A 72089-nucleotide genomic window follows, 5' to 3' on the forward strand; every position below is an offset into this window, starting at 1 on the left:
AGCTCCTTTATTTGTTTTATTTTATTTATTTGGAATTTTTGTATGCCATCCCATTCGCATAAGCCTCGGGACGGCTTCCAACATCATAAATGAACAATCTTACAGATATATAAAATCTGGATTCATTCTGGCTAAAAATTTAAAACCAATCAATAATAATAATTATTAAAATATGGTTTAAATAAAAAGGTCTTGGCCTGGCACCAAAAAACAAATAACAACGGACTTTATGGACTGTTGGTAGAAATGCGATGTTGATTTTATGTATTTATTTCATTCTTATACCGTCCAATAGCCAAGGCTTTCTGGGTGGTTAACCAAAGTTAAAAGCGCCAAACAGGGCCTTTGCTTTCTGGGGAATGCCTCTTAGCCACTGTCTTAGAAACCCACTGGACTGACGGTGACTGGAGCCGGGGGATGCAGCATGGGGATCTGGCCAAGGGTCCCCAGTGGGGAGGGCCAGGAAGGTGCATTATCCACACCCCACATCCGGGCACTGAAAACCCGTTTGGCACGGGCTCTTCGTCACTCACGCAGGGCAAGAACACAAGAGATGTCAAGCTGGTTCCTTCTGTTTGCAAACCCAGCTGCCCTCGGAATACCCCCAGGAGGACAGGTGCGGCCGAGCACTGCGGCCCAATTCTCTAGTGATGGGACACACAGGCCCGCTGGAGCCGATTCAGCAATCGACACAGCTCTGCAGGGGCTTTCCACATCAAGACAGAATCCAATCAATTATTGAACACATGCAGTATGGCTGGATTATAAAAAAATACACCTGGGATCACTTGCAATCATCTGGTTTGGACTCAAGAATAATACTGCATACAGGTAGAAAAAGAATATACAGAAGGCCCCTGTGGTATTTTCCGAAGCAGATTTCCAGGTCAGGAAGGTCATCAGCTATAGAATTCAGCCCATCTGTCAGGCTGCCATTTTCCTTTAAACGCCAAAACAAAATCAGACTCCCTAATTGCTAATTGAAAGATCAAAGCCGTGGGAGGGTCGGTGCCATCTGCAGAGGACGAGTAGGAACTCGGATGCGGGAGGATGAAGTTGTAAGGCTGAAGCATTGCTGAGTTGCCTTCCCCAGGACATGCAGCACAGAGGAGATTTCACTGAGATCTGACATTGATAGCGAAACATCTGGACCAGAATCACCTCATACAGTCAGGGTGGCCCGAGCCATCCGGTTAACCCAAACGATTCCATTAGATGTAAAAGTGACACAGAGAACATTCCAAGGGCTGTCCAGTCAAAGCGCAGTATAAAGGTAAAACCCTCACGAGGAAGAGCATGAGCCCTGAATTTGCCCACCTGGGATGCAAACCAAGCAAGGCTCAGGGGACACCTGGCCACGCCGTTATTTCTCTCCAACCTATACTAAACATTCCCAAATTTGCATTTCTATGTATGAATCAGAAAATCAGAATTTAAGACTAATTGGTATCCTCCCTTTTGGTGATGTGTGTCTTATTTTTTGTGTGTGATTTGCCAATGGCTGTCCTAGAACCCACAATCACCCAAGTGATTTGCTTGCCATTAGGGCAAGGGGAGTGGGCAGATCCCCTGGGCTGATCCCACTGGCTCCTTACCTCCACTGGTTCCTTCCATCCTGTGCCAGCCCTCCCAGGCCTAGGACGGTTCCTTGCTTCATTTTGCACTGGTCTGTTGTGCTCTAGCAAGCTCCCTCTGCTCACAAGACGCCACACACGGGCTCCGAATTCCGCAAGCCAGAGGAAAGGCAACGAGGACAACAAAAGCTGGCAAGGAAACCTACCTAAAGGGACCCACATTTTCACTCTGTCAACACGAGCTGCCGTGCCAAACAAGAGCTGGCACGGCAAGAAGGTGCCAACGCACATTTGGAGCTAAAAACAGAAACGGTGTCAATACAAACCACTGAATCATTGCGCTGCCACGATTATCCCACAGAGGGGATAGTTGTCGCAGGCGGCTGTTACGGGGACTTGTCCAGGAGGAAGATAACAAGGTCTAACGCCATGCAGGGATGAGGAATCTTTGAAGAAATCCTTTGCCCATCTGTTCCAAGGCCCACAAACCAGGAGTTCTGAAATATTCCGGAATGTGTTTACTTAAGGGAAGATTTGGGGCAGTGGCGACTGAGGGGAAAGGATGGGGGCAGCGGGGGGGAGGATACTGGAGCTTTCTGGAAGAACAGCAGCAGAACAAAGACTGCTTGGCTGAGCTGAATTACTGGACTCCAGGAAGAATCATAGCAAGCTGGCCATTTCAACATCTTGGTGATGACACAATGCACCAGCCAAGCAAGCAGGCGAAAGATAATGTCAGTAAAACTACACTGAAGGTCCATCCAGAGCAGGATTCTGTTCCCACAGTGGCCAAACCACTGCCCCATGGGTAGGACATGCGTACAAGAGCCCCACCCTGCTCAGCAACCAATGCAGAGAGGGACACTGTCTATGATACTAGAGGCTGCATATATTCAACTAGAGAGCACTACAAGAGATACCTAACATTCACCTGATCTGCCACTGATTGGCCCAGTTCCCATTCAAGCCATCCAAGTTGGCGGCCCTCATTTTATCGTGTGCTAACCAATTGCATAATTTAGTTCTTTTCTGGATGGAAAATCTTTTATCCATCCCAAAGCTCCCACTATTCAGGTTCTAGGATTATGGGAGAGGGAGGAAACCTTCCCATCTGTTTTCTCCCTGTGAGACATAAGTTTCTCCATCTCTGTCACATCTCCCTGTGTTCATAAGTTTTCTAAGCTGCGGGAGCCAGAACTGTACACAGAATGCCAAGTATGGTCCCACCCCAGGCTTGGAGAAGAGGATAGGCATATGTTTCTGCTGGTTTCTTCCCAGATATACCCAACATAGAATTTTCCTGATTCACAGCAACTGCATGCAGGCCCAACATTTTCCCTGAGCTAAAAGGGTGAAAGCAGAAGCTTGCTGGAAGCGACTTCCAGGAGCCACCACTGAGAAACCTCTGGGCTATCATACGTTTCAGCTGTTCACGGCTGTTAGTGTACGTCATCTTAGTGGTGACAGCAAGACAGTAAGTCTAGGCCACAATCTGCAAAGGCCTCTAGATCAGGGGTGGCACAACGGAATAAACTCCAGGTGTTTTGGATTACAACTCCCATTATCCCTGTCCAGTGGGGTTAACAGGAACTGTAGTCCGAAAGATATTGAGGACACAAGGTTGCTTCCTCTAGGAATACTGCAGCAATGTCAAACTTCAGTTTGATGCACCCTTGACAGCTGGGCAGGAAGCAGGAATCATGGAGGTCTGGAAACTCAGCTCTACCCAGCTCAGGCTGTCCTTCTCTAACCAGCTTCAGCCCTGCAGGGTTTCACCCAGGCCTCTTCTCCAGCCCCACCTGGAGATGGCAAGGATGGAATCTGGAACATGATCTCAGTCAGACAGAAGTCTTCTGCATCGTCTACTGCCTGTTCTGCTTGAACTTGAAGAAGCCAAGGACTCGGACCTGGAACCAAGGTGGGGCTGCCCTTAAGGGTGGTCCTGAAGCTGAAGAACACAGCAGCAGCCACCCGAGGGCATGCTGCTGGCGATCCCACATGGACCCACATCCCAACTGGGTCCACCTGGAGAAGAGGCTGCACCAGCAGCTCCGTGTCTTTGGGACTCCCTTCCTCTGGTGGCCAGGAAGGCACCAACCTCGTATTGTTTTGGATGTTTCAAGCAAACCTTCCTAAACTAATCAGCCATGGTTGCATTCTGTTTTTACCTAATTTATTCCTCTGTTTTATCATTTATTGTTCCTCACTCCATGCCAGAATACGGAGCGGGGTGTGTGTGTGTGTGTGTGTGTGTGTGTGTGTGTGTGTGTATTAGGCACTCTTCCTCTGGCCTACAGTCCCTTCCCAGAAATGTGTGAATTCAATCAATAAACCCCATTCCAGTTTGGCTGCTATGGAAACCTATACCCAATCTAATCGCCCAGGGTTCAGCTGCGCACCCCCATGCTCAAAAGGGGTTTCTTTTTCAGAAACCACAACAAACCAATATAATTCATGCAATTTATTAAAACTGCCAAGTTTGCATAATTTAAGCTGAATGAAATCACAATTATGGCACTGTTGCTCGAAGCAGTGCGTTCTGCCAGGATTTAAAAAAAAAAAAACAGATCTAAATATTAAGAGTCTTGTTTTAAATAAAAAAGGAATAAATGTTCTTCATTAACTTGCAGGATGCATGCTGTGCCCTATTTCCATTACAATCTTGAGTTGTCATTTTTGTGTTCAAAAGCACCATCTTTACCCTGGGACAAAAAAAAAGCCTCATGAACTTGACCAGGCAAACTTGAAACATCAGTGAGGCTTATTCAGATGAACAACAATGCTTTAGAATTGGGAACCAAAAATGATGAATATTCAATCTTCCAAATTTAATTGGATTTCTATAAGCTTCATGCAAAGTTATACCGCTATCCAAGAATATGGAGCTCTTGTTACACAATAGGGAGCCATTTGTTAGCACTATCAATCATTGTTTCCTTCTGTGAAATAGAAAATGAATATCCTATGTAAATTTTCAGGTGGGAAAATACCCAAAAGATAAATAAGGGAGAGCTTTAATAACATTGGTAAAAGGGTGGTGCCACCCAAATACTGGGCTTGCAAGGTGATTCGATTTGTATGGACTTTATAATTGGGGTTAAACCGTTGGTATCTGCAAGGACCCAAATTCCCATTTGCAAAATGTATCTTCCTTCCTCTGGAATGGTGAGCCTGAGTTTTGCAAACACAGAAGCATCCCTGCATAACTGCCTACCATTTATAGAGCTGATTAAGGAAAAGAAAACTTTAAGAGATTTCTTTTGTGGGGAGCTGAAAAACTGCATTAAAAATGTTCTTTGCTGGACAGCTCCCAACCATCTGTTGTGCTAAGATTTGTTTTTCTCTACTTTTCCCACGACTGCCAGCTACTTTCCTTCTGCAACACCCTTTTCTGGTAGGAGGAGGAATCGATGCACATAGAGTGGCTTCCTTTTTCCTGACCTTACTGTTGCACCCTTCCGCACTGTGGCATTAAATGGCAAGAAACCACCCCCCACGCCCCGACTGCAGGCGCGTGGGCACCCTCCCTCTCTCCGTCTGTGTGTCAGGCTGTCCCTCTGTCCATCCCACTGCAGTGCTGCTCTTAGACTCTCTAAGGCAAGGCGAACGCCCTCACTAGACACGGGGTTGCCCTAGCCCCCCAGCTCCCTTTCAACTAGAAGAATTTGGAGGGGGAGAATGTGGCTATAACCATGCTGTCGCTCGATTCTTCTGTTTACACCACCTTTCCACCAAGGAAATGGTGCTCAAGGCAATGACTCACAGGAATCAACCTTTTAAAATAAGAACTTGAGCGAAAGCTATAAGAACGTGAATACTGTAGTGACAACCAGAGGATGGTCTGAAGGTTCATGCAGCATCCACCCTGCGGAAGCTAAGCAGGACTGGGGCTGGCCTGAGCTTGGAAGGGAGACCCCTGGGGGTGGCTTGCAGCCACCTTGAGTTCCACAAGGGGAGGCAGGTGGGATGTTAAAAACTGTAAAGAACACCTAGCCCAACAGACCAGCTTCCTGCCAAAGGCTTGCTTGAATAAAGATGCTTTGCCTACTGGCAAAAGGGCAACGCAGAGGGCACTGAGCCTGGCCTCATGGGCCGAGATGTTCCATAGCTACTGAGAGGCCCCCTCGTAGATTGCCCCCAGACGGACATCTGAAGGGGAGAGGGTGGCTTGACCTAGATGCCACTTGGTTCCTAACCCCATGCAAGCCAAATGGAGACATGTCCCCACTTGCTTGCATAGGAGAATCACAATCTAAAGCCATCTCCAAATTCATCTTGCCCAACTCTCTGCTCAATGCGCCATCGGCAAAAACAGGCAGCAGTGATGTCGACCTTGCAGTCTGGAGAACTGCCTTCTTCGATTCTGCTCAGCCCTCTCCTCTCCACCAAAGAGGGAAGGGAAGTGACTGAGAAGGATTTTTGGCCCAGTCACAGTGCACAGGAGAAACAGCTATTGTTGCTGGCAATGGTCCACAGCTCACTGCTCCCAAGTAATCCTTCCATGGGGTTTGTTTCATTCCTCACTGGCAGCAAGAAGAGTCCCTTTGTTTTAGTTATTTTAGGAAGCTTTCTCAGTGCAATCTGCCACACATTTCTGGTAACCAAGTTATAAAAATAAAAAGAAACATATTCCAGGATATGGCACGAATGGCATTTACCATATAGCCTCGTCAAGTGCTAAGCAAACAACTAAAGGAAGCTGACAACTTTTAGCCAGACAGAAGTTTTCCTGTAACCTCCAAAACAATCCTTTCCCAACCTGGTACACCTTTCAGGTTGCTTGGCTTTCATTCCCCATCAGCCCCAGCTAGCATGGCCAGTCATCAGAGGAAGGCTGAGAGCTTCACAAGTATTTTTGGCGCAAATATTATGGCTGACTGCCATTGATAGGCCCAGTCTCCAGCTACCAGCCCCAGCAAGACAGAGCCATGAAGTTCACCGGGTGACCTCAGGCCAGTCAGTCATCCTCACAGGGCGGTTGTGAGAATGATACAGGCAGGAGAGGAACCATGGGTACTGAGCTCTGAAAAGGAGCCATGGAATGAATCGCTGTTATTTAGGGTTCCAGCCAGCCACACTCTTTTCCACAGTACTCCATTTCTTTTTTTCCACTCTCAACTACAAGGCAGAATTCTGGGGCCACTAAGTATGCCTACCACTTATTGGGCTGTTTTCTGAAATGGGGTTTTTTGAAGTAGGGGTTGTATTCTCGGAAAGCTTTTCTCCCTGCCGCCCTCTCCTCCCTTGTACTCCTCTTTGCAATTCCACAAGCCATGCTAAATGTGCTGGCAATTTTGCCTTGTTTGTGAGTGTGCCATTAAGCCTACATGAGAACTGACTCTTGGACAAAAAAGTTTTCAGTTAGCATATTGGAACAATAAATAATGCATGCCCAGAAACCACAGAAAGTCATGTTTCAGGACCTCAGTGAGGAGAAATGTCTACACAGGTTGTAAGCAAAGTTTTGGTATGAAGGTAAATGTGGATTCCAACATAACAGATCAAAGTTGCCACTGGTTAACTCTGATTTGATTTTTAAAAGAGCCTTTGCAGGGTCACTAGAGATAGTACATCGGCTTCATCTGGTGCCCCACAAGTAAAGGTAAAGGTTTCCCCTTGGCGTGAAGCCCAGCCATGCCTGACTCTCGGGGGCGGTGCTCATCTCCGTTTCCTAGCCGAGGGAACCAGCGTTTGTCCGCAGACAGTCTCCGTGGCCATGTGGCCGGCATGACTAGACACCGAGGTGCACAGAATGCCATTACCGTCCCACTGAAGTGGCGCCTTTTCATCTCCTTGCATTTGCATGCTTTCGAATTGCAAGGCTGGCAGGAGCTGGGATGGAGCACGGGAGCTCACCCCATGTGCAAATTCGAACCGGCGACCTTTCGATCAACCAGCCCAGCAGCTCAGCAGTTTAAACCACTGCCCCACAAGTAGCAGTGTTTGAAAAAGGCAAGGAAAGCTGCTCTTTAACCATCCCCATTTAGCACACGTCTCTTTGATAGCAGCCTGTACGAGGCTGGGAAGGAAAGAGCAACACAGAATTCAGGCAGGTAATTATTCCCTTGAGTTGTCAAGCTTGGAACATTAGCAAGATGCCAATTGGCATTAGAAGAAATGCCTGCTCTTTGCCCAGGTGTGAATTGACTGATGGACTGCAGGCCAGAGTGCCTGCACATGTCTGAATCTGTCATCTCTTCCTCCTCCTCAAAATCTAGATGCCGCATTCCAGGGGGACGGTCATGTGGGTCCATTGCAACATCACAGACGAAATGTCACACAAGCTGTGCTCTTGCATCCCACAGCCTGTATGTTTTCACTTTGGTTCTTTTATTCCCACAGATTTGCCAAGAGAACACAAGACTGCATGCATCCGATGGACAATATTTACACCACAATAAACAGTGAACAATCTCTCTGTCGGTCTTCGAGGAGACACAGAATGCATTTCTGTGAACACCAGAAGTATTTGCTGTTCACACAGAAGTGTGTGTGTGTGTGTGTGTGTGTGTGTGTGTACACGTACACCTAGCATCCTATGGCACCACTTCCTTTGTGACTTGACTCTGCATCTGAGGTTTGAAAGAGCTCAGTTATGCACAGGTCTCCTCCTCTACCCTTATTGTCCCAAGTTCTGGGGAAGGGAAAACTGCTATACAAGACATGGAGTGACAGTAGTGAAATTATATACGTGCTTTTAGTAGTAATAGTCTCATTACAAGGAGTTTATACCCCACCTATCTTCCTCTGACAAGCAACCCCAAGCAGCTTATAAGGTCCTCCTCCATTTTATTCTCACAACAACAACCCTGTGAGGTAGGACAGGCTGAGAGTCTGTGAATGGCCCAAAACCACCCAGGGAGCTTCATGGGTTGGGTTGTCGGGAAGATGGCGGGATACGACACTGGCTTTAAGAGTTCCACCCTCTGCTTTCAGAGTGATCCTCAAAAGCTAAGCATTAAACATAAAGATAATGGCTAAAAGGCACCAGCAAAATGTAGATTAAAACTCACAGTTGAAGTAGTATATGGTGGTGTTGCATAAATGCACCTGGCATGAGCCATTATGGCTTTGCATATGCCCCGGAAAGAAACAGCCATGAGATATGAGACGGTATTTTAAAAGATGCTCTGAAAACACTGGTCTAGCAAGCCAGGCCTGGTTAATCTTTGATGTAGCATGCCATATGCCCCATGTTCAAACCCAGACAAGCGACAGCCAACCCCCTGCATTTTATGATTATCTCTGAATAAAACAGTTATACACTGCATAATTTTGGATTAGTTTTGCCAGATAAATATACATGCACGCACAGTGTTTTAAATTTGCTGCAGTACAATGCTAAAATTCATTAGCATTTTTAGGACTACACGATAATGGAGATGTCCCATTTCCCAGATATCGTTCAACTCAGCCATTTCATCATACGCACATAAAATATCTTTTCTAATTTATATGTGTACTCATACAATTCTCAAGCCAAAAGAAATGAATAAAAGCACATAATCTGATTCACTCCTAAAATTAGATTTCCCTCCCTGTATATAAACAAATAAATCAGGCCTTAGAAACCATCCATACACAATCAGGAGAGCCAGGGGTAAAGACGGAAGACACAAAGAGCTTGTTAACCAGAGTAAGAGGGCACGAATTGCTGGGCAAGATAACCTACAACAACACACATTTTAATCTAAGGGAGGAGAGAGCAAGAAAAGCAGATAAAGTCTGTTAATGCGACAAAGAAAAGTAGAGCAGACATAGAAAAATAAACTCATCATGTCTTAATGAAGGGAATCATGCTCATACAGTGAGAAACGCCAGCAATTGGTTGGTGCTGATGGGGTCTTTTAAATACATTCACACACGGTAAGAGGGTCAGAAAGGAGCAGTACCAAGATGAAGCCCCAAGACTGTTCTGAATGGCAGGAACATCGAGACTTTGGTCACCCAGCTTGGAATTCCACATCCTGTCTGAACTTAGCCACGATCCTCTAAGTGGCCAGGGGGCTGTGATGACTTTTCCCAGGGATACTGGTCCCTGTTGCCATGTGAAATTTTAGGCTGGCTTGGTCCTGAAGGACCAGTTAAAACCAACTGACTTAACTGACACCAGCCCCCCTGATGTTGTTGAACTACAACTCCCACCATCCCCAGCCGGCATGGGAAAGGACGCTCGGAGCAGGAGAGTGAGATTGCTGGAAAGATGCTCAAAGAGCACTGAGAGCACCTCCACCCAGTAACAAAGCCATATTTCAGTGGAGCCTGTTCCACAAAGGGGTGGACAGCTGCACAGGGATTACTGGCAAGCCCAAATCTTTCCTTTGCTTCTCACGGGCACCATTTTGCCTGCATAGCTGTTGACATGGAACTGTCAGGTTTCGTATTAGAGACCCCGATGAATAGCTCGACTCAATGTCTGCATGAGAACAGGCGTGATGGAAGCATGGCCTTATTTTCACCTCTGAAACGTCGATCCGGGTCTCTTCTCTCACGCTCCCCATCCTCCCAGGTTGGACTCTCCAGCGGCACTCCAGGGAAGGAAGAGCCAAGGGTTTCCAACAAGGGCTTGCAGGCAGGTCCTCATAAGGTGCTTCCATGCCTTCGACAGGCCACACGGCACCGCAACCTGCACGAGGACAAAGGCCCAGCACTTGCATGAAGCAGCCCCTGGGCGAGAACCGTTCAAGCCCCCGTTTTACACTCGGAGTAGCGTGGCTGTCTTGCCCGCAACCAAGCTAAATTGATGCATTTTGGATTCAAGCCAGCTCCAGAAGCAAACTGGAACTTGCCACTTTCCCGATGTACCTTGGAAGCTAATGAAGCAAAGGAAGCACAGGTGTTTAAAGGGGAAAGTGGAGGGGGGACTCTGACTGCCCACCATGCATTTTGGAAAGTGCCCCTTGATGTGCCGGGAGGAAGGCAGCACTATTTCACTCACTAATCACCCAACTGTCTTCTGTGCTTCAGTAAACAGAGAATGCAGCTCGGTACCTTGGGCTCAGTAAGCCATAAAGCAGCGCCTGCTTGGCAAACCCTATTCCAGGTCTGGGTCTCAGGTTGGTTGTGAACATGGCTGGCAGTCCTGGCTCTCTGGATGCTCTCACCATCGTTTCCAACCAAGGGAGCGTCTTTTGAGGATGCAGAGTTCAAGCTTGGCTTCAGCGCAGAACATTCCTGGGCAGCAGCCAGGGACCCAGAGCCCTGGTCGAGTCCGCTGTGGATGCGCCTCTCCCCCTGCTTCCTCTCTTTATACCAGGGGTCTCAAACTCGCGGCCCGCGGGCCAGTTGCCGGGATGGGCAGGGCATGGGGAAGGGGCCCTGCAGCCTTCAAAGCACCGGCGGTGCCCGGGCCGGCAGCGGGATGAGCGGCCCACCACCACCGCGGGGGTGGAATCCTTGATGCGGCCCAGCCTCACCCAGACTCTACTTCCAGCGGCCCCCAGGGAAGTTGAGTTTGAGACCCCTGCTTTAAACCATTTGCCCTTGATGCTGCAAGGAGTGCAAGGCAGCTTGTCCTGGGATGCCACCTTTTAATTTCCCACAATGCACCCAGGGTGTTGTCACTGCAGAGCATTGTGGGAAATCCTCGTCTGGGGCTGCCCAGTGCTGCTGCTGTTGCCATGTCTGCTCTGTACCCCATGGATGCATCTACGCTACACATGGGTACACCTTTTGCACACCCCAAGACTCATTGTGAGGAGATCTGGCTGGGGAAACAGCCTCTTTCCTCAAGCTCCCATGAGAACACGAATGCCACAGATCAGGCTAAAGGATCCCGTTTCCCTCGCAGCGGGCAACCAAATTCCTTCGGCAAGCAGACGAGCAAGACGTGGCGGCTGCACACCGTTGTCGCCCTGTAGCTGGTACTTAGTAACCTACTGCCTCTGACCCTGAAAGCTACTGGTAGCTTTCTTTTGTGTCCCCCTAAAACAATTTAAGCCAGCAGCTCTTTCTTCATCTTCGGGCTGAAAACTCCATAAAGCAGTGACTCCCTGCAGCTTCCTCAGCTACCTGCACTTGATCCGAATAGCTGGCATTCTGTCCACGTTCCTAACGGAGTTTAGATGGGTTGGGCCCCACACAACAAAACAGAACTGAATGCAGAAGATAGCGACAGGGGAGAGCGTAACAAATCCACCCTGTGCATTGGCTGAGGGGCTCCATGAAAGCACCTGACAGCACAGATTGGCGCATCATCCCTTGTGGTTCACTAAAGACAGCTACCCACGGTATATGCAGTTCTGGCAGTCAAGAGCTATTACCTCCCACTTCAGCAATTCAATACAACATGCAATTAAGAATTAGTTATTAATATCAGTGTACCTGTCAGGCTATTAACCTCATACAACACACAGAAAATGCAAACAGCCCCGCTGATGCCCAGTTAATGCAGGCGGGAGCTGGGAGTGAAAACCTTTGCTGCTTATGTCAAAAGGTTTTGATTGTTGTTGCTTTGTATAGGTTGCCACTAATGGTTCACAGCTGACTGATCAGGTGGCCATTAAGGACATCAGCTCTTGGCAAGGGACCGCTGAGCTGTCTCATGGGAGCCATACTGAGCTCCTGGCCTTCTTTCATTCTAAGGAAAGACACACCAACATTCTCTGCATTTGAATGGCCTGCAAATGGGCCGAAAGAGCCTGAAGGTCAGGATCTGAAAAGAAGACAACACCAAGCAAGTCTCTGCACCATTCTGTGGGTCTACAGATCGCCGGGGAAGCTGGTGGCATTGGATGACAGTGAAATCAAGGCAAAAAATGACTTTGTAGCACTCTCGATGGTACCTGTTTACTGGAACCTTTTCTTACAATAGGAGGATGTTGTCTTAGCAGGATGCTAAAGCCAACGGAAGATTTATACAGGCTGACAAGACCACATCTCTCCTGGAGTAACTGACTGGACCACCAAAGGGACTTTGTCTGATCTGGTTGCTTGAGCCATCTGCAAGTTCTGCTGGAAGGTCATCCTCTAAGCCAAAGGATGATGGCAGGGCTGAGTTCACTGGGCAGAATTTCAAGATAGCCTAGTAAAGACTCTCGGACATAGCATGACAGCCAGCCAAACCTGGAAAAGGAGATGGCAAGTGAAATGAGCAGACCAACTAAGGCATGGCCGACATGATGGCCATCTAGCCCTTGAGCAGCGGAAGCCACCCCAAGGGTGGAGTCAGGACCTTTTCGAAAGGGAGGGAAGGCAAGGAACTATTACTGCAGATGATTTCTTAAAATGGAGGAAAATATCTAATGCAGCTCTTACTTCTTGCTTAACCTGTGTGGTTTAACCGATGTTGATATTTCATGGTGTTATTATTCTTATTTATTGGCCAGCCACTCTAAAAATAATTATACTGTAGGACTCTATACAACTTCTTAAATAAGGAAAGGCTATAGCAGGTAATTTGTAATTCCATCCAAGAAACACGGTGAGCAAAGAAAGCTGGACTACTCCACAGGCATTTAGAAGCAGATACATCTCCTCCAGAGGAGCAAGGACATAAGCGGCACTAGGTGAGTATCTTTGCTTCCAATATTTTAAATTAAACACTGGAGTCATTCCACAGGATTCATCTCACTCTCTTCATACCAAGGGGATCTTTTCTATCATCTCATTCTGTACATCGCCTCAGGCACTCCCTGACAACCGAAAAAGCTCCATAGCTTTTTATGCTACAATAATACAAGCAAGCTGAACAGCAAAGAGGAGCAGGTGAGAATGGAAAAAATGACTGCATAATTCAAAACATGTAAAAGTTTGGCTTAAAAGATGTCCTACTAGTAATCCTAAGGAAGGCAGCAGCAAAATTACAGACAGAACTATTAGCACGCACAGGAGGCAAGGAATTTAAAATAAATCCACGAATACCATAAAGCTTTTCTACCAATTGATGGTGCTACCATACCTGGAATACTGGGTCCACATTTTTGGTCACCGCACCTCTAAAAGATGTAGATCTGGGAAAGGTCAAGAAAAACGCCACCAGAAGATTGCCTTTTCCTCATTTGGGGATTTTAGTTCAGGGGAAACATGTACGATAGAGGCATATTCAATGTACATAATATGGAGAGAGAAACTATTTATAATCTGGAGTGTTCTTTCTCTTCCGCCATCCACCAGGGAAGCTGAGTGGTGGGAAAGTCGGGGCAGATAAAGGAAATACTTCACACAGCCCATATGTACAGATGATGGATTCCACTTCCTTGAGATAGAGTGGTGGCTGCCAACCTGGAAGGAGCTGTAGCTCAGCTCTGCAGCACGCATGTTGCTTGCAGGGTCTCTAGTCCCAGTGAGCAGAAAACCTGGGACTTCGGCTCGGCAAACCACCATCCACCACCAAGGCTTTCATCCTGCACGCATCGCCCAAATGACACGTCTCTTAAGGACGCACCCCTTAACATCCGTAATTTCCCAGCCTTCTGGATCTTGCATGAACAACATGAAAAACCCTTAACACAACAGGAGAAACTGTCTTCCAAACCCCCTTCTTCTTTGAGGAGTAGAGCTATCAGGAAGGAACCACGAGGGCCATTTTCCACCCAAGTGCTGAGCAAGAAATGCATTGCTCCGTCTTCCCGTTAGTGCAGAGGTCTCAAGGGCGACTGCCAGCCACTTAGCACGGGTTGTCCTCCTTTCGCTAAAAGGGCAGCACACCCTCATGTGAATGGGGGTCCCGGGGGGGGGGGGGCAGCAACATGCACTGAGCCAGAATGAAGGACTCGAGGGAGGGCATGCACTTTCCCCCAGACATCCCATGACGGTTTGTGCTTGCTTGGTTTTCTGGAGGTGAATCCATAAGTTAAATAAGCTGGATGTCTCAATTTCCTTTTGATTCAGATTTCACTGCAGTGGCCACAGCACCTGTCTACACTTATACCCTGCATCTGTAGAATGTCTGGCTGTAGCAAAGGGTGGGGGTGGGGGGACCTCTGGCCTGTAAGCCCTCTTCTTTGCAGAGGGCTTGGCTCACTCCCCAAAGCCTTGCTTTTTACTGCAAGCCATGCAGGACTGCAGGTGGCGCAGTGGTTTAAACCGCTGTGCTGCTGGGCTGGTAGATCGAAAGGTAGCCGGTTCGAATCTGCACAGCGGGGTGAGCTCCCGTTGCTCCGTCCCAGCTCCTGCCAACCTTGCAGTTCGAAAGCATGCAAACGCAAGGAGATGAAAAGGTGCCACTTCGGTGGGCAGGTAACAGCGTTCCGTGCACTTGGGTGTTTAGTCATGCCGGCCACATGGCCATGGAGACCGTCTGCGGACAAGTGCTGGCTCCCTCTGCTAGGAAACGGAGATGAGCACCGCCCCCGAGAGTCAGGCATGGCTGGACTTCACGTCAAGGGGAAACCTTTACCTTTTATACCCATGCAAGGCTACTGTGGCTGGGGAAAGGGGTGGAAGTGCTTCTGTTATCTCTGACCCATTGACTGGAGATAACAAGGAATTCTCTTCTATACACCTGTCAGAGGTTTGGGGTGGCAGCTCAATGATCAAAGACACAAGGGGATTTCTTTGCAAGCTGCTGAATCTCCTGCTAAAGGCTGAGTTCCACTGGATTTTCCATATGAGAAGCATGCTTGACATGGTAGCAACAGTAAAATAAAGACTCCTGCCCACATGCTCGTTTCAAGCTAACCAGATGCAGACATTTAGCGATATGGTTCATCTGAGGGTTTCAACATATGTTCGGCGAAGCTACTCTCTGTGACCAAGTCTCTCCGTTTGGCCGGATCCTTTTCTCGCAGCCTGCGAAGCTCCAAGATCGGCAGACCAACGTTCAGACTCAGGTGGTGCCTCACCGTCCCCACGGGTCCTGTAAAGCTGAAGCTCTCGCAACAGGGCAACCATTTCTGTGCCCTTGGCAACAAGCACCACCTGTGTGAAGGGTTCAGAAAACCGACGTGCGAGATGGAAGCCCGGAGTCCCACCCTGCCAAGCTTAAAACTATATGAAAAATCCTGCAGTGCATTGACAATCAAGACTAATGCATTACTCCTCCATTAATATTGGTAATTAACAAACTGGTAGGGCAATTACTGAGAACAAACACTCTGTGTACTGTAATATTGTAGGCCTATAGATATAGCAGCCGGCTGAATCGAGAGAAATCGGGGGAGAGAGAGAAGCTGGTTTTCTCAGCCTGCCTCACTCCGAGGACTGGGGACTCTCCGAAATGGGGTGTTCTGCAGGGCAACATGCTCAGTGGGAAGAGGGGGAATCATGTCCAACTGTTGGGGATCCCTCTGTTACCAAGGGACTCAACCTTGCTGCAGTTGCCAAGTATTTCTCCAGCAGCGTGTCAAACAGAAAACGTCCGACACCGAGCAGCGGGTTGGCCCCGGGGGCCTTCGAGCCTCTTCCAACTTGCTGTTCTGTGATTCTATTTTGTCTGAGAGGGTTTCTAACCAGAGGCTTAAAGGACCGGGGCAAGAAAGCAAAGTCATTGCACGTTAGTTATTCTTCCTTGGCAGGTGACCTTAGAAGGGCCCGCATCTTCTGGAGAGCAGGCCCAGAGTCTCCAGCACCTGCAGGTGCATAAGGCTGGTCCCAGTGCAATTAAGGCATCCAGACCTGCCCACCAACTGACTCTGCCTTGGGCTCTGGTGAAGGAAGCACCATGCAGGACAGACCTGGAGACTCACATGAAACACACTGGCAGTCGCTCACATCATCAAGGCGAGGAGGGAAGCACATGCTCCGGCAGGTTCTGCATTTTCCTCTTGCGCCTTGCATGCAGCATGCATGGGAGAGAAGAACTGGATCCCACTAGTGCTTTCGCTCCCACTTTTGATCTGGCGGGGGGGGGGGGGCTATCTCAAACCACAAATTTTAAAAGGATTCCACACTCCCACCCCCAGTACATTCATCTACCTGCTTCTTTCTGAGTTGGATTCTCCTGAGGGAAGTCCATCCCTCCTTTAACCAGAAAGGGCATTCCCCTGCTCTTTTCTTCATCTGCACCCTCTTTTTGGTACCATATTGGAAGGGCCAAGGAGCACCAAGCTCAGTGCCCTGAGAGGTTGAAAGGAGACTACCAGAGCTCAACCTGCCCCCAGTCCGCAGAAGAGCCTGGATGCTGTTGGAGAGATGGAACCTCTGATCTATACCAAGGAACCTCAATTCCTGCCAAAGCATGGCAGCGAAAGACCCTTATTGCAACAATGAAGTCCACGGGGAGATAGGAACATGTGGCAAGACCCACTTTCCATCCCCTTCTGCAGACATTTCTCTTGTATTCAACATGCATCTATACTTTATTTATTAAGATTTATATCCCGCCTTTTCCTTACAATGAACTCAAAGCAGTTTACATCATTCTCCTCCTGCTGTTCTCTATCTTATCCCCACAACAACCACCCCGAGCAGTCGACTGGGCTGAGAGTCTGTGGCTGGCCCAAAGCCACCCAGCTGGCTCCATGGCTGAGCTGGGATCAAAGGAGTCCCAATTCTGTGCTCCTCAGACCATACTACTCTCCAGTATATAGATATTTATACAAGCATCATATGAAATAACAGGATATAGTGACAGCAAACATGACCATACTATTAAGAACACCTCTACTAGTTCAATAACAGTGGAAAATTTTACCTTCCATTCTTCAAATGCCATTAAGCAAATAGTTTCCGAGGAGAGATCTGAATGGTACATTTGTGAGACAGGCTTCTCATACAGAAAGACCAGTTAATTCACACCTACTTTAAGGTACTTATCCAAAACCCCTATCCAGCAAAGTGATACATGTAACTGAGATGCTCAACCAGATGTTTGGGAATAATAGCAAAGCTAAGGAAAGGGAAGATCTGCAGCAGCAAGAAACTGATGCGCCATAGTCTGCCATTGGTCATTTCAGCAGTTCGCAGAACAATGTTATTTGCAGGTGAACAGCATATGCCTGTTAGCAGAAACTTCCGAATTCTATGCATCCAGCTCCCTGCTCTCTCACTACTGGGCCTTTACTACTGCCTAGATAGCACCTAACATATTGTGATTGCACTCCTCATATAAATTGTTGACATAAAAAGGATCGGTTAACAGCAGCAGAGGGTGGTTTTTCCCATTATTAAGTTGTTTCTCCCGTGGGTTAAGTTTCTCCTGCTCATCTACCTCAGTGCTGTGACCTTGGGAAGCCTCTTTTTCTTACACTCATCACCTTAATATTGTCTTCAAAACTCTCATAGCCTCAAGCCCGAAGCGCTTTGCCGACTGTCAAGATTATCCGAACCGGGCAGCCTGACTGCAAATCTGTTCTTTGCTGCCCGTGCCCAATCCTGCTGCCAAAAGGTGCTCGCCAGAGCCAAAGCACAGATGTGCTTGAACTTTCAACAGCCCGGGCATCACTTGTTTTGATCTATAAGCCCCAGCAGGCTGACTCGACCAAAGAGGCATCAGGTTAGACTCATTTACCATTCAGAACCATCTTCAAGACAGGTCTAAACTGCAAAACTATCGTTAAGTGAGCAGAAAATAAAACCTTGTAATCGCTTCCAGTGGACAAGACGGCGCCGTACTCTCTACATGGCAGCCGGATCGCTGTGCAGTGCTTTCTGCAGCCTTGATCCCAACAGGCCTTCGCATCAGGGCCAGCCAGAGCTTGTTTCCATGGAGAGGAAAGTTGCCTTAGGATGTATTTGCATCAGGGACTGCAGGCTTGCTACATTTACAGGGGACTTTTAAAAATTAGAACCATGAGGTTCATTAGGACTAAAAAAAGCACCTTCTCTCTCTCTCTACATGTGTGTGTGTGGGAGGGAGGGAGAGGAGGTGAGGTACTAACACCTAGTATTAAGGTCCCAGGTGCCTCTGAGCACGTGTTTAACCCAGAAATGTATTTTAGTACCACGACTGAGCTTGCAGTCCTCTCACACACAAAGCCTCTGCTGGTGCCCCCTGACCCTCTTCTCTTTCAGTAACTCAGTCCATGGAGAAATTACCCACATGGTATTGTTGATGCTGGTAAGCAACAGCTTGCCTGAATCTCTCACCAAGAGATGTACCTGTACTATATGTTCTGACCACACGGTTAGAGGGACATGTCAAGGGAGGGCACCTCGCTCCATAGCAGGGAACATGCCTTTCATGAAGAAGGTCCTGGGTTCCATCACTGCTACCTCCAGGTTCCCTTTGGATAGGCCAGGGAAGATCCCACTGCAGATTCTCGAGAGGAGGAGAACATAGGAAGAGCCCTGCTGGACCAGAGCAATGTCCTTCTCATCCGGCATTCTGTTTGCACAGCAGACAACCTGCTACCTGTTGAAAACCCACAAGCAAGAGTGAAACCACACGTTCCTGGTGGTGTCCCCCAGCAACTGGGGCACACTGGCCTATTTCTTCTGAGGAGAGCTGGCAGTCAGAATAGACAATAGCCATCGAGATGAACAATCGCACTGCTCTAATGTATAAGACAACCTTGCATGGTCGTGCAATCATGTCTTGTATTTCTGAAATGTGGGGATTAGTGCAGGTCCATCCTTTTTTTCCTTCTGTCCTTCCCTTCAATCCACACATCAATTTATAGACTCCCTGACACACACACACACAAGCACCGTCCATGCACGAGAGGAAAGTGTTGGTACTTGGAGGAACCTTAAAGGTTTACAGGTATGCCCAAAAACTTCATTCTGGGGAAACTAAAACGGGGACGGGAACCACTAAAAACAGCTCAGTGAGCAGGCTTGGTACCCACAGAATGATGAGTGACTCTTGGTGGCAGAAAAGTGATAGAAGCCACAAGGAAGAACAGCACACGGCCTGGATATGGCGCAGTATACAAATATTAGAACAGGGCACAGCTGGCTGGTACCTGGAGGCCTCATTTCTTCTGTGCATTATTGCTCTTTGAAATATAGGTAAAAGAGGTCCCTGCAAAATGCAGAACAAGCAGCCCTGCTTTTCATGTGCATGGGCTTGTATGCAAACACACACACACACACACACACACACACACACACACACAGCAGCAGCAGCAGCAGCAGCAGCAGCAGCAGCAGCAGCAGCAGCAGCTCCTTGTGTCTTTCAGTCTCCTGACCAGACGTTGCCACTGGAGGGAAAGCCGGTTCATGCTCTCAGCTCCCTGCAGAAACTGCCTCTGAGCTGCAATCTCACTACAACCACCCCTCCTTCACAAGTACAGATACGTACACACCATGCACGTCCCCTACACACACGCTGGCTCGACAAGTCTAATGTAAATTTTAGAAAAAAGACCGGAAGGAAAAGAGGAGGACGGGTTGGGGCTAGCAGCCTCTTGGATTGTGCCGTGGGGGTGACATGCTTTTTTAAATGTTTCTTTTATCTGCAAGTGTGCAGGCAAACCCACAACAGATGTGGCTTTGTTGATCTGGGATTAGCTCTCCTGGCTTTTTCCCACCTACCTGAAACCAGCTGCAGCGGGCACCTGTCTTTATCGCAAGTGTGGTGCCAGAGGAGGAAAGGGTCGTGGTGCAAATGAGGAAGAGGGCTGGATTGGGCTTCAAACCCACACTTGGCCCTCCTGTTCACTGTGACCCACTTATGTCTCAGGGTTGTTGCAAGGATAACATCGAGAAGGCGAGGCACTGGGACCAGTGCACCTGACTGGTTCTGGCCGGCAAACCTATTTGCTGTGACGCAGGGCTGGGGGCAGGTGCAGGCAAGCAGAAAGCTTCTCTTTCCGTCCTTTTGGGTCCTACAAAACATGATGCTGCCTTTGGAAAGTCACTATCATGAGGATTCCCTGACTTTTCCCATGACACTTGGAGCCTATAGGAGACGTCCCTGAATGTCCCCATCATTCCCCGACCCTCAGTTCACTGGTGGAGCATGAGCCTGACGTCTGGAACAGGAGACGTCATCCTATTTAATAACCGCCCTCCATTCTGGCCGATTTCTCAAAATGGAACTCTGTGGTTGAGGTCGTTAGGAGATTAACTTCTAAATTCAATGATAAGAGGAGAGACATGAGCCCAAAACAAGCTTTCATCCACACCCCTCAGGCAGCGCATTTGTGAATAAATGCAAGGAACGAACCAGTTTGACCTCCTTCTCTTTTGCTTTCGTCTTTTCATATACTCAGGCAGGGGAGCTGGTGCTCCACTTGGCAAGCCAGATCTATCCTACGATGCAGGAAATCTCCATGCTAATAGCGCAGAGGATGCTACCAGCAAGGGCAATAAGTCATCCGGTTACCTTTATCATCAGTCAGGCATGACGGCGGAGCGATTCGGCAGTCTGGGTTCTTTATCTAACTGATTAGTCATAGCAGCCAACTGTATTACCCGACCGCTGTTCACAAACTCATTACCGGGGCTCCGGTATCTGAAGTATTAACCATAAAGAAACCACAAAGAGAGCACCCTAACTGATGAGCTCACGGAGCAATTGAGCTTATTAAAACAAAAAAATCATTTATGGGGAGAGCTTGCAAAACTAAAAATGAATCGTTGATCCCAAACAAGAAACAAGAGAAACGGGGCGCAAACAGGTGCAATGGCTTTGGTGCCAAGTGGGAAAGGCACATGAGGAAGTGAAAGGGAGACATGTTTGGGTGGGGCGTAGTGCCAGCTGCAGGGTTTTGAGGTGCTGCAGGCAAGACTCCTCAGCAGGCCGCCTCCCTCCAGGATCCGACCTTCGCACCACTGCTGGCAGCAAGTGCTGCTGCCTCTCACCTCTCTCGTCACGCGACTCTTGGGCAGGCGGAAGGACCTGGGAGCGAGTTGGCAAGGCCACCATGCTCCTCTTCTTCACGACGACCAGCTTCTGTCAGAGCAACAAGCAGATTGCAATGGAGAAGAGGAGGCGCTGAGGGAGGGGACTCTTCCCAGTGTGCTCCAAGCCTCTGCGAAGTGCCTGAGCATACCTGTCGGGAGTGAGAAGTTCAGCTGCTTTGGACACTTGTCCTCAAGGACTGCTGGCTTGGGTGCAAAGGAACTGGACTCGGAATGCGAAGCAGAACTGGGAGGAATGTGAGCCATCCAGAGACACTGAGATGAGAGAAGGGAGATGCTTATCTCGAGGGCGGACTCCCCAGGTGGGTGGGCAGTCCCTGGGCGCAACCAAAATGCCCAGCATGAGGGAGGGGACTTGGAGCAGGGAGAGCTGCATACTCAGAAGAGGCAGGCGTGGCTCTCAACGCCATGGCTCATCGCCAGCAGAGGAGGGAGGCCCAGTTGAAGGATCGGCACGTGGGGCGGTGCCGTGCTCGCTTTAGGAAGGCCCCTTCCCAAAGGGGTGGGGCCCAAGCCTGCCCATAAGGAGAGTTCCTGAAGGTGAATACCAGATTGGGTTCAGTGAACTGCTCTGTGCAGGCTCAGATATTCATTCTGGTGCTTTGTGCTTTTTGGTCTGTGAAAGACGCTTTGCAAGGGAAAAGATCTATGGCTTTTAAATGTTCAGAGGAGGAATCCCAGCTCCTGACAGCTCCCTCTTAGCGGGCAGCCCTGGTGGAAGTTGGGCGTGCCTTCTATGAACAGGAAAAGTCACTTGGACCTCCTGCATGCTGAGCTGATGGAAGTGGCATGGTCTCCCAGAGGTGGAGAGCAAGCCCTGCAGAAGACAGGATGTCTCGAAGTGCTGAGTGGCTTGCTAGGCTAGATTCAAGGAGAGGGATGGCAATCCCATGGCCTTCCGGTCGCCTGCAGCATGCATGGCAAAGGAGCCATGTGGGCAGCGGCAGCATGGAGGAATTAGGCTCAGGATGGCATAAAGGCAATGAATTATCTCAGAGTGAGCATAGGGAACTGGACTGAGCCTGTGATGACCCACTTTTAAATCACTGCTCTCAGAACACATTCAGGGACCTTCTGTCGAGATCCCGTTTCTCAGCCTAACCTACCCCACGGGGTTCCTAAGGAGGTACCTATTTATTAAAAGCTTTTATATACCATTCACTCAGCAATAGGCTCTCTGAATGGTGCACAACATCAGACCATGTAAAAACAACAAAAGGAAGAGGGAACCATATACATCATGCAGAGCTCCATTACTCATATTCATCCATATTATTCTACATCCCTTTTTCCTCTTGCAAGGACCACAGAGCAGCTTACATAAACTCCAGCTCTCGACTTAATCTTCACAAGAACCACCCTGTGAGATGGATAGGTTCAGAATCAAGAAACACCCACTGAACTTCATGACTGACTGAGGTCTGGTACCCAGATCTCCGAAGCCCCAGTCTTGCACTCTTAACCGCTGCACCAGATTGGCTCTCTAGGTTCTCAAATTATGGCATACCTAGGGTATGAACCTCAGGGTTGTATGGATTTTGGAACCTATTAAGGATTTCTCTGCCTGAAGTCTGCAGTACTATCTTCAGTCCCTAGGTGGCAGAACTCCCTAACCAGTGCATGACTTTGCAATCAATACAGCTTGAAGCCGGAGGGCATAAACTGGGGGGGTAGAAGTACATGGCTGCCCCATGCCCTGCTGCAAGGGGCGGCAGACGGCATGGACAGACCCCCCTCTCAAGGTCTGCAGAGGTACACCATGACAGCGCCACCTGTAGGGGTGCTGGCAGCTGTGTCTTCACTCAGACACAGAGGACGGAATGTGTTCTGCTCAGATAGCTGTGCCACCTTTCTCAAAGGAAGACTCCCCTTTCCTTGCTGGGTCAGGCCAAGGGCTCTGCAGACCTATGCCGAGCCAGGTCCGTTTGCTAGCCCCACCCTGCCGTCCCATCCTATCTGCACACGCAGGGCAGCACGCAGGTGGAGCTGGAAGGGGGCAGCTGATGGATAAGCAGAATGACTTCACCGCTGGGACTGTGGCAAGTGGCTGGCAGGGTACATAACTCAGCATTTTTGATACACAATCTGCTATGAAGTGGCACACGCACACAAATCCCCCCTCCAAATGGTTGTGCATCTTGGAAAAGAAGCCTTTTTGTAAGAGAATAAATGCATGAGCCAACACCATCTCTCTCTGCCTCGCTCTCTCACCACTTTTTTTTCCTCCTGGGTCTAAAATATTCTGTTCCCACCACTCCTGATGGTTTCTATATTCAAGAGTCGGAGCTCTGCTGAGCTAGCACCCAGCGGGATTTCAAAGCAGAGAATGGGGAAGAATTGTTCGGAGTGGGAGAGAGAAGGAGACTGCACCGGCGACAATGAAGCCCCTGCTGCCTCGAACTGCTCGTCTCCGCCACCGTAAACCTCCACCCCTGCTGGGGCGTAGTGCAGATATGTTGAGAAACAGACTCGGGGAATGGAGGCCCACATTCCCCTTGTCTCTTCCCGACACCCCAGGCTGGCATTCTCTGGGCTGCAATTTAGGAAAGGATCAAAGAAAAAGTATTTAAATTCTCAGCAGAGGGCTAATTTAAAAAGAAAAAAGGTACCAAGGTCATCTCTCTCTCTCTCTCTCTCTCTTCCCCCCCCCCCCACAGAAAATAAAATAAATATGCCACTGTTTTTGAATATTTCCAATTCTGCCTGTCCCTTTCCATTTACTCGTGCTTGACCCAGCAAGCGGAGATGTATCTGGGAAGCACTAACCAAGATGTGGGGAGCGACAAAGAGAGGCAGGGAGCTTCTCTGTGTCTGTGTCTAGCTCTTCCCGGGCTGTGAGCTTTCAGTATGAAGGGAGTTTGTCTGTAGGCTTGTCCCAAATGCTCCTGACCAGGGATCCGGAGTTCTTCGGCAGAGCATGTGCTGGCCTGCAGAAGGTGCCAGATTCAGGCCCAGGTGAGCCATCACTGGGAGTGGGAGGAAGCACAGGCCCCTGCAGCAGGGGCTGCCATCTGCTGGAGCCTCTGGGTCCTGCCACCGTTCCTCTCCTCCTCCTCCTCCTCCTCCTCACCATGGCCTGACCTGTCCCTGTTTCCCAAGCAGTGACAAGAGTGCAAAGAGGGAGCTGCATCCATCGCTTTCCTTGTGGGCAGACTGGCTTCAGAGTGAGAGCGAAGAGGCAAGTTAGCACACCGCAGGATGCTGGGGGGGGGGGGAGACAAGGGGGACATTCAAAGCGCCCTGGACAATGCCATCCCCTCCAGAAGTGTCCCTGGCGCACTTTCAATCGTTGTTTCCCTGCTCATCACTGTTGTGGCCATCAAATTCCTGGACAAGGGCTCTGCACATCCATCTTCTTACAGGCACTCAGTGATGCTGAGGAGAGATCTCTTATTTATTTAGATTTTAATTTCTTGCCCTGTTCCCCTAGGCTCTGGGTGGTTTACAAGATATTAAAACCAACAATTATTAATATCTTGATTTAAAACAAACATATTAAATAGAACTAACCTGGGAAGGTCTCTCGGAAGAGATCTGTTTTTAGCTCCCTCTTGAAGGTAGCAATCTGACGCATCCCTCCCAAAAGACCATCCCAGACCTTTCCATGGTTTTCCACAGGCAAACCCCCAATTCAGAACTGGAACACACAGTTGGAGGCACAGGACGTCACGCTACACTGTGATGGGATGACTTTCGAATGGGATTGAACAAATCCATGGAAGAGAAGGTGAATCGCTCTATGCATCAGAAGTATCTGATCTTCCAGTTTCATAAGCAGGGTGCCTGTATGCACCAGTTGCTGGGGAACATGGGCTTCAGAGTGCTGTTGCATTCATGTCACTTGTGGGTTTCCCGTGGGCAACTGGTTGTCCACTGTATGAGCAGAATTCTGCACCAGACGGACCTCAGTCTGATCTGACACAGCTTTTTTTGTGTGCTCATGTACATGACACCAAACACCAGCTTCCAAGATGCACTTTGATATTGCGCATGTGCAAAAACATGCCAATGCAGAATCTAGTTTGTACCAAGGAGAGAGACCTCCTCTCCAAGCTCGCAGGAGCAAGTGCATGACGCTCCGAGTGCCGAAGGAATTTTCTCGGGCCAGGCTTGCACATCGTTAGAGGAGACTATTCGTTCGCACTACTGCACATGGCCGGTGCATAAGAACTCGGCAAGGAAGTGTGTGAAAAACAGCGGCAAGCCAGCTGGGTTTCAGCCGACCGGGAACGGAGCACTAGTGTGCTCCTGGGTAGCTTGCATCCTTTCTGAATGTGCTGCTGCTGCTGCTGCTGATACTGTTATTAAAGGCTTACCTCCTGTACCCATGCAAAAAACACAAAAACAGGTTGCTGTCTTCAACCTGGAATTCCACCCTTCATTATTCACCACTAAAAAAATGCCCGGAGTTAGAGGAAGCCACAGCAGCAGTGCCAGGCAGCTGTTGAAGCTCCCTGCACCGTATCTATTTCTGGCTTCCTATTGAGCCTAGGAGATTGATTCCTGCAAGAGCGACATGAAAATGCTGGGCTCCAGCGAGAGGGCCCCAGATCCTCACTGTAAGCAAACTGATTACGAGGAAGCAAAACATGTTAGTTACTAAGAAGGAATATTTTGCTAGATATCAAAGCAGGGCTGGGGTGGGCAGCGGAGAAAACAGGTGAAGCTGCATTTTAGCTGGCTGGACTCTTTCTCCAGCTAGCTGCCCATCAACAGCAGCCCAAGGGAGCCTGATGGGACCCACTGGGGTCCAGGCAAAAATCGAGAGCTTAGACACTTTGCTGACCCGATTTCACCCGTTGCAGCTGAGTCTTGCAGCTCAAAAGCAGCCCCTTGCTCTCCCTGCCTCATTTGTCAGCCAAGTGCATGCTCAAGGCCCACTCCAACCATTCCCCCTGGTCTGTAGGTGCTCCAGAGAGTCATGCAGGGAAGGCGGAACTATAGCAGAGCCCAGTGCAAAGCTGGGATTTTTGGGGGGTGGGGGGGTTGAGCAAGGCATCACTGCAACAGGACTCCTCAGACCGCACTGGTTCTTCTGCAGCAGTGAGACATCCCAAGGTATGGCAGTCTTCCTCTGCTAACCCTCAGGCTCAGGTCAGCCAAGAACCCCGCATCTATTGCCGTGTGGTCTACTGTACTTGGCACCAGATCTACAAGCTCTCAGCCCGGAACAAGATCTTTCCCCTCACCTACTCAGCCACAGCAATTAAAACCACATCAACAAGGGTCTTGTTAAACAAGGAACATTCTGACCATTTACGGAAAGCCCAGAGACAGGATGCGAGATGAGCCTGGTTTGCGAGGCTGAACAAAGCCCACTTCTGGGGAAGCTGCTGAGATAGGGAGGAGGGCTTTCTCTGCGGTGGCGCCCAACCTATGGAATTCACTCCCCAAAGAGGTCCGCCTGGCACCGTCGTTACTGGTTTTTCGGCGCCAGGTAAAGACCTTTTTATTTAAACATCATTTTAATTGTTAAAATATATGATCTGGCCAGGGCAACTTCTTCTTCCTTCTCTTTCCTCCTCCTATATTCTTTATTTACTTATTTTATACTGTTAATTTTAATTTTATATTATTGTATCTCAATGTATTTTTTGTATTTTTGTATTTATTGGTAATTTATTATGTTCTGTTGTATTTCAATGTATCTCATTGGGTTGTAAGCCGCCCCGAGGCTTCAGCAAGGGGCGGCATAGAAATGTTATAATAATAATAATAAATAATAAAATATAGGAGGGCCTCTGACCAGTTTCTCCATGGCGAGTTCAAACTGGAGAAGGCAGTGGTCCTTCAGGAAGCCTGGGGAGCTGCTCAGCCATGGACTGGGCCCAGAAACAAACAAGAAGCCACTGGAACTGTGTGGACCCGAACAGCAGCGTCACCTCAACATTCCGAGAACAACTGTGGTTCCGAAGCATTCTCTGCAAGCGGCTACAGAGAGCACACTGCAGTCAGAGACACCACTGAACTCATAATTGGTTGGTTTGTGGGTTGAATCTATTAGATTCATAATTCCTGCATGTGTAACAAGCCCAGTCCTTGATCCAATGAATAATTAAGTTTTCATAATTCAAAATGAAACTGATTATGAGTTAATTTATATTTTCATGCCTGCCATGTCTGCTTGGCTGAGCATCCAAATACCACCATTTTGTGCACATTCCCACAGTGGTTGCTGTAACCCTTTAGTTTCCGAAGGAAATCTAGACTTCTCATTTGCAATACACATGCACACGTAAAGATATTGGTTTGACCCTGATGAGCAGATCAATAGGTATAACTTTCACTGGTTAAACCATGCAATCATGGACACATAACCAGGCCTGAGAAAAAGCCTTTTTTCTAGAAATTGGCACACGTGCACCCTTGAAATGTAGTGGACACCAACCAGGCGCCACTCCAGAGAAGGCTAGTTGGCACTTGACCCATAACAGCAGTGCAAACTAAACTTCCACCAGCCCAGCCATCCCCTCCTCTTCTAGGCAATAGCACTCCTTCCTCCCTCTCCTTTGAAGCATCTTCTTTGGTACGCAAGTGGGAAAGATCGCACCATTGCAACGTTTTACTTCTGTAGCCTATCGGAAAGTACTTACCGTGCTACATGTAACCCTCCAATGATCAATGTATAAAAGGGCCAAGAGAGCACTGCTCAGATGGGCCACCTGGAACAATTAGCTGGTAGCTGGTTATTCTCAAGAATACATTCTTTAAAAGAAAACCTTCCCCTGCTGTGCATTTTGGGCACACGCGCACCAGGACATGGACCTTTTGGTCAAAAACCCTTTATTTTTGCCCAAAGCAATCAGGTTGAAATTGAATCTGAGTCTGTACAACAAGCCATGAAGAAAGATTCATGGTGACTGGCATCCACCCACTGTTTGACGCTTCTTCCCACCTGTGGTTTTCTCCCCCCTAGGTCACTAGTTTACACTGACCAAAGAAGGCGCACATGGAATCAGCCATTCAGCAAAACAATACATGGTGACTCATAATATCATGATACGTGGGTTTGGGAAAAGCCACCCAAAAATGAGCAATCCATTTCCAAGATGAATTGTGATGACATACACACATAGAATCATAGAATAGAAGAACTGGAAGGGGCCATGACGGCCATCGAGTCCAACCTCCTGCTGTTGCAGGACACCACGTTACACCATCCCACTCAGAGGGCTACCCGGTTTCTCCTTGAATGTCTCTAGTGTGGGAGAGCCCAGCACCTCTCCAGGCAGCTGGTCTCACTGTCGTATTACTCTGACAACATAAGAGCACACAATTTCATAGACACCCTGAATTAGTGGAAAGCGTCCATCTGGAGTTTCTGAGCTTGAAAGGGTGAGCTTGTAACATGCCAAGATACGTTCAAGATACGTTCTTCCTTCACCGGATGCACACAGAGTATGTACACCCTAACGAAAACAAGCCAGGCAAAGGATGAGGTTTTGCACGTCCCTACCTACGGCATGTTATGAAAATGCGTGAGGGAGCGTGGAGGCATCAGCAATGGAACGGGAAAGTGGAAAGAGGGCAGAGGGAGCAAAAGAGATGCCTGATTTAAGGAATGACAGGATAACAATGGCGAGGGGCTACTGAAAAGGAGGTAGAAAAACCCAGCAGCTGCATTACTGTGGAGAAAACAAGATCAGAGGAGGAGTTGGGTTCGTAAGACCTTCTTTTGTGCAGAGATGTCGCTTTGCCATCCTCAGAGTAGCACTCACTGGGGTGGCGAGGAGATCGGAGGCCATTCTATCTCCTGTTTCCATGAGTTAGGGCTAAACCATCACCAGGGCTCCGGAACCAAAGCGACTGGGTCACAGCTATGCATCTCTCCTATCCTACATGCGCTCCGAGCCTTTTATCACGAAGATGTTAGCTCAGCAGACACACACAGACGTGTGTGTGTGACTTGTATGTATTCCAAGGCTCACAGAGTTTTCTCCTTGCCTCTCCTCACTTCTATGACACAAGCCCCTGTTGCTCTCATATTCTGCAGAGCTTTCTTTATCCTGACACTGTTGCCAGCAAAATGTGAAAACTCTGCCCCCTGGGCTTTGTGGCACTAAAAATCCTGGACGTTGAGGGAGATCTCTAGAGAATCAGCATCAGCCGCAGTGGAAGAAGACGTTCTAAGCGAGAATACCTGTTCCACCTGGCCAGGAGAACCAAAGCACACCAGTGCAATGCACACGCGCCAGGCCCACCGCTGGACAGACCAGGGTGGGATACAAATGGATATCCAATTATTTGATAAAGTAAAAGAATGAACAAATATACACAGGCCAAATTGCTGCTCCAAGCAAGCAAAGATTGTGCCACATCCACATAGCTATGCAGAAATATTAGACGATCCAACACTCACAGGTGTACATACAGAAATATGCCTGAGGAAGAATGACCTAATTTCCAGAGCAAGGCTGCATATTAAAAAAGAAAAGGAAAAAAGAAAAGAAAAGAGCACGCTGGGAAAACGTCCAGTGATACCAGCTTACCCTACATACCCAATTACTGGTTTTGTTACCACCCGCCGCAAAATTATTATTAATAGTTTACTAATACTTGACAGCTCTTAAGATTGATAAAATGAATGCTTGGTTCCACACAATAAAAACTCACCAATGGCATTTTTTTTCATTGTTAAGACTTTAAATAACATTAACAGAACTGTAAAATTACCAGTCCTACTGAAGAGTTCTGCAGAAGTTGCTTCAAAATCTATGGGCCTAATTCTGCTTTTGTATTATGTTCAATAAGACTAAGGAACTGGCAACAAAATAAATAAATATATATTGCAAGGCAGAGAGAGAGAGAGAGAGAGAGAGAGAGAGAGAGAGAGAGAGAGAGACAGAACGAGAACGTCCACCAGTGTGGTGTGGTGGTTAAACGTCCACAGGGTTGTTGTTGAGAGGATAAAATTGAGAGGAGAATTATGTAAGCCACCTTGAGTTCCTTGAAGGGAGAAAAGGTAGGATAAAATATGCCAAACAAACAAACAAACAAACAAGCAGAATTACTCTCATGCTGTTAATAGGATGCTCCCCAAACACAACCACTAAATAGTATTGGGTTTGGATGCCTCATCAAATTTGTACAGAGGTAAAAATGCAGTTCTCAGAACACAAGAGTCCAGCTAGATCAGACGCAGCGTCACTGAGTCCAGAACCCTGATCACACAGTGACCAGGCCCACAGAAGCCACGAAAGGAAGCCAACAAGCACCATGAAAGCACAGCAGTACTCTGCGGCCCAGGTTCCCCAGCAACTGGTGTGTGCCGGCATACCACCTCTCTCAGCCCTGATCCAGCATTCAGCCCTCAGGTCCAGTAGCCCCTGACCACCCTAGTCTTCACAAATTTGTCTGATCTCTTTCAAAAACCCTCCAAGGTTAGGCGACTCCAGTGACAGCCATCAGAGGGCAAGAACGCAAGCAGCGCCATGCCAGGGCAGACCAAAGGTTTGTCCACCCAGAATTTTGTTCACCCAGGGGCAACCATCTGCCCCCCAACAGCCCTTTCCTGCCCGTGTCTTCCAGCAACTGGTCTAGGAAGGCATGCTGCCTCTTTGGAAGGTGGCATATCGCCATGAGGACTAGGCACCCCGAAAGCCATTCTGAGGCAAAGCAGAGCAAGTCTCTGCTTTGAAAACACATCTGCAACATAACAGGGGCTTTGCAAGCAGACGTATTGCGTTTTGAGAGAGAGAAAAGCAGAAAATCCCTCTCTTCAATGGTTGGTTACCATCTGCATTTTAATAAGCACTTTTATGAACATTAATTGTGTGCAATCTTTTTTAAAAATCTGCTGCCCAGTTAACTGGGATACAATTAAAAGTTTATTTTTTTAAGACAGGTTAATCTAATTGATTACGGCATTATACACAACAGCCCTAATTGTTACTACACCAAGAAGTGTGCGTATGGTTTTATTATTTCTGTACAAAGCATACTGAGTACTTCTCACAACCCTCCCTGGCTTCTACAATTTTATTATCAATATCTTTGAAATGCTGCCCATCGCTGGGCAAAGTCACAGGACTCTCAGAGAGCTCCCATAAACCTATATCCTAGCAGCAGCATAATAGAGCTTTGGCTGTTGGCTGCTATAGAAATGAAATTTAGTTAATTAATAAATAAAGTAACAGCCAACTCATTCAGTGGGTATGGATCCTCATGTAGCCACGCACAAAAAGCCAGCTAGAGGAAAGTCCAGGATCTGAAGAAATAAACAAAGACTTTAGGAAAAATCCAATGGCGCAGGAGGCAGAAAGCTGTGAGCTTGCTCAGTGGGCAGCCCAGTGAGATGGAAGGAAGGGAGATGGACTGGAGAATCCTGAAAGATACTCAGCTGGCTGGGATTCTGAGCGAGAGCTCTCCAAGCTGTCACATTTCCTTCCAGGTCTCACTTCTATGAAGTGAGACCATCTGTTTCTCCTCAAAGCTTTGCATCACAGTCCTTCTGAAGACATTGTTCTAATTTTGATAGAGTGGGAAATGTCCAATATTTGGTGAGAAATGTTAGGGTTAATGCCAACAGATTCATCATTAAAAATCGACTTCCTCTCATTATTTCTCTGTGGTAGCCCAGCAGAATGGTGTCAGGATCATACCCTATTTCTAGCTGCATCTGTAACTGCACTGCATACCCATTCCTGACCATTCCGAATTTCTAACTCCAGAAAAAAATATCTAGCTCATTTCATCATGTACCGAATTAGGGCGTAAGACACACATTCCCCTGGTTCTATTTAACTGCACTACGGAAAATAACCACCTGATGTAGATATTCTGATATAAAGGATTTGATGACCGTTCCATTTTTGTTTACCAGCTACATTGATTGCCATTCTCCATTAGCTGCCTGGCTAACTCTGTTCCATTTACTACCCATCATAAAAACTGAAGCAATTAAATCCTAAAAACAGTTCCAGCATTAACACCATTAATTAATCCAGATCTGAGCTTAGATGGCCTTGAATGAGTCACGGGGGTCTCGGTGTGCATGCAGAAGACTCCGCATTCAATACTTGCTCCCGCCCAATTTTTGAACAGTCAAAGGTGATGCGAAAATCTGCACATCAAACAGACACGGCAAGGCTAAGCAAATCCTAGACGGATAGGACTGGGCTAGATAGATAAATGGTTTCCTACATCCCGGTTTTCCAGCCCATTCTCTTATGAAGGGCCTGTAATTCAACCATCCCCTTCTGAGCCATGGACCCTTCCACTGGTTTTAAATCATTTAACCCCTCTTGATCTTGATGGGAAATAGCACTTCCAGGCCATGGCATATATAATATTCATATAACTGGACCCAGCACTCAAAAAACCGTGAGAACCCTAATCTTGAGCTGCCACATTTCTTTCCAGGTCTCCCAAAAGACTTGTCCCATCCTGGATTATGGCCACGAGAGGTACCCAAGATCCAGAAGAGGCAGCCAAGATGGCGATGGTTTCAGTGACAAACAGCCTCATGGGCTCCATGCAGTTTCGATGTTGCTTTCATCTTTTGATTACCTGGAGTGCCAGGAAGTATATCTGGGATGCAGCAGCTAAAGCACTGTAGAATAACATTATGCTCACTTGCATACATGCCTAGTATTTTAACTAGTCACAGACAACTTTATTCTTCTCACCTCTGCTATGACTCTCGTGGCAACCGAGAGCTTCCTAAACAATGCACAGCTTGGCTACAAAAGCCGAAATCAATAGATGGCAAAAGAAGACGGGGACGGCAGAGGATGAGGGGGCTGGATGGAGTCACTGAAGCAGTCAGCGTGAGCTTGAGTGGACTCCGGGGGATGGTGGAGGACACGAAGGCCTGGAGGAATGTTGTCCATGGGGTCGCGATGGGTCGGACACGACTTTGCGACCAACAACAACAGCTCGTTAAAACAAAAATAAAAACTCATAAGAGATTTTAAACCCCTAGAAGCATGCATTTTCCCAAAAGCAAATTAAAGACATTCTTTTTCAAAGGAGCTTCTTGCTTTGCAGCTCTAACTTTCCAGCTTAAATCAAAAAATGTAGGGTGGAAAAAAACCTTTATTGAAAGGGGCTTGATCTTTTTTTTCTTTTGTTAAGAGAAAGATAAAAATCCTGCATGTTTACCTTCAGATTTAACCAGGTACAGAAGAATCTGAGGTTAAATGATGGAGCTGTCACTCAGTGACAAGATATTTGCTTTGTATGGACAAAGCCCTGCTCCATTCTTGGCACCTGCAGGTAATGCTTAAAAGTCTTCTTCCTGAAGCAAAGAAGAGGTTCTGCTTGTGAGAAGACAACCCCGAGCTGGATGGACCTTGGGACTACTTGCTACAAAACAGGTTCACAGGTTCACATCTTCCCTTTTCGTAATAAACTATGTTGCTTAAGGAAGGTTGCATACCTGGTTGTAAAAGTTAAGAAAGAATTGATCCTAAATCTGATAATGGCAGCTAGGTTAGTAATGGCTAAATACTGGAAACAGAATTGGGTTATACAAAGGAATGACTGGGATAATGAAATATGCTGCACCTTCCTTTAACACTCCTTTCCCCCTTGTGCATCCGTCTCACACCCTCTCTGTGGTGTTTGCCTGCTGACTGAGGACAGACCTGTTCTTTCAAGCCTTTCATATGATCCAGTTTTTGTGGCTGCTTTAAAGTGAATTTTACAGCTGTTCCGGTTGGTTTCATTGAAATCAGCTCCATGTTTCTATTAAACCACACCCTGTGCTGCCTCAGCTAATGGGAGATGGGGTGCATTTCTACATTCCATAGGCATATATTTGCTGGAGCCCACCGTAGCCCAAGAGCTTGTGAGAGCTTCTCCGTGAGGATGCCACCTCTCCCCAGGAGGTACTTTGTCCGGCAACAGAAAAGAGGCAATCCACCAGCCTTCCTCCCGACCTCCCGTCCTGATCAGTGGGGAGTTCCGTTGCCCCAGAGAGGCAGAGCAAGAGCTCTTGCCAAAGAGCAGAAGTTAAGGCAGCTAACTGGCACTTATCTGCAGAGAGGTGGGTACAGGACCTGAGACAGCCCAGCCAAGTCCTGGCCCAGATGTTCCTGGCTTGAACTCCTGGATATTCCTGGACCTTGGCCAGCAAACCTGCAGCTGAGGCAAGAGGCAATCCATGCTCACACCAATTAAGAACAAATAACAGAACATTATGCCATGGGCAGGAGAGTCCTTTTGGGAAGCCCAGCTCTCTCACATGTCGTGCCCGGCTACCTTGAAAGACTAGAATCTTCTTCAGGAGTTTATTTATTAATCGGATTTCTATCCCATGTTTTTCTTATGAACACAAAGTAGCTGACAGCATTCTCTTCCCCCTGCTCTCCATCTTATCCTCACAAAAGCAACTCTGTAAGGGAGGCTGGGCTGAGAGACAGCAACTGGCCCAAAGTCACCCCGTTGGCTCCATGGCTCCGGTATCTTCCAGATGCCATTCCCCCTTCCTCAGCCCCCACTTATTGCTTGATGGCTTCCAGAAGGTGTCACCATTTTCCTGCCATCTTCAAAGACCGGTTGCTGCTCATAAAACTTAGGATGTAGCAAGGAGGGCTTTAAATTAATACGTGCTGCTATTTTTGATATTTCACCACCCCTTTTGTCTTCAGGGAAGGGTTTTTCCAAGCTTGAAGGGTTTGGAAGCGTTTTTGAAGGGTTTTTCCAAGCTTGAATTCAGCCCTCAGGCTGAAAGACACTCATCTGTCCCCGTTCAAACTCTCTGAGGCCAGACTTGTCCTCTCAGCATCCTGAACACCAAGGTGTTTTCAGCCATGTCAGCAGAGTCCTGGACTTGTGAATCCTGGCTTGTTGCTTCACTGAGACAACTCCATTGCTTTGATGCCACTTGGTCCTGATCCGCCACCCCCAACAAGCCAAAGGAAAAACAGTAGACTCCCCACTATCCAGCCTAATGTGGCGGAAGGGCAGGCCGGATGACAAAGAAGCCGGATAGGCCGGAGTTCTATAAATGCTCACTTCCTACTCCACCCATACCATTAAAAACACCCTTTTTATACCAAAACCCACTCTTATTCCTATTTTCTGACCTCTTAGTACAGGCCGGTACTTTATAAATGTTTGTTATGTACTGTACTGTACGTTTTAAAAATGTATTACAGAAAAAGGAAGTCCAAGGATAAAAATATTGTACACATTTTAAGATAAATTTCATAATGTCTAACTTAATTGCAGGAAACATAAAATCATGTACACTGTACAGTATGAATACATACACTTTTAAAATAAACAAAACATTAACATACAACGTAGGCTTAATTCTTACAAAAATTATTTAAACTTATTTTACTGTTCATTGATAGCTATTTTTTAACTAGGCCGGATAGTACGGAGGCCAGATAGTTGAGAGTCTACTGTATATTTGTTCACACCTAAATTATAGTATATACCAAAAAAAGCTTTGTCCACTTGTGCCAAGGTAGAAGCACAAGGGGAGGGGGGGACACCGCCAAATGGGCCACCTCGTAATTGCAATCAAAAATTAATGAAATCAAACCTAAATGCTACAAAATGTGCTATTTGCAAGCTTGCAGCTTGCCGAAGACAATAGGGAGGCAAAATAAGTAATTACCGGATATATAATTAGACACACTGGGTTTACGTTGTTTTGATCTCCATTCTGAACAACCATATCGTAGAGGCCTGTACATGAGAAAATAGGTCTTATCTAGGAGAGAAAGACAATTTTTACCTCAAGCCTGGGATTAAATTAGAATTTATTGGATGAGATTTTTATTTCCCCCACAACTTGCCCCTAAATCGATAAAAACAATGTGAACGAAAACAAGACAATGCAATATGAATCTGGGGAAAATGTCAAGAGTTCTCATTAGGTTTTTAGTGCATAATTAATGCTGAGCTGAACATCTCATACAGCTGGGATACATTCTGGCATCTCCAAAGAGGCAGCCATGGGAATTTGAAGCTCTTATTAAGTCTATTTAAACGTAGTGTCCTAAATGAAACAAGGAAACTTAGAAGCTGTACAATGCAGAAGATAAATTAAGTAACATTTAACATGATGAGCTAACTCAAGGGCTGGATAATATGAAAACTTGCGGACGGCCCCAAGGACCATGGACATAGCCTGGGGAAGGTGATGATTCCCATAGCAGTGGAGTTCCTCATCGGTTGCAGCCTTTGTTCTCAGCTTCACAGGAGCTATCCCTGGTTCTGAAACTGGTCCACAAACTAGGCTTGCTCCCATAAAGCTCAGATTAAAGCTGCAATGGAGGAGGAGGCCCCCTGGCACCAGCCTCCACTGTCCATGGTCTCTCACTTGGATGGGGCAATGGTTGAAATTATCCCTTTCAGTGGGGCAGAAGCTGTCATTGCACTTGGCTCCATTTGGTGGACTTCCAAGTAGGGTCCTAGCGAGACATGTGCCTGCCGCCCCTCGAGATCTAGGTTGGAAGTCCTTCTTCAGGAGCCCTCTTTGCAGGAGATTAGGAGATTGGCTTCCCCGAGAAGAGAAGGGCCTTCCCCATAGTGGCACCCCAGTTATGGAATATGCTCCCCAGAGGGGTTCACCCAGTGCCGACACTTCAGTCATTTTGGCCCCAAGCCAAATCTTTTTATTTTCCCAACATTTCAAGGTTTAAATTGTCATTTTAATTGGGATTTTATAGAAGATGATGCTGTGTTTTACTTTCTTTTACTGTAAGGCCGTCCTGAGATTCTTGGTAAGAGGGCAGTATAGAAAAGCTTCAAACAAACAAACAAGCACACACCAAAGGGGACAGTGTACTAAGTTCCTAGTCTGCCCACATGCGTGTATTGAGATTTGTTGCAACATTGCTGCTTCAATCCAAGCTCCTCTAACAATTTGCCAGAGCACAGAGTATCCCATGCCAGCCTGTATTACATTCTTCAGGTGAGGTGAAACAGAAACAGAGTTTCTGAAAGTCCTGAAACAGAGTTTGCCTGGCTTACCTGCTGTACCACACAATATGAAAAAGCTACTGCACCATGGCAGAGAAACATCCATGAATTTGTCACATGGACCTTGAGCACGTGCTCCTGGGTAGGGGTGCAGTTAAAAAAAAAAAAACATTCTTCCCACAGATCAGTTTTTGCTGTAACAAGCCTTCCAAATGACACAGATCAATTAAGGTCATTTTAGCACTGTGTATAATAAATAGCTACTTATTGTAAAGCCTGCAGGAGTGTGTTTCCTATCAATTAGCTTAAGCAGTAATGATATTGCCTTGTTAAGTATATTTATAATTCTGCTCCCAAGATCTTTTTCTCCGCCCCATGTCACCCACAAGCCAACCTTTCAAGGGTGAGCCACATCCTGAAAAACTGGCTCTGGAACAAGATACTAACAAAGCCTCATATATGGATGAAGGATTAGTGAGGGGTCTGAAACCAACCCAAATTGTTGATGGCCTGGAGAGAGGAAAGGTTGTGGAGATTGGAGAGGATGATTTCCATGCTAATTCAGATGTGGTGCCAACCCAATCCGCTCAGCTCAAAGGAAGACTAATTGCTAACACCGGGGTAAGTCAAAGGTGGTGTGGCAGAAACACGAACAACCATCTTTTTAATTGCTTATTAACCGCTTTGCGCCCGTCCTTGCCCTGCTCTCATGCAAACCCTCAGAAACATATGTCAGCTTCCCTACTCCTTGAGCAACGGGCCCTCAAACTCGGGTCATTCCATCCTTCCTGTTTCACTCCAGGGATTCCCACTCCAAGTCCCCTGACCCCTTTCCCTCAGGCTCCCCACACTTGCTCAGGGCACATGCCTCTCACCACAAGCCCTGGGCTCCATCGGCCTGGGGCAAACTCAAGTAATGACCTGAATTCCCTTATTCTCCTGTGTGCCATCTTTCCCTCTCTTAGTCACTTATTCACACATGAAGGTTTAACAGCAGAACTAAGCACAAGTCAACTTTTACGGAACGCAACATAAGATGTCAGCACAGTTGTCAGCATAGTTTATAAGCAGTTACCCCACCGGCTGAGCAATCAGTCTCCTCTGCTTTCTACTACGGATTCTGGACTGTTCTCCAGATGTTCGCTTTTTTCCTCGCCAAGTCAGAATGACAGTAAAACTTCCCACAGTTTCCAGCCTCCAGCCAACTTTTGGAGTGCAGGAGTGGGATTCCCACTTTTGGGGTCCGAGAGCTGGAATGCGGGGACTGAAAGTGCGACTGCAGTTTGATTTGCTTTCCACTGCTTGTAAACAGAAAGTAACAGGGAATTGCAGCAACATGGAAACAGAGCAGGCTAATAAGCACCAGGACAGTGGTGCTGTTACCTCCTGGAATCTTTCCAATAGGCCCACGTGTTTGAACACCAGGAGCATCCAAATTATTCAGTGGCCCCTCCTCAGTCTTGCTCTCCAGGGGCTGGAAAAGAAAAGGAACCCAAGCGCCTGCAGTATGAGGCCCACTTGACACCAACTGGTCATCATCCTGACCCCAGATAAGACTTGCCTTTACACCCAGGCATGTGACAGCAGAATGGAATTGTTTTGCCAAATTTTGGCACGGGAATTATTTTTACCCATTTAAGGACACAAGCCAAGGACCTTTAGAAAGAAAAAGGTCCCTGTGACTTGCAGCATTCCCCAGCCTTAATGGGTTTCCCAGGGCCCATTCCTGAAGATCCAAGCAAGGCAGTAGGTCATGATACAGGGACATCTTCCAGGAGCATCACGGAAAGCATGCACTTCTAAAGGTCTTCCAGAAGCTAGAACATGCTCAAGAAAGGATACCACCTTTGCTTTGGCAGTTTAGGTTGTGCAGAGTCTGGGGTACACCTCACTGAAACTGCATTTGGGACTTGCATATCAGGTTGGTTTCTCCTGAAATTCCGCCTCTCTCCATTTAAGTCCCAGTGGAGCAGCTTTATTTATGTGATATTTACACTGTTGCATTTATGGAATTTTGTTTGTAAGCCGTCCAGAGACACACAGGGATGGGACGGGGTAGAAATATCCCAGATCAATACATACATTTACTTGTGGGATGTCCGTCCTGCTTTTTCTACCAGGAAAAATGGGACCCAGGGACGCTTTATCAATGATCCTGCTGTCCTGCCCTTCAGACGTGGATGGGCACGACTGATACACTCCTTAGCCTTAAGAATGCTCCTATCTTGTCCCTCTGGTTAATCCCATGGGATAGCAGCACACAGACAGAAGACGTTAAGCTCTGATTAATGGGTGTAGTTTATGAGCTTTCATTCTGGTCTGCTGGAGAGGAGAGGAGAGGAGAGGAGAGGAGAGGAGAGGAGAGGAGAGGAGGTAGCAGCGGAACATCACCTACCCTGGACACTTTGGAACCACCATGCAACAAATTCGCACCAGGTGGCACATCTATGTTAAACTGTCCTGCTTCAGACAGCGCTTGAACTAGACTAACTGCACACACACACGCCTCTTGCAAGCAAAGATGTCAGGTTCCAGGCTGGCTTTCTACCCAACATGCTTGTTCTCTGCATGCGTGATACATTTCTTAAACGGAGAGGCATCCATCGTACAAAGTCCCACCTGCGAGTGGGAAATATGGCTGTCCAGGCATTGGATACCACCTTTGTGACACAGGGCCCAGGCAAAAAGGCTTTGTGCTATTTGCAGAATTAGTGGGGTACGGATGGGGGTTCCCAATGAAGGCTTCTGAGAAGAGTGAATGATGCTCTTCTTACAGACAAATGTGTTTGTTTGAACAGGAGGGAAAAATGGGTCTGTCAGAACGCTCTGACAGAGACTAATTTTTTGGCTCCAGGAATTGTGTTTATATGTGCCGCAAAACTGTGTAATGATCTTTTAACAGAACAGTGTTGAAATCATATTCATGATTCAAAATGATTGTGTTTCCAACAGAAAAAAAGTGTACAGCCACAAGATTAATGGTTTGCGGAGCCTAAAAAACCCCCAACGTTATTCGTTGTCAGAAACACGAAGGCCAAAAGATCCAGACTGCTTACTTTCTCCTCCTCGCCAGCCATCTGTATAGGCATATGGGCTGTTGATAAAGTACAACACACTTTTCAAAAGTTTTCTTTAACCGCACCAACTCCGTGACACAATTCGCTGGCAAAGGGGAGCAACTGATTTGCATGCAGGTTCAGTCTCCAGCATCTCCAGGTAGGGCTGTTAAAACTCCTGCCCAAAACTCTGGAGAGCCATTGCTGCCAGTCCGTGCTGACAATACTGGGCTTGACGGCCAAGGGTCTGATTAAGCGTAAGCCAGTTCCCCATGTTCGTAGAGCCTCAGGATGAATGCATTCCAGACCAGTCTTGCTACACACCCAACATATATTGTAGATGTTTGCAATGCAAAATGGGAAGCTGTTTAATCCTGGGTCAGACTCTTTCTTCATCTACTTCAGTGCTGTCTACTGACTGGCAGCAACTCTTGAGGGCAACTCCCTAGCAGACTCTCTGTACTGGAACACAGTGGGGTCATCCCATGGAAGGTTTGGAACAAATAAAAGGAAGCACTTCTTCACACAGCGCATAGTTAAATTAGGTAATTTACCTCTATGAGATAACCAATTGATGGCTTTTTAAAAAGGACTGGACAAATTCACAGAGAATGGGGCTGTTTATGTATTTATTATATTTATAACCTGCCTTTTTCCTTTCAAGGAACTCAAGGTGGCCTACATAATTCTCCTCATCCTCTCAAAGTTACCTCACAGTGTTGGTGTAAGATATGCTGGGCTGCAAGTCTGTGACTGGCCCAAAGTCACCCATTTAGCTCCACGGCTGAGCAGGGACTAGAACCCAGATCTTCCACGTCCCAGTTCTGTGCTCTTCACCACGACACCACACTGGCTCCCAGTGGTCGCTAGCCCTGATGGCCTTTTGCTACCCCCATGCATTATGAGAGACAGGTTGTCTATGGACACCAGTTGCTGGGTCCTTGGCTGCGAGGTTGCTTTCGCACTTACACCCTCCTTGTGCGTCCTCTGTGAGCAGCAGCCACAGCGTACGACTACATAGACCCTTGGTCTGATCTAGCATGGATCCTTCCCTGTTGGCGTGTTCTTACAAGATATGCTTAACAAATTCAGCTTGCCTTCTACCGTCATGCTATGAAAACTCCATTAAGATCGAAACCCAAGCAGCATCCTTTTGAATGAAAGAAGTACACTAGAAATGTGCAGTTCCACGGATGATTATGACAATGATTGGAAGGATCACCTTGCCCCACCACCTGTTCTTTTTCACATCCTCATTTTGCTAAACACCTCCAGTGATTTACAAGCAAAGTCCTCTCCATTCTCTGATTTTCTGAAGCCCTCTTCTTTTAGGACAGAGGTATCGGGGTGCTAGGCAATGAAAGGCTGGGCTTTCTATAAACCCAGCTTTCTTCCTATAAACATGGACTTTCCAGTTACTTTTTAATTGTACATCACTTCTCTGCTTTCCTGGAGCTCCACTTCATTGTGAGCGTGCCTCATCGCTACTGGCCATGGGGAGAATTTGCCCGCATCCCCTAAAAACATGGCTGAGACGTCCCATGAGGATGGCTTGACTCAGGTTTGCTCTCACTGTTCAAACACAGAAAGCTTGCATTCCAGGTTCTGCCTGCAACAGCTCAAAAGTAAATTGTATTTTCTAAAGAAAAACAGCATTGTGCTATCTGCCTAATTTCTGCATGTTTGTGCAGCAGGAAATCTAATTTGTTTGGAAGACTTTTTCCTTATTTTTTTTGTAATGGTGATTTGAATTTCATTTGTTAATGCTTGCAGGATACTGTATACCCGCCTGCATTAACATCATCAAAACCAGTAGGGCTTCTTCCAAATTGTGTGGGCATTGTCAGGATGGCAGCTTGAGTATGAAATATGTCCCTATTTCTTCTCCCGAAATTTAACAAGTGGGGCAAAAGTCACACGAGCAAAAAGGCACCTTGCCCACCTGTGACACACGCACACCCCAAACCTCCGATGCCAGCACTGGCCTGGAGTGGAGCCCTCTCCTCTCTGCCACAACCCCTGCAGCCCGTTTGCTGGCCTGCTCCTTCTCTGGGCCCAATCCACCTCCCAAAGGGGAGGCTTAGCTCCTTTTCGGTCTCACTGCTGCTCACGCTCTGGAGAGGGCAGGTGCGCATCATCAGTGGGCCAGTGAGCCAGGTCGCTGTGCAGCCCTTGCGGGGATCTGGCTGCAGCCATTCCTGGTGCTGGCCCTGTAGGAGCCACGCCAAAGGGCCCACATCTAATCCCCGTGTCCCCCAGCGCCACCATTTGCTGGCGCCCCTTCCTCTGCGAGCTTGTGGAGCAAGACAGGCGACCCTCAAGACACAAACGCTTGCCGCGCTTCATACTTGCTGGGTGTCCCGGATGGGCTTGTGCATGCACTCGAACGACCGCTACTTACACGCACCCCCAAGTTAGCCGGAAGAGAAGCATCCCTAAGCAACAATGCCAGACATTAGCTGCAACCAGAGATGCATTTAACAACTCACATTACAAAGTGAGAAGATAGGAAGCAAGTCCTCCCAGAACCAGAAGCTCAGTAGCTATAGCAACCAGCTTAACATCTCAGGAGAAAATCATTTCCCTGCTGTTTCAGATGAGATAACCTACCTGAAACAATCCAGTAGCTGGGGGAGGAAGCTGCCCCTCCCTCTGAAGCAGCGGTGGCATCAGGGCAGGACTTTGGGGCAGGAGGCCAGAGCCCCACCCTACGGAAAAGACAGGAGGGCCCTCAAGTGCAGCAAGACTGGGCAGGCCGCACTGTGTGATAAGCAAACATGCACGGCCATCAAAAGCAGCGTTCTGCCACCTGGTGCCTTCTGGATGTGTTGGGCTACGATTCCCAGCATCCCTAACCAGCTGGGGCCGTGGTCCAGTGCCTCTGGAGCACACCACAAGACCATCTAATTCAGGGTTTTGAAGTGCCCACTTGTACTCCTCTCTCCGGGCAAAGCTCCAGAGATATTGCCGCCACCACCATGGCCAACCTGAGCCCTGACTTCCGCCATGAACATACAACTCTTCATTCGACACGAAAGAGCCGTTTAAGCAGTTGGCGGCCTGCAGAAAGGTTGTTTTAGGGATATTGGAGCCTTCTGTGTAACCAAGTTAACCCCCCACCAGCCCCCAGCCATTCTAAACACAGCAGCTAATGGGGTCATCACAAAAATTACCCGGAACCTTCAGCCATCCCATTTCTTCTTCCCCAGTAATCTGTGTCCAGCATCATATTGGATGGAGGAGCTCTTTCTCCAAAACAGAGGGGATGTTTATACAACGTTTTACATCAATCTTTCCTTTTTTTATTTCCCCAAACATTCTGAAGACTTAGTTTTCTTGTGGGATGGGCTGTCATAAACCTGTCTGAGCCCCTGGGGTAGAGCAGGGTATAAATCTAATAATTACAGTTTAAGACATTAAACACCCACGGCCTTTTCGTCCTTGTTTCAGAATGTGTGCGGTATCTGTTCATGAGAGCAGATGCAAGCCTTTTCCACTTCATTACACAGAGAGTTTTTTAAAAAAGAGGCCCCGGGTTGAATCCCCTGCAGGGACAGTAAAGAAAGAGCCCTCCCCAAACCGGGAGTACCACTGCCAGCCAGCGTGTACGAAACCGGATTAGGTGGTCTAGTGTTCTCACTTGAGGTGAGGAGCTGTTTGCATTTCTGTGTTACCTGCTGCAAAGATAAAAGGGGGGCAGAATAACCTTGCCCTGCTCTGGGTTCCTTGGCAGGAGGAAGGAATAAGATGTACGATAAATACATTGAACAAGTATCAACTCAGAATAGATTTCCATTAGATAAATGAGAGGTTGTGTCCAGACACATAATTTGGCAGAGTACCTGGAGCGCTGAAGCACAAGCGGCATTTGCTAATAGTTTCCTCTTTGCTCAGGATATCTGTGTAATCGAACCAATCTCAGCTTTCACACATATATTTCCAGAGGATATTATGGCCACTGCTCTCATACTGACATGCTAACGTGACTGTCACAGTCGGTACTTTTTTGCATTTTATTTCCCTCTCACCTTGGTGCCTATAAGCTATCATGCTTGCCAATTCAGGACAACAAACACTTCCTGCATCTGATGAAGTGTATTCTACTCCACAAAAGCTTTCGCCATCCATAAGATGTTTGCTACTCTTTAAAAGCAGAGGGCAGCCAGTAGGTTCATCAGGACCTACAAGATCTGTGTGATCTGAGGCAGGTTGACAAGGATTTCTGTCTCCTAATTATCTCACCAGCACTGTTGGACCTCCCATGGGGAGGGCTGAGGCTATGGATCCCATCCTGAAGGGTGCTGCACTTGAGCTTGCCGCAGAACCACGATGCAGGGGGAAACCGCCTACCTCACATAATTCTCTTCTTTTTCTTTATCACTCCAGATTTGAAGCTCAGGATGAAGGGCCATTATTTTAACCCTCTCTGCTGCACATCTCATATAAGAAGTGTTGCAGAATGTCTCTGGGAAGCCGTTTTTTCAGAAAGAACCGAGACTGTGCTTGAGGCCATTTCTAAACCACCTTCTCTCCAGTTATGAATAAATTCAGTGACCTGCTGGCTCAGGAATATTAGCCCGAGGAAAGTTAAAAATGGAAACTGCAGCAACCTGCCTTTAGAAAATCAAGATCACCTCTCCTATTAGCAGCACATCCTAACACGAAAATCTCATGATAAATTAAAACTCTGGGCCCAACATAGAACTGTATCAGCCCACTCTGGGGAACACTAACAAAGATGCTGCCCAAAACAAGCTTTACCAGCAAGGACTTAGAAACCTGGAACTCCCCTGGCCTTCATTTCATTACAGTAGGAACAGTTACAAGTTAAAAACCACAGTCCCAAACTCGCATGTAGGAGAAATGCATCAAAATGTCACTGGTGGGCCCGGCTGGCTGATTGCTGCACAAGCTTCCATAGCTAGTTTTCTCCCCACAGGTCCCCACCCCGCAATCAAAGCACCTTCAGTCCATCTATGAGCTATTTGTCCTGTTGCTGCTGCCGTTCTTTTACTGAACTGCCTTGCTTTTAAATTGTGCTTGATTGTATTTCCCAGATGCTAGTGTAGTCTCTCTGGAGTCTCCCATTTAAGAGTAGAATGATGGGATTTCACACACACACAAATACATACATATATATGCTGTTACTCACATTAAAAGACCCCAATCACAAGAGCTGAGCAAGGCTGCCAAGGACAAGACATCTTGGAGAGCATTCATTCAGAGCATTGCCCTTAAGTTGGAGACACCGTGACAGCACACGACAACAACTTCACAAGACCAGCTGGGGTGTACTGTCTGAACTCCTCAGAATTGCATCTTTGAGCTCTTCGTAACTAAACCTTACAAGGGGGCACTCCAGTCTCTTAGAAGGTACAAAAGCTGAGAGGTCAAAAAGTCTGAGTGTCAGGCAAAAAGGAATGGGTTGCGGACTTCTGGGGAATCCAGGGGGCTTGATTATGACCCCCAGTGGGCTCCCCAAACCTGTGGTGCTAAGCCCCTTTCTTACAACTTCAGCCAGTCGTCTGAGTGTTGTTGAAAGGGCAGCTCACTTCCAAGGCCAGCTCTTCCTTCTGATGGCTCTTTACCTTTAAACCTGAATTCGGGGGGACAGTCCTTCAAACAAAGGACACTTCCTTTAGCAGTCCTGCTGATACAAGTCTGTCTTTTCTAAAATACGAAGAAGCAGAAGCCCAGTCCTGGGTCCTGCGGAGTTCCCCCGCACCACAGTCCTTTGGGGCATAATTCCAGCAGAAGGGCATGTTGCTCGATCTCCTTGTTAGCCAGTGGATGCTGGGGGCTCCCTGGGCACAGCTGGAGTGAACCTGCAGGAGTTATTAACTTTGCAGTGGGAGAAAGAAACGACTAATTTAGAATTCCTGAAGTACCGATTAGCATAGCAAAGAATCTGGTCCAAGCTAATTACAATCAATGGAAAGTAACAGAAATTGGGAACTGTATAATAAAAACTTCTTTGAAATGTGCATTTTTCTAATGAATGCTTCCTTCCATTCCCCCCACTTCCCTTTTATAAAGGGGGGAATCACACAGAGGCAACACACAGTGACTGTTTGGGTGACAGGAGAGATGTTAGGTGCCCTTCTTTTTAAGTTAGATGCCACATCTTTTTCATTTTGCAGTTGCTTTATTTATGCTATTGTAATTTTTAAAATTTCAATTCTATTTTTAATTCTATTTTCCCTGGACATATTGCACACAATATGGTTAGGATGCCATGCAGACAATTGAAATATAAAGCACAGTACAAATATTTAAAAGAACGCCATGCAACGCCACACAATATCAGCCACACACACTGAGGAGGAGGGCTCTGGAATGCTTGGGGAGACAGAAAGGTCTTGGCTGGTGCCAAAGAGCAGTCCTCTTCGGGGGTGGCATTCCACAAGCGTGGTGCATCTACTTAGAAGGTTCTCCCCTGAGTAGTCAACTGCTAGCATTTATCTTTGCTGCGATAAAAATGCCAGCTCCCAGAGGCTGATATTCCAGCTAGGGTGGGAATCCACTGGATTCCTTGGGCTCAGCATCCCGGACTTTGAATCTGAGTTCCTGGACAGCATTCCCAACACAGCATTTAGCCACAGTCCTATTACTTGCTACATTTTACTGGAAAAGGGAGAAAAGATTGAACCAAGTGTCTCCTGCAAGGCAGCACAGCAAATGGCCATTTCCCAAACATTCCTCCCCGTCCCTTCGGATTTCTGACGTGCAGCTTCTCCTGCAGCCACATGCTACCAAGTCAGTAAGATTTCAGCTGGTTGCTTGGAATGTTTGCCGGCCAGCTCTGCCCTTCGGCTCAACGGCAGATACTCCATGCCTATAGCTTCGCATTTTGCGGCTAGTTAAAAAGGACATTAACTGCTGAGGCACAAGAATGAATGCCTACCGTGGTAATGGCTATAAGGCCGACTCCATTTTATTAGGCAGCCCTTATACATCTTATTACTCAGACAAAGCTCGGGTCGTATTTAAGACTTCCGGCTTTCATTGCTAATAATGCTTTACTAGCAACACCAAAAAAGATTTACTTAAAAAATATAGGAGCGGGCAAAGCCGCACCTCCACCTCCTTAATGAGCCAATTCAGAAATTTGTTTCTTCCTTTTTTATTGCTCGTTTGCTATGACAGCGTCGGGGGTGAGCTGGGATCGTCTGAGGAACACTTGCTAAAGAGCCAGAGAGCAGGAATCGGAGCTGCAGAAACCATAGAAAAACATCCAAGATGGAAAGAAGGCACTGCTCCCTGGACCAGACCACTCAAACAAGAATTCTTTTATGACATCTCCTATCTAGAAAGGGCCAATGGAAGACTGCATGGGCAGGATCAGTGCTTTTTTTGTAAGAAAAATGGTGCCGGAACTCATGAAATTATTTACCTTTCATACGTAGTCAATCACTGTACACACACCCACACACGTCAGTTGTGTAACGAAACTTAACCGTTGCCACCCACAGTAAGCTCAGCGTGCGACCACACAACCAATCACAAGCCAAGCAACGCCACAACCTGAGCAGTGCCATCACAACCAGCGCGGACGAAGTGTGCATGCATCGGACTCGACACACAAGCAGCCCGCATGCACCGTTTTAATGATTTTGCCGCCGACCTGCTACGCTCGACAAGGCAATTCAAATCCGCGTGGACCACACATCAATTTTTAAAAAGTTACTTTTAAAACTTGGAAAATCTGTTGAAAAAAGGTGCCAGAACTCTGTTCCAGTGCGTTCTATGACAAAAAAAAGCACTGGGCAGGACCAATCCTCAGCATGAGGACACCTCCATGACCATGAATAGTCCAGGTCAGAAACCACCACGTGGGAAGCAGCACAGAGCTGAAGCATCTCACTTCTAATCTGTGTTGGATAACTGACAATATTAGTTTATGAAAGGGAAAACAGGGGAAGCAGGATAAGGCCCGTGAATCCCCTTCTGTGCGACCAGTACCCAGTCTGGGCTCAAAGGATCCAAGCTTGAGTTGCAACAACGGAATACCAGGGAGCGTGACTTTGGCAGGAAAAAGAGCATCGTTTGGCACTTTGCACGGATAGCAAAATGCCTGCAGCCAGCTGTAGCTGCATCCAGTTACAACGCCCAATATGGGAAAGGATCAGAAGCCCGAATAAAGTCTTTCAGACTAAAGACCACAGGGACTTATTTACGTACTGAATACTTTTCTTAGCTCCCTCTCAAGACAATTGGGTTCCCACAGCAGCCTCCGCTGCACAGAAACAAGCATATTTTATGGAAATAAAACTAGTTTCAATAAAGGCAGCATAAATATAGTGCAGGTTGATAACATTAAATATGAACCATTTTAATAGAAGCCATTCCAGTAAAATACGATTGGTCTATGCATAGCCATATCCTCAGCCAAAAAAAAAAAAGGAAGTCTGATACACAATTTAGCAGCTCACAGGCAAAGCGCTGCATCTTGGTTTGGACTAGTAAGGAAAATATACATGAATAATCGTCAAAGAATCGTCATCTACGAGTGCACACCAGTGTGCAGCATCCAAAGGATTGCTGAGTGGCGATTGTGGAGTTCAGGCAGTAAAACCTGCCAGTATTCTCATGGCCTCCACGGGGATCTGAGCGCATAACTCCTCTTGCAGAGTTGATGGGGTTTACAAGTTTGAAGGAAGCTTACTGGCCCTTTCACAGTGGCACTCTTCTCTGGGATTACTTTTTCTCCTCCAAAGAAAACAATCATTAAGAAATCCCAGTGTTTCAGTGGCTTTAATACACTCAGCGACAAAGTATTAGTGGCAAGACAAAGGCTTCTGACAATGCAGCTCTTCAGCAGATGTGAATCTAAGGCACGGAAGACCATGGCCGCAGGACCCTTCCACACGTTTCTCCTTGTGCTATCAAGACATACCAGGTGGAACCTCTGCCTGAGATTACCTGCCCTGCAGTGCCACCCTGAGGGTGGCTAGATCGGGGAACTGCAGCTTATTGGCCAGACCTGGTGAGTCCACGCAAGATGGGCTGAACTTATAGAGCTGTTTCTTCAGACTAGGGGGACCATGAAGACACCTAAAGGTCTTACTACCTGTGGAAAGCTGCTCGTCCACCTGACCACCTGATCTGAGCTCTGCTTGTTGTTCTCTGGCTGCACAGAACAAGAAGAGCTGGGGAATCTGTCCTATTCTCGCTGCCCCTGCTAGGTGGATCAAAACCTGCTTCACCAAGAGCAGTCCTGTGGGTCAAGGATGAGAAGTTTGGGGGAACTGTCCAGCAAGGACTGTAGACCAACAGCTCCATGGCAACTGAACTTCTTGATAAGTTGCTAGCCCACCACTTCCTGACTCGCCAGAGCATGCTTCTTCCTCATGAGTAGGGATCAAGGATATTCAATACACTGCCAGACAGGCACTGCGGCTCTGGCTCTGAGTGGGTCTCCCTCCAACTCTGTGTAGAGGGGGCCAGCTCCTGCGCCTTCCTGTCTACTCAGACAGGTTGCGTCTGATTCAGAGGAGGTAGCAGAAGGGCAGGCAGCCCGGCACTTCCAAGGTGACCCGGTGAAGATTCACAGGCAAAACGTGAGAACCAGACCCCCTCAGAAAAGGAGGGAGACTTTTCAGAGATAGGAGGGCAGGTGATAGAAACAGAATCCCTTGCCCCAGTTAGGGGATGACAAGTGAAGTACACAGACTAATTATGAGTTGTTCCTGCTGTCTCTCCTGCAAGCAGCAAGAGGTGCTTGCTGAAGGTGGAGTCAGGAACTTTTCTGAAAGGGAGTGAAAGAGGGGAAGTTTCAGGTTGGATTCAGCTCCTCAGCTGGGCCGCTGCTTCGCCCACTCCTCAAGCACAATGCAGCTGTGCTTAAGGGACTTAAACTCCCCTGGGACCCGTTAAGTTTTCATCAAAGAATGGGACTTGTAACTTTCAGGGAGGGAGGGAGAGGGCAGCTCATGGCAGCCAATTCCTGGACGTGACCTGAAGGCATTTGGGTTCTTCCACAAAGAAGGCCTCTTTAAGGGGTCATCCCTCCTCTGACTCCCCTGGACTCCAGCAAACATCAGGGCCAGTGAATGGCTTCTGATCTTTTTCCAAGAGCTCACCTGGTCCCAGGAGAGTTAGGTCAGATCTTCAGATAATGCTAGGGAGTCACCTCACTTGGGACTGCAGGACAACAGGGGAGATGTCCTGCTCATGGAAAGCCGGGCAGGGCAGGGCAGGGCAGGGATTCATATGCGGTGGGGCCAAAGAGGTCAAGGAGACATGAAACAGAGAAACAGAGAAACAGAGCGAGTCAGAAGGGGCCTCCTGGGCCATCCAGTCTGACATGGAAGGGATTCAGGTTCGTATCGATTCAAATGTTCTGCAGAGCTTTTAGACACACGTCTCTGGCAGGGAGGTTAATATCAAGGGAGCACCAGCACTCTTCCTGTTTGAACTGACTCGGAGGAGGATTTTTTATGGATGAGCTCCTTCCAGCCTCCTGGCTTTGGGTAGCTAAGATTTAATTGTCACTTTACCTGTTTAATATTCAACCTGCCTTCCCTCTGGAGAGTTAATCTATTCCATAATGACTGGTCAAATACACCCAAGATGCTGACGTGGTAAAGCTGTCTGTCAAAACAGTCCTGTGGCATTAACTGAAGGTGCCATTAAGCTGGAAGCAGGAATATTAAGCCAGAATGTCCTCTCACGTACAGCAGCGATACGGTGCACTCTAGAGAGAGGCCCTCTCTGCTCCCCCACCCCTTGGAAAAGGCAGCCGACATGCACCCGCAAAGCCGCGAAGCAAAAGGAACCGACTACAAGCACAGCTGCCAGCAGGTAAATAAGAATCTATTTATAGCATCTTATTTTCATTCATCTCAGCCATTTTTGCCACAAAGCTGAAGCATTCTGTGCGCTCCACAGCCTGTCACCACTGTCATCTCAGGCAGGGGCAGATGAACTAAACTGCTACGGATGGTGCAGTCAAGAACGTTGACCGCTTATTTAAAACTGCTGGGTAGCTCTGTCCAGGGAAAGCATACTCCTGTTTCCTATTTCTCTTAAAATCTGCTTAAGCTCAATGGATTTCCTGTCTGCTTTTGATCCAATGGCAAGAAGGAAGCTGAGTTCCCGGAACTGCAGTGGACGTCCATCCCTAGGCGAGAACGCCATTTGCACATTAAAAAACAAAGCAAAACAAAAAACAAAAACTGGTAAAGACATTTGCACAAATAAGCATGTCAAATACAAGTGGCTATAGTGGAAATTGTACAAAATCAGCTGATTTGCACACAGCTGCTAATACTGCCTAGATCACACTAGAACCAGATGGTTTCTGGGTATCTGAGCAACTTATTTTAGTGGATGAAAAACTGTGCCAATTGTAATCCATTTTAGGAATGGAGGTCAGTGATCCAGCTTAACCCACACTGGTACCGCAACAGGACTAACAAACCAGAACCAGGGGTCCGAATCACACCTGTATCAGATTCTTCATGCAATTATACCATACCTCACAATTGGTAAAGAAAAAAAAATGTGGGTTGATGTTACAGGCTGTACTGATGTTTTGCAACATGTATATGTCTATAGGTGAATTTCAAGGGCAACTGTACATTGAAGCATATAATTCCATGTTACAGATGGCTTGTCATTGTAAATTAAATTAGTTTGCAGCCCCAGATGCTCTGCAGCTTTGATGGATACACTGACCTATATCCCACAACTGTGGAATCAATTTCTGCAGATACGTATCTGTGTGAGCGTCTGTTGGAAGGACTGACTTACATGCAGACAATTTCCGGCTTACTCTCTTGGGGGTCCCCATGTAGGGCAGAGAGCAGAAGCCATGGGTCTGAGAAGATACTCCGTGCTGATGCAGCCCAGTGCCGAATGCCAGCTAACAGCCTTCCAGCGGAACGAAAGAGCCTACAGCCAAGAGGGATGGTTTTAGCCTCACATTATCCCTGACATTCTAGTTTTCTATATGCAGGGAATTTATTTTACACACACCCCCCATGCAAACAGTACCCCCCAAACACAGAGGTTGCATCACCATAAGAATGGCTCCACAGGCACAACTTGGAAGCTCAGACTATGCAAGGTGCATTTTGTCTATTTTATTACAAATAGTTCGGACAGAAACGTATGAGAAATTTGTTTGGTGATCTGTGGCTGAAGTTCACAGAGCCCAAAAGCATATTCAAGCAGCAAACACACATTGGAGGAACGTGCGTGAAAATGTGTTTGCACAAATGTGCTCGACTCTACAGGAGAAGGACGTATGCATTTCGAAGATGTACATAACTGATGCCCAGCTCTGGAAAAATACACATGCAAAAAGCTCAGATATTGTAATGTATAAAACAAAGCCCACCATGGCCTTGAATAGGAACAAGATCTGAGGTGGAAGTTGGAGGACTTCTTCATTGCCCACTCAAGCATCTGCCACAACTGATGGGTGCCCAGGTGTGTCATTAAGCCTTTGTGGACTCCTTCTCACCCATTTCGACTGACGGATGGTCCCAATCCAAAGAGCATTAAGATGCCGCACTTGAGTTCTCCCAGGGAAGCCAAGTGCAGCGTGATAATGTTCTCCAGACTGGGAGCATCCATCAAGCAGATGAACCTAAATGAGGATGGAGGAGGTTGCCAATATCTATTTGTATGCCAGAACCTCCTTCAGAGTTATTCTGAAAACCTCTTGAACCTTCTTTCGTCTTTCTGCAATGCAAAGGGAGAATGAGGAAGAGCATAATCCATTTGAAATAGTTTTAACCTGTCATGAGGTAAATACTCTCATGATTTCTCATCATATGAAAAAACCTCCCTTTTTTGATTTTGAAAGCACTGTATGTGTGCATGTATTATATGTACTCACACACATGAGCTGTGATACCTGCCACATAAAATTTAAATAGTCTTTCATATTCATGAGATGCCTCACTTTTATGTTTCACTCACACTGCCTTGAAGGCCTGGGTATTTAAAAAACCAACAAGTATATGAAGCTTAAGATAAAAAAACCCAAGCTTTCTTTTTCATTTAATGCTTAAAGCATTTGTGTCAGACAGGTGTTTTCCGGAAGGGCTTGGTATGATTCCAGCATCTGTGCCTCTCTGTGGAAGACTCATCCCAAAGCACACTCATGAATGAGTCCCATGACTTTAGCGGTGTTAATAATTCATCATATAAATTATAATAATTTAATAAATTATAATAATTTAGCAGGCAAAATGTTTGTGTAAATGGGGGCAAGCCAAGCCATTAAAAAAGTTTCTCATGCACACACTCAAAATATCCCTAATCTAGTCTGCTTTCTGTATGTGTTTGTTGGTTACATTTACGCCCTGGCCAGGTACCCCCAGAGCTCAGGTGTAGAGCAAGAGTCTCCGCAGCCAAGCACAAAGGGGAGAAGAGCAGGAGGTACCATAGCCCCCCAGGGTGGGCAAGGAGGAACACCCTTTCCTCTTTCCCCAGCTGGAAGCCACCACGATGTTTTCCGCTCAGTACTGGGATACTGAGCAGCCCTTGTTAGACTGGGACGTTGGCATGGAGGTGTTCCTAGGCATCAGCCATGGTGTGGCCATCTCCAAGGCTACCTCCTTGCCAATGCCCTCCGCACAAAGGGCCCCTCTGAGCGACACAGTTGGGTGAGGTGGGCTCCAAGAGGGCCTCAGGGCGAGGTATCAGTGGGCAGCACTTCAGGAAGGTGCCACAACAGAGACGTGGCCTGTGAGGCTCTTCAGAAGAGTCTCAGCCTATGCCTCATTCAGGGTGAGCTCCAGGATGGGTGGCAGAAGCGTCTCTGGAAAGCCACGGTGGCTGCAGCCAGCCTGCCCTAACAGATCTGCCGCCTGAGGTGGGACACTCGCCCTGCCTCATGAGAGGACTTGCCCGGCGCACACGCACACACCAGCTGCACAAAGAGAGATTCTGCCCTACCAGCTCTGCAGCATTCAGGCTCAGTTCAGCGTGCTGGGACTTATGTTCAAAGCCCTCGATGGCCTAGGCCAGGTTCCTCCTCTCAGAGTGGTTCTTCTGCGGGAGCCCCTAAGAAAGGAAGTGAGGTGGGTGGCTTCTGAGGACAGACTTCTCAGCTGCGGAATGTACTTCCCAGTGAAGCTCGTGCTCCTTCCAGCTCCAGGTAAAGAGCAATTTTAATCTTAGTCTGTTTAAGTCTGTTCTCCTTTGGTGCACTTTGAATCTTCGCACTGCAGCTCAGCTCTCTTTTGGGTTTGCTTCTATCGGTACTGTGCTTCAAAACTTCCAAATATTTATAGTGAATTTTCTGTTGCATTTTATGGTTTTAACTGCTGTGCAGTCCCCAGAGCACATCGAGCATTTGATAGTGCAGAAATATAATGCATACATACCTAAGAAGTGTTGGCCATTCTAAACAATTAGTCCTAAAGCAAGAAGTCCCCCACCTTAAAGGTGAGGTGTTGGTTCCTTTAGATTTGGAAGGGAAGCGAAACCCTCAGTTTAAAATTAACTTCTCACTAAGAACGTTTTAAGTCTTAACAGCTTAGAATTCTAACTAGGCTTATTTCTGCAATAAGCTTAATTTGTACTTTCAGGCCAGCTTTACTGGTTTTTATCAATAACCTGCCTGTGGAAAGGGGCAGGAAAAAGAGTGGGGGCAACCCTTACCAATAGGTCCCTCTGGTAAAGGTCATGCACCTGCTTGTCTAGAAGCACCTGTAATATACCACAGGTAAACATCAAAGCACAATGCTGCTGGCTGCTGCTAGAGAGGGACCCGTTTCATCACTGGCACCACCAGAACCCTCAAGAGCAAGACTGTGCCACTTCACACGATGCGGCTCACTCCAAAACAGTCAAAACCACAAACACCCACCAAATCAGAGGAGAACCATGCAAAGAAACACCTGTTGAAGCAGCAGCTTTCAAAGTCCATGGGAGGTGTGCTGAAGGACAAAATACTTGTACTCTATCTTGCACAACTAGTGTGAAGGTCACACTGATGTGTAGGATGGGGTGTGTTTCTTTCTTGCAGAAAACCTGGAGAAAAATCTAGGAGACGATTGATCTCCTATAAAAGCTTAAAGTTTAAGAAAATTGCAAGATGTATGTTTAACTCTACCTGTGCAAGCACCTTGCACTTCATATGCAGGAGGGGTGACTATTCGGTATCCAGGTGTGTAAGCATACCCGAGTGTGAAGCAGCTCTCTCAAAGCAGCAAATTCGAGAGAGGACCACATCATTTCATTACACTTCTGTACTACCCAATAGCCAAAGTTAACATCGTATCAAGAAGGGTCCAACAGTGTCCAGCCACCAGTCGCACCAGTGGAAACCGACTTTTGCACATCCTCTATGGCACTTGCTAGTGCAGCAGGTTTCCTGAGGAAAGTGCAGCACGCACAAACTCTGTAGGCATTTGCACAAGCATCAGCAGCAGGTCCCTTCCCAACATCCAAGAACTGGCAAGGAAGGAACATGGTCTTACGAGCCCAGCCATCCCAGGCTGCGCAATGAATATTATTGAATTTCCCTGCCCGATTGTTCCACCTCCGTCACGGAGGTTGGCAGCAGTGGATTTACTTTTCCCGGGATCAGAAGATGAAGATAAAGTTTGAGAGAGGTGATTATGCAGCAGTTTGGAAGGCCTTATCATGTTTCCTTACAAGAAGGCACAAATCAAGCATGTAGGGAAATGTCAGTATGGCCCCAATATGCAACTGTTCTCTCCAAGTGTTATTTAATTATTCTGATTTATGTTGGCTGTCAGCTATCAAGCCAAAATGATAAACACGCAAAACATTTTTGTTCTAGTAATAATATTTTGTTCTCTACCTATTCATGGCACATAAACTATTAATAGCTACAGCACTATATGAAGCCCGGCAGTTCATGCAAATGTGATTTATCAAAAGCCCTTTAATATCTCGGGAAGGGAAAGGAGCCAATTTTTGGTACAGACAGCTGTTGCCAGTTTGCCATTCCCCAATGAAAGGGATATGCTGCGAAGATGAGGCAATGCCTGTCAGGGGACCAACTTATGCTGGCTTAGGAATACAGCAAGGCGAGCCACACAAAAGCCCTTCAAGAGGCTGAGCAGAAAGAAAGCAAATGGGAAATTAACATTTCTCTTCCTACAAGGCTTATGGAATGATCCCTGGTGTGACGGAATATGTTAGGCAGCAGGATCTTTACAGGGGTTCTGCAGAAAAGATCTGGGACCCCAAACCAGCAGGAACCTGGGATGCTACGCAGTAAGTAGCTTTGCCCGTGGTCTCGTCTGACTATCCTGTCACCCTTAAATTGAGGACAAGCAGCAGTGACTTGGGGCCCCTTCCCTCCTTCCTGGTTAGCCTTTATTTTCCTGTGTGATGGGACACGCTGCACAGGAACCACCCCCCAGCGCCCATCACCTGCATTTCCTAAACAATGTCTCCGATCCCAGCGTATGAGGTATTCATGAGAAATGAAAGCAAATTCATGGAAGATCCGGCCATCACAACAGATAGTAGTGCTGATGGGTATTTTTTCTTTATTATATGTATACCCCACCTGTTTTTCCTCCTCCTGCAAGGAACCCAAGGCAGACGACGTGGTCTCCATATTATCCTCACAACACTCTGTGAGGAAAGTTAGAGTCAGTGAGGGTCATGGCCAAGAACCGGGATCCCTTGGACCCCAGACCAGCACCCAAATGACCACACCACAGCAGCTCCCAAGTTTTCCCGTTTGTTCAACTCCCTGTGAAACAGAGGTGGGTGATCGGCAACTCTTCAGATGTTAGAGTGCCCTTTGGCGAATACAGCAGAATATAAGTTTAATAATAAAGGCAGCAATAAATGCTTGGGCCTGAAGCTCTCATCAGCCCCCCAGCTTAGTCGTTAAGGCTTAGCTCAGAGCTTGGGTGTGCTCGTGGACCCATTGCTGTCACCAGAAGCCCAAAGGCATGGATGCGCTCCCTGTGCATAGCCCTAGATGTTGCACCAACCATGTTTCGGTGCAGCTCCTGAACCAACTCCCAGATCTCGGTCCACCACAGCCCTACGACCACTGCAAGATCTCCAGCGTGCCCATCTCGCGTCGCCTGCCCCAGTTTGCTAGCTCAATGTTTGTAGGGACAGGCACGCTCCCGATAAAGACTGAGCTCCTTCCTCGCTGCTGGAAGCAGTAGGTAGAACGATCTGTGGAGGACAGAAGGGACGTCTTTGCTCACAACACAGCACAGCACAACACAACCATCTTCATATCGATTACTCTTTTCCTGGCACTTCCAGAGACCACATAGACTCCTTCCCTACACAAGAACATCACACGCTGCATTAGACCCCCATACCTGATTACGCACCTCAGTCACACACCTCCTTCCTGAAGGCAGGTAGTGCTGCTGTGAAAGGCCTCCCCTTCTGCTGGCCTCTGAAAGCCTTTTCAGAGTCCTCTTCTCGTTCTCTATAGCGCTCGGTATCCCTTTGTGTGTGCCTCGCTCCGGCTCATGAGCTGGGGCCTTCAGAAGGTGAATACAGATTCATATTCCTTTGCCGTATAGCCACATTATGTTCGATATTAAAGGTCTGTGACCTCTTGACTTCAGTCTGACCTAAAGCAAGAACTTTCGAGCCTTGGGTGGTAAAAAAAAAAAAAAAAGCTGACAGGATACCAGGAGATGCTGTGGAGCAACCGAGGGCTATTGTCTGTCGTAACCAAAGCTAATTGAAATTGGAGGCTGCATCCAGTAGACAAGATCTGATGGACTGTCAAAGGAATAATATTCTGGCACTTCCTGGAAATCGACTATTTTACTGTAGAGGTGATAAAATGAAACTGCCAGTTGAAAAGCCCAAATATTTCCTAGGCAACCGTAGATGTTAACCTTAGCTACTGATAGCACTAATTAGGATGGTGATGAAAGATGCTTCTCAAAGGTTGAACTACCCGTTCATTTAAGAACTGTTTGAGCAACAGGAGATCCATGTTGTTCCAGAATATCCTAATCAATAATAGTATTTGCTCGCTGTTCCCCAAGCTTTTTGGCACCTTAAAGACCGATGGGCTGGTTGCGATCCAGGCTCCCTCTGACGAAGTGGCTATAGCCCAAGAAAGCATATGCCACAATAGCTTTGTAAGTGTGTTTAAGGTATCACAGCTCTTTTGATTGGTCCAAAGGAGGCACCGAGCCATCGTTTGTGGTTTGCGCTAATTCTGGAGCTGCTCAGATGGAGAACATCCCTGCATTTGGACCTCTAGCGACAGTAGCACGTCCGCAAACACACCAAACACAATCCCTTCAAGCTAGGCTGGCTAGGGCTGAGGAGAGTTTTAGGCCAATGGATCTGAAGGGGCACCAGCAGCTCACCTCTGCATTATGAGGAGTGCCGCCTCTTCTGGAACAAATCGAGAAACATGAGAGCTGCTGTGCTGTAACCACTGCCGTGCTGGCCAGGAACCCCAGAAGCCCGGTGCAAGTCCCCACTCAGCCTGGAAGTGCACTGGGAGACTTCGGAGCAGCCACCAACTGGCACCCTAACTTACCTCACGGGGTTGTTGTGAGGACGAAACAGAAAGATGGGAGACCATGTAGGCTAATTTGAGCTCCCGACAGGGGGAATAAGCAAGGGGGGCATAAATGTAATAAATAATAAAGCTCCAGAAAGGTAAACCCCCCCTCCAAGTGTTGTTGAGACTTAAGTGGGCTGGATTTCAGTTTGCTGCCCCTCAGAGGGTGCATTAAATATTTCCACCAGGATCTGATGGAAAAAGCTGAATAGTAGTAAATATGACTAAAAGTCTCTCAAACTCTGCTTGACCTCACTAGCTTGGTTCAGTTAGCACAAGAAATAAGACGGAAGCTTACAGGACTCCAGAAGTATACATGCCAAGGAGTCAAACAGAAATATCGACACATCCCCTTCTGGAAATGTCCGAACAGGAGCAGAACTGTTCTGGACTCCTGCCCACTCTTTGTTTAGATGATCTTTCCAGAAGAGCACTGGCGTCAGTGGCTCCAAAAGCTAGTGAAATGGGACCACGGCCTCGTGGAAGCTCACAGTCAATACCCAGCCACTGAAATGCTACCTGATCCTCTCAAGAAGAGAGGTAAGGGACGGAAACTCGAATGTTCTGTGTGCAAAGCATGCGTAAGCCATGATCCTAAACACCAGTCATGGGCCCTTACCAGCAACCACCCTGGTTTCTTTTTCGTTTCACACCTCTGTTTGAGTACAACCCATCATTTTAAGCTAGATACCACCTTGACTGCTTCAGCTGAAAGGAAATATGCAAATCTAGCCAGTTAGCCAGGTGGTAACTTGCTACCAAATAAATAAATAAGTGGAGGTTACTTGCCTACCCTTCCCTTAATCCCTCTTCTGTCCCTTGCGGCATGCTACTTCTGCTGCCTTAATTTAATCCGTTCCGCATCAAGACGACCCGTACGCATTTTACTTTCAGGAGTTCACTGTTTAGTTTCCTTAACTTGAACTGTGCTGTCAGCTGAAGATAATTTTCCAGGTAGAAGCAACTAAGGTCAGTGGTGCTTCAAGCGTGTAACGGCAGCAAAATTCAACTCTGTGGCTAAATGCCTGATGCAGTGTGCAAAAAACCCCCATACTTATAAGAAAAATCTTTTTCTTATTTTTAAGTATACTTGTACTTTTTAAAATGTGGTCCTCCCTACACAGTTTAGATGACAATGAAAATGAGACTGGTCCCCCTTGGTAAAAATTTCCTGAGAAAATGAACAGAAGTGGAAGTTCTCCTTGTTACTGTGTGAGAATTTTTATGTAACTCTTTTTGTGGACTCTTTCTCTTCAAATAACAGAGCTTGATGGCTGTGTTTTATGTGTTGAAAGGAATTAACAACCCTTCCCTTTGGCTCACACTCCCCCAGTCTGGAGGCATCCCCTACAACCCCACCTCTGGCTGGCTGCTTCCCTCTTCCCCGTAGATGCAGAGAAAAGCTTTAAAACATGTCCTTCCTGGGGCTCGACAGATTTACAAGCAGCATCAATCAAAGTAATGAGCCCCTCCCACAAGTGGGAGTACTTTTGCCCAAGTGAAGCATTGACTCCCAACTGAAATCACTAAAAGTCTTGCCTCTACCCTTTGGGTGGCTTGCTTTGCTTAAGGGACAGAACATGGGAATGCCTGCCATTTAATGCTTGTTTAGCATGTCCCTTCTAAAAACATGGTTTAAGAAGTTCCCCTCCTCCACCAGCCTTCTCTATTATACGGTTTCACCCTCCATTCCCAAGACGGCTTAGTTCTCAGACACTGAGTAAATTTGCTTAGTAACCTTGGCAGTCCAAGGCTATCTGCCAATTCCTCCATTCTTCCTGCTCTCCTCAAAATCTGAACTAGCTTTCGGGAAACGCAGTAGGTTGCGGGAGCTGGGCCTCATCGCCACACAGAACTACCAGAAGGAGAACTGCTTCTTGTTTTGGTTAACCGCAATTTAATATGCTATTCGACTGTAAACTGTGGTTAAGGCTAACCATAGTCAAAACAAGATGGCTTCATCACCATGGCTTGAAGTTAGCTTCTTTTGAACAAACTATGGTTAAAATTGACCTTACTTCCTCAAGGTTCAGATAACATGCTGAAACATAATTATAAACATACGTGTACACTTCTGAATTATCCACAGATATGTCAGAGAAGAAACGGTGCATACAAAACTGGGAAAAGACTAGGTTCATTCCCATCATAAGCAGCCCTCATTTATTGTGACATCTGAACACATCCTGTGTGACTTATATTATGTGCAAAGCCTGAAGCCATCATTCAAGTACAACTAGATATGACTGAGAGTTCCTTTAAATTTCTTGGAAAGAATTCTGGGAAATTCCCAGGCATTTGTCTCGGGCACTGGGCTTATGCAGGCTTTCCAAAGGCCATTGCCTCGATTTTCCACTCGCCAGCTGAAATACACACCGCAGGTTCAGTTGTGAGACTGGAAACACTGACCTACCCACATTAACATTAGCCTTTTACTTACTTTCTGAAGAACATTGTTTTACTGAGTGTTTCGGAATTACGATCAATAAAAAAAGTTAGAACACTCCATTCTCATTGCTCACTCTTTAAAAACTTCCAGCATTCTTCGTATGCATAAACGATGCACTTAAGATAGCTAAGAGAAATACAGAGTTTTGCATCTGTTCAGCTCATTTTAGGGTTACGTTCTAAGTACTCACTGGCCAGTTCCTAAAGTTGCACCTGAATAGACTTCCCCACCTGCTTACATTCCTATTAAAATCTTGGCTCTGGAATTACTTCAGATGTAATTCTGCAGTTGCATTAGCAGTTCACATCTTTCGTACAGCTCATGGAGGGCATTTAGCTCTGCCCCACCAGCCAGTTTTGTACCCGATTACTGGGCACAAATGTGCACGGAAATGGAAACACGGAGATGTGTGGAGCAATGCATGAAAAAAGAGGCCAGGGAGATATTGTGCTCCCTCCCTCATCATGTCAGAGCCCAGGGTCATCCCATGAAGCTGAGAGATTCAGGAGGGATAAAAGAAGAGACCTGGTGGTGCATCGTTAAACTATGAGATTCACCTCTGCAAGATGTAGTGATAACCACCAGTTTCAAAACTTTTGAAAGGGGCTGGACAAGTTGAAGGAGAAGACTGCCCTGGGCTATTAGTCCTGACGGCTGTTTGCTGCCCCCAGGATCAGAGGCAGTGTGCCTGGGTAAACCAGTGGCTGGAAAACATGGGAAGGGGGAAGCCACTGCCCTTGGGTCTGCTTGTGGGATCCCCTGAGCAGCTGGTTGGCCAGTGCGTGAACTGGACCCCTGTTAGACTTAATGGACCCCAGTCCAACCCACAGGTCCTTCTGCATTTGATTACCATGAAAGTTGTTTTATTCCAATTTGTTGTCATAATTGGCAATGTTGTTCACCACACTGACGACTAACACATGAAAGGAGGGTTCACATAGGTGAGCACGGCAGCTCACACTTCTCAGAGTTACCACCGCAGATTCTTTGAACAGATGGCACTGCACCAGGGAAATACTTTCATAGTTACAACTCCAAGATGTGTGTAGTTTTATCACTATCAGATTTATTTTTAAAAAAAAGCCATGAAAACTTGTGTTTCGATCTGCATCTTGTTAAATACTCCCCTGATAATTTCATATAACAAAAGCTGGGAAATATCGACTGTTTGCAGCTGACTTTACCAGGTAAATTAAATAGGAAAAGTAGTGCAGAACAAAGTTGAATATCTTGGCTGAAAAACTTTAGAGAACTGGGTTGAGGGCAAACAAATGGCATCTTTTAGAGGGACCATCTAAAGATGGTTAGCTATGTTATGAAGGCTTTGGGAGGAGAGGAACGAGGAGATGGGGGGGGGGATTGCTTGATTTATGGACTGCCCAACTAGCAAATGTGTCCAGGATGGTTTACAATCATACAACTGAACAAGCCGGTCAGGAATAAAATAACCCAGAGCAAACAGGTGCTGGTGATGATGGTGCCAGTATTGAAATACTACTGTATTAAACATTAAAACAGCAACAAATATGAAAAACGCCGAGAAGCCAGAAATAGAAATAATACAGGTTAGATACTTATGTCAAGAAGAAGCTGGCTTCTAAATGTATGCTGGGAAGATGCCAGACAGATCTCTCCAGGAAGGTCATTCCATAGCCTTGGGGCTATTACGCAGAAGGTTCTTTCCTGGAGTACCGTATTATATTTTATATGAAACTTATATACTGTTCAATGGCTAAAGCTGTCTGTTCGGTTTACAGGGGAGCAGGCGGATGGCCCCCCATCCCATTAGGGCAACCAGCAAGCATCTGGCAAAGGGCCCCCAGGTGCTAAGAAGTGGATACTTCTCTCATTCTTATGTTTTGATGATGCCCAATGGGCGCCTCTGTTTGGGAGGAGGTAATAAAACAGCTAAACTTGATGATGAAAGTTCTTTAGTATTTATGAACACGCGTGTTCTTCTTAACGATCTACCCATCTCTTGGAACTTAATGCAAGCTCAGAGTAAATGGGGTTCTCCATGCCCTTCTGACAGCCAAAACAACTAAGACTGCAATAGCAAAACTAACCACCACAAACGGTTGAGGACTTGATGAAGGGTTCAGTGCTTGGAAGGGTGATTTTAGCTGTAATTTATAAATGGACACATACACGAATATCTGGGCTGCTTTTGTTGAAGTCTTTGCATAAATTAATAGTAGGACAGTTGGCTATACATGTATAGGGCTACTTAACATATATGCATTCATTGTAATAGATTCATTCAGTTTTCATGTAAGAAAATTGTGATGATTTATTTCTATTTTTATGTTCGGTTTTGGTTTGGATTTTTTAAGCTCAAAATAAGCAATTAATTAGAATTAGCAGCAGCAACAAAGGTCTTCCAAAGACATTATTATAACTCAATCAGGAATGTATGGTTTTTAGCAGTGTTCACTTTAGAGGTATTTGGGGATATATATTAAGATTCAAATTTCATATATGCATTTACTTTATTTACTGGTTGTATACCACCTTGTGAGGGCTTTGATTCCTGACAGGTAGTTTAGAAATCCTTTACTAAAATTAAATGAACTGGCCAGTCAAAATGTTTCTGCTGATCTCTCCAGGTTTTCTTTGGAAGCTAAGTAAATCTAACCCACACCTCTCTCTGCTCCCCCACCATGTTCTTCAAAATAAGCTACCAAAGGGAACTGGCTGAGTCTGGGGTTTGTTCAAGCTGCACATTCCTGCGATGTCCTGGAATTATGCCTGGTTGGGCACCATTAAGAATGCTGCCCAGCTACGCTAAAGAAAGGGAAAGAATCCCTACCACTAGCACCAGTTGTCTTCTGGAACCATAAATACAGTTCTCTGCCTTCACCCCTTTTCCTGGAGCCCCGGAAGACCTCGGGAATTGCCTAATGGGGTCCCGTCAAGCGAGGCTCCAAGTTAGACTCAGTGGAACAGGCTCTGGGCTTCTAATCCCTGCTTGGGCTTCTGACAGCAACGTTCGTTCCTTCACTTGCAGCAAAATGTGGTAAGCATGCCCCACTAAGTTTGGGGGCCTTTCCTTTCAGTCTGCCAAGTGGGGTCCTGACCGTCTGCTCCAAGTTCTACTCTGAAGGCACCACTGGTTAGAGTAAGTGAAAGGGTGAGGAACCTTCCCTTAGCATGTCCCTCTTTCCGAGCACAATGCATATCATCTTGGAACATTTATCAGTTCATCGCCATTCCAGTTCCATTTTTTAAGACATGCAAGAACAAAGAGTTCTTCTTGGAAGGCTTGTTTTTCCTCTCCTCTAATTTTGCTCATAGAATTGTATGCAGATCCTCAACTCAGAAGTTAAGTGAGCTTTGTCCCCCTTCCTTTTCTTTTCTGGAGGCTTCACATTTCAAAACAGGATACATAAATTATGACCACCAGGTTAAGAACTTGAATTTGCATCGCAAGGCAATCAGCGGTATCATTTAATTAGGCCAGTTGTATATAGGACGGCACGTGGCAGTGAAGTAAATGGAATTATAGAGGAATTCATGGTCTGGATCTGATCCAGTAATAGCAGAGCAAGGATTAGATTTTAAATAGGCTCCAGCAGATTTGTGTTAGAAAAGCAAATGGAACCTGATGCCAGGGTCTCATCTCAACCCCTGTCTTCTACCTGTTTTCACAGATTAAGATGTGCTACAATCAAACAAAACTCCAAATTAAATCCACATTCCGAACTGTAAGGGTGAGGAGCAGAACTCTGAATAAATCCATGTGTTCAATTTAACTGTTTCTAGTAGAAACCAAGCGCTGCTTTTAATTTCTAGAAAGATTACAAAGGCATGCAAGCCAACGCCGAATTAAAAGATCTGAAGAATGCCATACAAACTATACCCCGGAGGCCCCTCATATAAACACATTCCCTTCTCCTGCATGCAGGATCGATGCCTGCAATGGAAGAGTTCCAAGCCATATTGTATGCCAATTGGGCTGACAGAGTCTATCGTGCATTTCTCTTTGCTTTGTCACAGGAAAAAGGATATTTTGAAGCTAATACTTCCAAAAAAAGGAAAAAAAAGGCAGGGATGCAGCTGGAGCTCATGGAAACAGTTGCATGCTTGCCATGGGTGAAAACGCAGAGATGCCTCTAATACTCATTTGCTAGATTCATTCCTATACCGTCCATCGGCCAAAAGCGCTGTCTGGATGGTTCAGAGTGTACCAATGCAACAGGCAAAGCAACAGACAAGATATAATGACCAGAACATATAAAACCAAACGAAATTAATGCATCGGATGAAATGGCAACGATCAACACACAGTAAGCCCACAGCAGCTGCATCAGAACAGTCCAGATGTCTAACAGCAGTACACAATGTGATGTAAAAATAGAGATTAAAATGTAGCTGTTACCGGGTAAATAAAATAATACCAAGTAAATAAAAAGGTTTTTTAATCTGGCACCTAAAGGAATAAGAGTGGGCACCTCTTAGGGGAGCTGATTCCATAATTGGGGGTGTCACAGCCACAAAGGCTGGTTAAAAACTTCCTAGATAATTCGTCCTACAATCAGTTTCAAAATATGCCTAAGCAGCTCTGGGGTGAGAAATAGCAAGCTGTTACATTGCGTAGTATCTCAAGGACTTGGGTACAATGCAACTTACCCACCTGTGCTGCACTGGAGACCAATATTAATCTCCTTGTTCAGCCAAAAATGTAACTTCTAAAAACCACAAGAAGCTGAACCTTGAAGAATGTCAACATTAATGCCTCATGTTAAGAAATCATTCTTGTTAAGGGAATTGTAGAGAGTGGGCCCGTCTCTCACTCATTCAGACAAATCTATCTGAGCAATTTGTATTCCAAAAGGAGGCAGAGAACTGGGTGGGGAGGACTTTGGAGTTTCAAAGCTACCTAGTAAAGTTTCTCAGGCACTATGAGAATCAGCTTGCTTTGAAAGGGACAGAAGGGCTTTCAGGATGGGAAGAGGAGCAGATGTGAGATCCAGTCCTTGACCCAGTAAGGGGGCAACAGGAGTAATGAGCTGCCTGGTCAGAGGGTCTCAGCTGTTTCTGCCATCTAACCCTCAAAAGCAGTGAGTGCCACTCAGATGGTGGAATCAGAAGCTTCACTAAGAGAGAAGGACAGAGAGGAAGTTTCCTGTTTGGATTCAACTCTTCATGTGGGCAGATGCTTCTCCCTAAATTTGGGCAGAGAGCTATTTAGAATTCAAACTGCTCTGTAATCTCTTAAGTGTCAATAAAAGAACCGTACTTCAAAGAATTGTCTTCCATTTGAGAACCAGAAGGAAAGGAGGAAAGAACCTATTCATGACAAGGGGCAGAGAACAGGAAATAGGCTGTGCACAGGAAAATGGGATCAGTCACAGTGTACGAACTTTACTCAGCTAGCTCACTCTCTTACCTTCAATCAGGGATGCAATTGCTTTATATCACAGATTCCATTTGAATCAGATGCTGAAAGGTATTCAGGCATGCTGCTCTTTCCCATGCAAACAAAAATACACGTACGCCGGAGATGCCCCGCCTGTGCTCAGATGTAGTACCAATCCAGCAAGAGCAGCATCACATGACTAATGGATCCATGTAGGCTGGCTGTGAAAAGGCAGGATGGACGGGGAGAGATCCAGGGTGCCACAGATATTTAGTGTCCAGTCCTCAATGGACTGGGTCTTTAGCAGGGCTCGAAGTCAGATTTCCCAGCCTGCCAGGAACAGGAATGGGACAGGACCACGGAGAGCTCCGAGAGAGGCTTCCAGGAGGACCAAGTTCTTCATGCCTTGATCCAACAACAGGAAGAGTTAGGTAGGGCTTGGGCTTCTTAGAGGCTGCAAGCTCCTCCCACACCCTGCATGGGATTTTCTCCCTTAAAGGGCCATGCTTGCTCCTGAACCTTTTGGCTTCAACAGCAAAGGCTGTGGTGGCGGCCAAAATACTGAAGTCCTCAGAATATTCCATGTGGCGATGCGACCTCTTATGGAAGCGGGCTTCTTCTGGAGCAGGGTGTCATGAAGTGGGAGAGAGATTGATGAGTGCTTCTGTGGCACCCTAGCAATCAAGAGTCTATATTAGAAGCTTTCCCTCCCAAAGAAAGAAAACTGGAACCCTCTGTGATGACAGCTGAGAAGTTCTTGCAGTCCCTTTCCCCCTTTCTCAAGAATGAAGGCTGAAGCATGATACCGTCATAAATCCAAGCCAAGAAAAAGGGAGAGCTTTGTGATAAGTTATTGATAATGCCTCTCTGAGCTGATGTAATCTCTCCAAACCCTTTCAGAAAAGTTAACCTTAAACAAAAGATAGCTAGCTAACACTTTGCAATTGTGTAGAGCCAGGGTCAATTAGCCCCTGTCTGTGCCTCTTATCACCTCTGAAAGCTTTTCAAAGCAACACTTGCCTCTCTGTTGTACAGCTTCAAACGCAGACTTCTCACAGACTCTTCTGTCCACTGCTAACTTGCTTCTGGTTTTGGTCACCAAATATATCATCTCTTTGTGGCTTGGACTCATTAGCTGTGTGTGGCTGCCTCCTCCCACAAGAATGGAGAAATTGCTTTCAGGTGGAGAAGTGAAGCCGAGCAAATTTCCACCCATGCACAGCATCTCACAGGTTTAGATGAGGAGATACCCTGATGTGGCAGAGGAGGAGAACGAATTGTGCTCTAAGGTAGAGTCACAATGCATAACTCCAGGTCCGTAACACAGCCTTTGGTAACAACCCAAGAGCTGTAAAATTGGGTCTTGTGAATCACCTTGTAAGCTCACCAGGCAATCATACCGTCATGCACCAAACCCATGTAATTTAATAAGTACTGAAGCCATAACTTCAGAACTTCAGGTAGACCTTCCTGCCAACTTCCAATGTGACCTTCATAACAAGGTTAGACATCATCGACCAAGACAAACCAGCTTTTTTGTTTTGTTTTAGGAGTTCACAACAGGGAAACATCTGTAAATCTAGATAATGCAAATAGAGCTCTTTGCTTTAGCAAAGCAAAGCAAAGCACAGTTCTTTTTTTCTTTGATTTAAGGAGAGGCCCTTTTCTTTGACCTGAAAACCAAAAGTTTCAGGGGAGCAAAGAAAGTTATGCAATACTTTTAATATTTCAAGTGTCAGAGAGCTTCTACAACTTCCTCAACTTGGTATCCTCAAGGTGTGTTGGATTACATCGCCCAACCTCTCCAGCCAGCATAACCAATGATCCTGCTAGCAGGGGTTGATGAGAACTGTAGTGCAACATATTGGAAAGGTACCTAGTTGGGGGAAACAGTTCCATAAACCTTAGAAAATCCAGATCTTTTATGAAGGTAGATGGGAATTTTCTCCTTGCCAACAATCCCAAAAGTCGATACAACCACCTTTTCATTACCAAGAGCACAGAGTGAAATTATCTTGCTTCTCATATAATACTAGGATTTTACTGGCAGCAGATTCAGGACAGAAGAGAAACTACTTTGGTCAAAATAAACAATTCTTACACTATTCGTGCCCACAAGATATTTTAGAAAATTCTTCCAACTGAGGAATGCCCTCCCCAGATACGTCCACCAGGTACCAACTTTGTTAACTTCTGCGCACAAAGCCAAGACCTTCCATGCCTTTCATTTTGCCACCTATTTTACTCCTAAAGACACATTTTAAAGCTGCATTTACAGGGGACAAATGTCTTTCAGAGAGCTGGCGGAGGGCAATCCTTTCTTGGAAGGGCGTTTGGGTCCAAGTTGACATTAAAATCAAAAACATCTTAGAAGAGGGAGAGCATGGCTTTTGCCAAACGCTCCCAGGTTTTTTCCTAATGCCCTGTCAAATTTATAAGCTACAGGCATTGCAGATGTTTATCAGCACGGCACCATTTGACACTGAACATCCTGAAAAGGACAAAGCTTCTTTTTGGGCACCTCGTTCCGGTGCCAGTTTCAGGAGATAATGAGCTATGCTGGGGGCGGCAGGTGGAGAACCAGGCAAGGAAGTGGCGAGGCTTTGCAGGATGATTAATCAAAACAGATTACTGAATGCAGGGCCCCTCCAGGGGAAATGGCATTTTAATTGCAATTTTAATTTCCAACCAGTAGAAGGCTAGGTGGGAGGAATTCCCACCTGGGAATATTATATTTTCTATGATGCCCTCCCCCCAGGTCTAACTGGGGGGGGGTAGTGGTGTTGTTGTTTTAATGACACACTAACTAATGAGGCCCCAAGCCCAAATTGGAATGTTTGGAAGCAACAAAACCTGAGGCGATGGGGAAGGAGTTTGTGGTGGCCATCAATAAAGTGAGTGACATAGTAAAACAATACTGACATGAGAGTTGATGATTTATGCCTTTTCTCATTCATTACTCCACCTTATTTCACTGGGGAGGAGGAATATGAAACTATTCAGTACCTCTTCCATACTGACAACCCAAAAGGGAGATACCTAATTATCTTATTATCTGTGAGATAAATGCTGTTCAGGATTGAAAACTGTATACAGCTTGATTGGGTTTTAGGATCTGATTTCAACACCTGAAAGTGGTAAAGGAGCTCTGGGTAGCAACGCAAAGTTGCAGCTTGCAACACAACGTTTTCCACCAGCAGGTTTTCCACCCAATGGAAGCACCAAAACAGGAAGCTGGGAAAGTCAAAGGTTAAAGACGGCTGCGGCGGCTGCTGCTGTTGTTAGGCAGTCGTGCTGCAGTCAGAATGGGATTAGGGAACCCAGCTTCCAGCACCCACTCTCATAGGTAAAGGATCCATTGAGATCCTGGAGATGTGGATTCCAGTTCCCACTTAGCCACAAAGCTCACTGGGTGACTTTGGGCCAGTCACTAATGCTCTAACCTACCTCACAGGGTTGTTGTGAGGATAACGTGCAGAGGAGGAGGAGAATGTATTCCATTCACCTTGCAAGAAAGCAGAGATAAGCACCGGGCTCACAAATAAGTGAACAAACCAATAAATCGAACACTGTGTTTTTGCAGGGCCTGTCTCACCCTGAGCCATTAGCTTTGCTCCCAGAATAGGATGCTGAAATTATTATTATCATTACATTTTATACTGCCCATAGCCAAAGCTCTCTAGGCTGTTGACAGCAATAATCACAGAATCATACGCTCAAGTCACCCATCCTGCTTCTGCCCAGGCCTGACCCTGCTTAGCTTCCAAGATTAGGCAGGATCAGGCACTTCAGGCTGGAAGAGGCAAAACTTCCCATCTCCTTTGATGATACAACAGCTGGTTTAGCACCAGCACCACAGTATCCCCACCACAAAGCTGATCCTACAGGTTATTCTGATTTGGAAGCAACCAATATGGGAATAAACTCTGTTTGTACAGATGTTGAGCACATGGGGTTCCAACTCATACTGCCCAAGGCTCAGAAGCACCACCTTCACCTATTAACACCTTACTGTGCCAACTCCAACCTCTGAAGCACAGCACAGCTCTGTACATTTCAGAAACCTTGATTTCAATCTTTATGAAACTACAATCAGCCACAATCAGAATTACTTCAGGAGCAAGAACTAGATTCAATATAAGCTCCTGGTTCTTCCAGGGTCAGCAAAGTCCTCCCTTTCCCCTTTGTTTTAGGGGGTGGCCACTTATGCCTCCTCCAGGAAGAAAGAAAACTAATCTGCAGAAAGGGACCAAATGAGTGCTAATTTGCATGGCATTTCCATGTGCTGCTTTGCAAGTGTTGATGCATGCATTAAAATGCTACAGCTTAAGCAGAACACGAGCTCATAATAGCAGCATGCAACATGGCCTTCTTCATTCTTAAACTAGACAACGGTGGTAAAGTAAGGAGCACGGCCACTCTGGAGGGTGCCATCATCTCTTGGTGCAAACTTCAGCATGACCACGCTGGAGCACGAGGAGGTGGCCAAACGGGGTGCTGGACACACACCTGCCTTTCAAGACCGATTGGAAAGGTGGCTGGGGCAAGACAGAGCCTATCTTGCCAGTGCGTCAGCTGGCTTCTGCGTCATTTCTTAGCATCAGTGATGGTGCCGGTGCTTTCTTTTATCACCCTTAAGAGCTTGAGGGAACAGCTTCCACATCAAGCTGCCAATGCACCACAGAAGCCCTCCTTTGGGCTTCTAATCAAAAGCCAAGCCTGCTTTGGCTAGCTGAAGAAGTATTCATAATTTGGGTGCCCCCACCATGACAATGGGGGGGGCATTTTCGGTAGCAGCAGGCCTTCCCACCACTGCCCCAGAATCTCACAGGCCACGTGTCCTTTAGGTGATGGGGAAAAGGAAGTACTTCTTCAAAAGCAGCAAGATGACAAATTATGTTAAAGACTAACAAATTCGTCATGGGTATAAGCTTTTACAGTTGATTTACAGTTGATTTCAACAGACATATTGCCATCTTTCCCGCTTTAAGTATTCACATGTCAAAGACTTGATGAAGAAACATATTTGTTGTGGGTTCCTGAATCACATCACCATAGTTACAGTCCCAGTAAACAAGAAAGGGTTCAGCTGCATTCTAAGTGATGCTAATTGACAGAACTAATCTTTCCATTTCAACTCCTGATCTTACTCTCTTGTTCTCAAGCATTGGACAGGCTGAGGACAGGTATGTACTTCTCCTTCAGTCCAGCTTGTTTTAAATGGGATGAATAATCAACAAGTGTGCTATTGTAGTTTCAATAAATGCCGAAAGGGCTAATCTATAACAATAATCACAATTTCATGCATGTTCCACACAATAGGCAAAATTTCTGGGCAGTTAACAACAGTTCGTAAAAAATAAAGCACAATACCAGTATAATAAATGGCATAAACTTCAATGTAAAATTTAAACACAGAATTTAAAAACTGGGGAGTTTGATGCATTTAGTAAGTTCAATAAGCTAGATCACTGTAGGCATAAGTCCCACAAATGCCATTAAATGTCGTAGCTGGAGGCAAGTCTCAACCGGTGCTGGAAAGAGTTGAGTTGGCGCAGGCAGGACTCAGCAAGGAGCG

The sequence above is a fragment of the Varanus komodoensis genome, unplaced genomic scaffold, assembly GCF_004798865.1.
Source record: "Varanus komodoensis strain SLA01 unplaced genomic scaffold, ASM479886v1 scaffold38, whole genome shotgun sequence".
Classification (NCBI taxonomy): domain Eukaryota; kingdom Metazoa; phylum Chordata; class Lepidosauria; order Squamata; family Varanidae; genus Varanus; species Varanus komodoensis.